We start from the raw sequence: 72089 nt of genomic DNA on the forward strand, positions 1-72089 counted from the left end.
AAGTTTAAAAAAATAAAAAATAAAATTTTTAATTTTTAATTTTCTTTTAGAGAGCAAAAATTCGGAGAGCCTGATGGAGTGTATGTTTTTGGAGAGCGAAACTGCTAACGTGGCTTTTGGAATTGCTGACGTGACTCTTGAAAAAGTTGATGTGGCATTTTTAGAGAGCCAAAATCCGGAGATTTGCATCAGCCTTTCCGGATTTTGGCTCTCTAAAAATGCCACATCAATTTTTTCAAGAGTCACGTCAACAGCTTTCGCTCTCTAGAAACATGCACTCCATCAGGCTCTCCGAATTTTTGCTTTAAAAAAAATTAAATTTTTCATTATTAATTTTTTTTTTTAACTTTTCCTGAACAGCTATATTTCTAACGGCCAAATGCATTGTTTATGGTACACATTTAAAATTTAAAGCAAAAAAAGTAAAAAATTTAAAAAAAAAAATTAAGGGAATTTAACCAAAAAAAAAAAGGATTTTTTTAATTTATTTTTGGCTTAAATAAATTTTTTTTTTGACAAATAGTGCTTAAACAATATATTTTTTATTTAATGAATTTATTATTATTATTATTATTATTATTATTATTTTAAAAAAGAGCTCAAAATAACCTATTTTTATATTTTTCAAAAAAAAAAAAAAATCTGCCAATTCAACCACTGTTCCAAGACTGTTTTAGATTAAAACAAAAAAGGTAACTACAAAACGGCGTCGTTTTGCAATAGAAAAAAGACAAAAAAAATATATATATATAACGATTGTGGGCTGGCTAGTGATGTTTGGCAAACCGGCCCGCAAGGCAAAGTGGGCCTCAAGGATTTAAGTTAGCCCATTGCGCGACCAAAGGGTCACTTGGTCACAGAAATGTGCCTTTAGCTAACCCGTTGTAGCTGCTCTAACAATCAAACAAAGGCCATCGACAATTAAGCAACATTTTTTTAGCTACAATATAATTTAAAAATAAGGACAATACATAGGTAGGCACATGTCATCCAAATTGTTGATGTAGTTTAATAACAAATCAATAATATTTTTTTAACTACAAAATCAGAGAAGATGGATTACCAGGGCTTAGATATAATTCTTTAATTTTTTTTTTATTCTGATTTTATTTTTAAAGAGCACGTGTTCATGTGTTATAGATCCATATCAGCGATTAAAATGAAGTACAACCTCGCCTGTGAAGCTTAAATATTATTATTAAAATAATATAACTAGAAGAAAATAGATATACCATTTTAGACAATTTCAAAAGAGAAATAGAAATTTCTAAATATTATCATGTGATAATTGTTTTTAGATATAGAAAATGGTAAATAATAAATAATTGGTAGATTTTATTATTTGAATAGAACAATCTAGTAAAAAATAAGATGATGAAAATTTGCTATAAATATCCTAAGGGTTATGTATGAAATCAATCAATTAAATCATAATGCTTCGTTTAGTGTGTAGGAATGGAATGGAATGCAAGTGGGAATGGAATGAGAATGTGAATGAAATGAAATGGTTATTCTCATTCTATTGTTTGATTGTAAATATGAAATGTGTAGGAATAAAATAATAATAACCATTCTAGTGTTGGGTTAAACTAATTTAAAATTTAGAATGTAATAAATTTCTAATTAAATTATCTAAAATATCCCTCTTAGTAACAAATAAATTAAATTAAAATAACAAAATGATATTCTCTAATAATTTTTTTAAAATAAATGGTGGTAGTGGCAGTGGTGGATGGTGGAAAGCGATAGTAGTGTAGGTGGTGGTGTTGGATGGCGGCGGTGGTGGCAATGGTGGAAATTGGTGGCATAAGTGGTGGTAGAAGGTGGCAGTGGTGTTGGTGGAAGACGGTGGCAGTAGTGTGGTGGTTGTGGCGGAAGGAGATAGTAGTGTGACTATAGTGGTGGTGGAAGGCAGTGGAAGTGGCGGTGGTGGAAGGTGGTGATAATGGTGGCAGTAGTGGAAGGCGGCGGTAATAGTGGCAGTGGCGGCGGTGGTAGTGGTGGTGGCGGCGGTGGTGGAAGGCGATGGCGGCGGCGGTGACGATGGCGATGGTAAAAGGTAGTGGTGGTAGTGCAGGGCTGTAGCGGTAGTGGAAGGCGGTGGTGGTAGTGAAAGGCGGTAGCTGTGCTTGTGGTGGAGGGTGGTGGCAGTGGTGAAAGGCGATGGCGGCGGTAGTAGTGGAATGTGGTGAAAGACAATGATAGTGGTGGTGGTGGATAATGGTGGGGATAGCATTAGTGAAAAGTGGCGGTGGTGGTTGCGGCAAACGGTGGCGGTAACGGTGGTGAAAGACGGTGGTGGAAAATGGTAAGCGATGGTGAAAGTCGGTGGTGGTGGAAGGCAGTAGTAGTGGTGGAAGGCAGTAGTAGTGGTGGTGGTGGTGAAAGGCGGAGATGATTGTGGTGGAAGGTAATAGTGGTTTTTGGACTTAGAATATGAGGATGTTTTGGGAAATCGATTTTTTAAAATAAATTACTTGAAAATGAAATGGCCATTTCATAGGTTTAGTTGTGGAATTGATTTTTATTCAAATGGAATGACCATTCCTACTTTAAGTTGTATACCAAACAAATGAATGGTTGAAATAGACATTCCATTTCTGCACACCAAACGTAATAGAATATTCACTAGGAGTGATTCAATCCGAACCGAGTGGCCTAACATTAATTATATAATTAAAAATGGCGCTAAACTATGGATGTCAAATGTATATTAATTGTTAAACAAAAATATAACAGAAGTAATAAATAAACAAACATTTTTGGGTTGCGAAATAATATTTTGGTTAGGTAATGACCATCTACAAAATTCAAAATTGAATGTGAGAAAGTAAATTGCAATCGTCTCATTTTGAAAATGAGTATGTTTCGACATATATAATTAAACTATATTGATTCATTGATATTTCATCTGTGTACAATTGATCCTTCACAAAATTCACGTTAAAAAATGTCATCTTACAAATCAATGCGAATGCCACAACAAATAAATTAATAATTACATCTGGCATGTTTTAATTTCAACCAAATTTTTTTATTGATCCATTGTAATCATTCAAACTCGCTAAGGATAATAGACGTACAATGAGAGACTTATTTCCTTCCTTTTTTAATACAAAAATATCAATAAAAGCGAGATGCAAGAATATATATACTGGTAAGTTAATTTAGCAAGAATATATTTTTAAAGTTTTAACAAAAATTATAGATAGCACTTTTAATAAAAATATTTTAATGGGGCAACTGCCCCACGATTTTTTTTCTTTAGGACGGTAAAGGAAGTGTGAAGTGTGAAACTTCGTGAGAGCATTTCCAATGCTAAAATCTATTTTCATATGTCAAATTTAATCTATTTGCACATGTCAAATTTATATTTTGACAGGAGTTACAGTGTCAAAATGTTACATTTTAGCAATTCTGCTCCAATGATACATTTCACGTAAAATGCTATTTTTTAACACAACTACTATTCTTTTTCAATTACCATTCCCACCATTCATATTTGCATCGGTAATATTAATATTAGGCATATTAAACCTAATTAGAAAGAAGTACAAATCTAAAATATTTGGTCAAAAAAGGATAAAAAAAAAAGAAACAAATTTTTTATAATTTTTTTACCACTATTTGTGAATTTAATTTCTTTTTCAGAAATTTATATATATTATATATAATATACATATAGAGATGCGAGTGAGCGGTGACCAGTGAGAAACGGCACCGTTTTGAGAAATGAGAGACTTATCAAAAAAATTTGACAGTTGCCATATATGAGAAGAAATTTGAGAATCTCAAATTTTGAGAGCTCAAATAAAAAGCCATTGGAGAGGCCCTTTTTCACCCAACTCTCATATTTTGAGTTTGAAAGGCCCAAATGAGAGAGCATTGGAGTTGCTCCAACACGGGTGTTGTGTGACGGGCAGCACAACATGATGGGTTTAATCTATTTAAGTTATATATATTAAATATTTTTAAAAATTTAAGTATAAAATATAAATATAACAAAAAAATTGAGATAGTAAATGATTAAATTTATGAAAATGAAAATAATTAAGATTATGATCAATTACAACTTAATTCTGTACAATTTTATTGGCAAGTCGTTTCCAATTTTCTCAACTACTGTTTTAGCAAAGATGTGTTTTTCTGGTTTTAGTTAAATTTAAATATTTCAACGATCTTATTGAAAAGTTTAGAAGAATTTTTTTTTTGTTAATTTTTATTTTTCTCTAAATTATTTTTCTCAAACAAAATTAAACATAATTTACCGATGCAACACCCGGAGTAGAGGGTACAAAACCCTGAAACTAGAAAGAAGTCACTGTTCTTCATCCATACATATAGCTCTACTCAGAATAGCACAGAACTGAGTCGACTCAAATGAATTGATTTTTAGGGTTTTAGAGGTTCTTCCATTCTCAGTTCGATCGAGTCAGAAGAAGTATAGAGTTTTCTGATTTCAAGCGCTAGGATGATCTAACTCAGCATCTACAAAGGTTTCTGCAAATCAATTCGACACACACTCAATACAAAATACCTTCAATTTCATCCTCAAAGTATGCATTCTCTCTCTTGCGTGAATCAAAGCAACGGTGTTATGGTTTAATGGTAAGAGATGTTCTATGCCTTGATATCTGTTTGTTTGGGTGCCATAGTGTTTGTTTGTTTGTTTGTTTGGTGAGAAAATGCGGGAAAATCAAATGAAACTGCAACTTTAATTTCTCATTTTCTGTTATGTTGGTTGTCAGAATACGGAAACTAATTTCAGCTTACTTTATAATTTAGTCTACTTAATTTGTTGAGTTTGATTTCTCTGTTTTTTCATGAAATGGAACGTATCGCCAAATATGGGTTTTGGTTTTCCTTTTATATCTCCTAGCAACCAAACGGTACTCAATCCTATACCTGAAAGTCTGATTCGGTGCACTTTCTGTAGGTTGTTTGGTTGCTGAGAAATATTTGGAGCAGACAAGGAAATGAAACCTTCAGTCCCTAATTTTCAAGCGTTTCGATTCTCAAATTAAAAGCCTTGAGTGAGTTATCGTCATCCTTTTTTTGATGGTTCCGTATTGAAACCCAAACAGCAAAGCTAATATGGGTGTGAATATATGTTGTCAATAGTCTATTTTCATTTCCTTGATTTCCTCAATATCCAAATGTTAACCCTATATTGGGTTTTTAGTTCCACTTATGGGTAATTATTTGCTTTTTGGTTATGCAATTTAAGGACATAGTGTTAGTACGGAGGTTCAACAATGCAAATTCTGCAGCATATCATTTCCAAAATCTCTGCTACTCCAAGCGCCAAGACAGTGAGAAATGTGGTAAAGGGATTGGATCTGAAGATACTTTTGCCGAGGGCCCGAGTCTTTTCAAGCAATTCTGGCAGTGGTGGAAATGACGAAGGTGATTGGGGGGAAACATTTGGTGGAAGTGGAACTACTGGTTCTGATGATTTGGGTTGGGATGTTGCATCATCTTGGTCTACTGGACTGACCAAGGATCATTTTGACGGAGAGATGGTTGGCCAACAGGTTAATTCATCTGGTCCTGGAGATAATACGGCGAGGTCTCAGTTTGGTTCTGCAAGATGGACTTCTGAGGAGATGGATAAATTGAAGGAATTGGAGGAAGAGAACCGCAAAGGCAAGGCGTTTGTAGATGGATGGGACGAGAGGATGCAGGAAATGAGCATATTGTTGAAGCAGGTGCGAGAGCCTGGAGCAAGAGGCACATATTTGAAGGACTCTGAGAAGGCTGAGATGTACAGGCTTCACAAGGAAAACCCAGAAGTAAATACAGTTGAGAAGTTAGCAAAAGATTATAGGATTATGAGGCAGAGGGTGCATGCGATTTTGTGGCTGAAAGAACTTGAAGAAGAAGAAGAGAAAAAGCTTGGACACCCTCTGGATGATTCTGTGGAGCTGTTGCTAGACACTTGCCCCGAGTAAGGAACAGATCTAATCATTACTTGTTCTAAATTTGTTAAAGATTTATTAATTTCTATTGTGATCCAGAAACAACATCAGCTAGTTTAGTGGATGGTGGGTTAATGTTAGAGGAAGAAACTATGACACACACACACACACACATATATATAATTTAGAGAATCCATGCTTCTCTGATTTCTTTGGTGTCTTTGAAAAGAAACACATATAATAATCTTTGATTATGAATTGTCAACCTTGAAGCCTAGCAAGGCTTAGGATGCATTCTATATCTATGTTTAAATGTATGTGCACATTTGTGTAAAGTATGTATCCTTAATTATTTCAGTTTTCATGCCTCATGATTACTAGAGTTATGGATATAGAACTTATTAGTCTTCTTATTATTTTCGTTGCATTTCCATGAAATTCACATCATATTTTATTACCAGTTGGAAAACCTCAATCTTGCGTTTCTGAGAATTTTGCAGGTTAAAAAACTGTGTGTGTGTGTATTTTGCTTATTAGAGGTTAGATTAATTGAATCAGTCCTTGTTCTTCTGACACCTGCTTAAGGTTTTTTTTATTAACTGCATATTGTGGAATTTTCTATTCCATTATAAATCACCTTATATGAATGAACGGTTGAAAAATGTATGTACTCATGTTGGATAGAGTCATAGACAGCTCCTGAAATGTGTATGAGATATGGCACAAGTCTCCTTCTCCTTAAAGTCTAGTCATTGTTGAACACTCAAAGTTACATAAAAAAAATATGGTTTGCATCTAGAAAAAAATATAAAATAATATGAGTATATAGTCATCTCCCCATGTCTTTTGTTTCAGTTATTATTATAAACTTGACGCTAGACACATACTAGCGTTAGATACATGCATGTGTAATAACTGAATAACAATTTATCATAAATAAGGCCTTAAAATAGTTAGGACTCCTTCCCATTTGTTTGATATTCCTTGGCATTTTCTTGTCTCATGCCACATGTGGAAAGAAATTCCCATTGTCCTTACTTTCACAATCTTCAATTTGGAATGGACATCAAGAGGATTCGTCAGCATATAATTATTTTTGGCTTTATTGTTAACAGATTTTTATAAATCAAGTTATTGACTATTTCGAATAAATCCCGAAATTCTCGAATGGTGCCACAATCTGTTCAACTTATAACAATGTGTTGAAGTAGTGTCAGTTCTAGAACAATCTGGAATTATTAAGCCTAAGGTTTAGTGATAATTGTGGAAGAAAGTATACATAAGTACGGATTTGTGGATTGGTGAGAAAGTCTTGACCTTGAGAGTGTGGGTTCAGGTTATTATATTTAATCATTTTTGTATTTTTGCATGTAGAAAAGAAAAGAAATTAGAATTAAGATACTGTATCAGACCCTGATCTGTCAAATTCATTGGTTGTTCTCATGCTATGAGTCGTATTGACAAAACAATTCTTATGTTTATAGCTAATACTTCTTTCTATATCCATAATATTTGGTTTGTGGTTGAACAAGTCCTTTTTATTTTCGTGGCCGAACATTTTTTTTTTTGGGTGGTGAGGGGGAAGAGAGCATCAATAAGTATGGATTTGTGGATTGGTGAGGAAGTCTTGACCTTAAGAATGTGTGTTCAGGTTTTTACTTTAATCATTTTTGTTTATTTCCATATAAAAAAAGGACAAAAGAATTGAAAAGAAATTAGAACTAAGATATTGTATCAGCCTATGATCTGTCAAATTCATTGGTTGGTCTCATGCTATGAGTCGTTGTATTGGCAAACCAATGCTTATGTTTATAATTAATAATTCTTTCTATGTCCACAATATTTGGTTTGTGTTTGAACAAGTCCTTTTTATTTTCGAGGCACAACCTTTGTTTTTATTCCATATTGTTCTCTTGACATTTTGTAGTTTAATTAGCTACTAATTTGTTCAATCAATATCTTTTGGGCAAATATGTTTCATTTAGAAAAATTTTATTTTATTTTTGTTTTTTATTATTATTATTATTCTTATTTTAAGTTCTGAAAATATTTCAATTTTCTCAAAACTGTTCCATTATTTGGATTGAATGAAGCATACCCTCAAAACATAATTTGAACCTTGGATGGTCGTCGTGCCCTTCTTGCTAGCTCATTAAACTATCACATAATACTTGGCATCTGAAGACTTGTATGATCACTGATCATAATTTGCTTCACACTCTCTCTCTCTCATTCTCCCTCCTTCCTTACAAGAAATAGAGATTTTATTGGTTACTTTGGACTTGCATCATATTTTGGGATTGGAGATTTCTGATTTTACTAGTTACTTTTAACTTGTGTCATGTTTCAGGATTGGATGTCATATTCATTAGCTTTTTGTTGCATCATAATTTTGGTTGTGTTCCCTAGAATCCATTTGCATTAAACATAAAATCTAAAAAGAGAATATATTTGCATTTATTTCAAGAAAATAAACAACCCAGGTTCACAATACTTAAGACACCTTGGTAGAATTTAGTGATATAATCCGAGTCTTTGACTCTTTGGTGGGTTTTAAAACTGTTATCTCGTCGTCATTATTAGCATTATTATTTAGAGAAGCCCTATATGCAGTCTATCTAACTTGCTTATATAGGGCTGTAGATGCAGCCATAAAGAATGTAAAAGTAGCCCCTTTCTTTTGATTATGCTCTTTGATCCACCCCTCTTAGTTGGTTTCCCTGTTGTATGTGTTTCATTATAATTGATTCTTTATGTTTGAATAACGTTAAATAGATATTTTCATGCCAATAATTATGCATATCTTGATTCAGAGAATTTTATTATATATGTGTGTATATATTGTTTTACATCAAAATAGGATGTCTTTAAGAATGTAATTAGCGACACACGACATTAGTGAATATTTTGTTAACATTGAGCACTGTGAGTAAAGAGGTAAAATGACGGCAATTGTATCCTAGATTTCGTATATTGCTCGATTGCAATGGTAAGGTGAGATCCAAAGTCGTCAAGCTCTGAATTCTATGTTGGATCGATGAGAGAGATCTATAGGATTGATCAAAGATTTTAATCAAATAAAATGAGAGGTAAGAAGACTAACAGAATATAAACAAAGAATTCTTAAAATAGACAGACAAGAATCCTAAACACATAGAAAAGGATAGAAATATGATTTCAAAGATATGGAACATACGAGCGTGCACAAATTTACCAAGCAATTGAGATATCGTTCAAAAGTTGGAGCTCTCACACTAAAATTGTAACATAAAAGTTCTAAGGTTGTGCAGAAGAAGAAGATACTTTCCATGAAGAGGGAAACAGTACACTCTTCATGAAGAAGATAGAAATAAAAAGAACAAAACACTAGAAGAAACAAAAGAAGACAAATAGAGAAGCAAGATGTTGTTCATGAAGAGACACTGTTTATGAAGAAAAATAGAAGAGATATCGAGAAGAAAGGATAATCTTTTAAATCAATAAAAGATTTGAATCACTTTCCAATGGCACTGTTTCAGTCATCAATAAATCTCCTTTCTCATTTGGTTGCTGCTTGTTGCAAGTTGTCACCACTTTCAGACTTTCAGTTATATGCTAATGAGTCATAATTTACTAATTATAATTATTTGTTTGGTTACCAGTTTTGGGTTTTACAAAAGTTTTGACTGGAGGGTTATATGCTGTGCCTTTGGATTTTGGTCAATTTTGGACTAAAGGTCATCAGAATAATAGACACCCAAAGAAATTCAGGAAAGCGTTGCAACCTGGATTGGTAGGATTGTGGTTCTACAACCTAAGTCCTGAACAAGGCACGAGCCCACCAAGGTCCTAACCTTCTGCAACTCTTTGTAGAACACCAACTATTAGAACGGTACCACTAAGATCCTACCTTTCTGCAAGTTTTTATATAATCCAGATTGATTTGATAACTTTCTAGGATTGTAAGATCCTACAACCCTGATCGTGATGCAATGGTGGGACCTCTTAATTGCCATAGAGTTTTCTCATAGGTAATAAGAATATAATCATTAGATTACTAAATTCTTTTTTTGTTCCGTCTTGGAAATGTTATAGTCTTTTTTTTTTTTTGATAAGTAAAATGTATTATAAGGCGTTCAAAAGGGGAACGCGTCCCAATCTATACAAATAAAAACAGAACCTATGATCTCAAGGAGCCAAAAAGTCCACAATATCCTCAATTGAGGAAAAATCTCTCCCCCAACCCCAACAAAAAAGAGTACAAATAATAGAAAATTTCAACACCCCAATGGAGGACTCCTTCCCATCAAAAGATCTTCTATTCCGCTCTTTCCAAACGCTCCACCAAACACAAAAAGGGGTTACCCTCCAAAAGACTTTCGCTTGAGCCCCCACCCATTGGCCCCTCCAAACATCCAGCAATTCCCGAGATGTCCGAGGTATGACCCAATGAATACCAAACAAATCAAAAATGAGACTCCAACAATCATGAGCCACAGGACAATGCAGCAGCAGGTGATCCACTGACTCCCCATTCAACTTACAAAGACAACAACGATTAACAATAATATGTCTTCGCTTCCTCAAGTTATCCAGAGTTAAAATCTTACTCCAAGCTGCAGTCCACACAAAAAAGGCCTCCCTAAGAGGCGCCTTGGACAACCACACCGTCTTCCACGGGACAACCACACCGTCTTATAGATATTAAATTTCCCTAGAAGTGTAAAATTTTATATGTATATGGATTTGTTTTCAAATTGATATGGAAAGCTTTCACGGCCTAAAGAATGGCAAGTGTAAACCCAGTGAACTTTTGAACTTGTCTTTTTCAGAATACTTAAGTCAGATCCTTATCTAGGTTGGTTCACAAGTCACAAGTAAAGCGATAGAAGAAAGACATGATCTCCTCATCTACTTACCTTTCTTACACATATATAAAGCTTATATTAGATTCTGAAAAGGAAAAATTTAGTTTGAACTTCTGAAGAATCTTTCATTTAGGGCCATTTATGGCTTATTTTGTACTATTTGAAATCTAATTCTATAGGAGTAAAGGAAAAGGTGAGAGAGATGAAGGCTTCCTATTTAATTAAATCCTTATATCGTTATCTCAGTTTTTTTGCTAAGGGATGCTTCAATAAACTTGGACCTGTTCTAAAGCATTTAAACTATAAATAATTTTATTTATTTATTTTTTCGTACATGATTACTCTATAACGAATCTTTCGTGGGAACTAGTTATTATCAACTTACAATGTAGGTATGTGTTTAGTAATTTTGTTTCCCTGCTTCATTCTGATGTTTTGTTGATAAAATGATCTCCATAAACTTTTGTTAATAAAAAGTTACTCAAGTGGAGGCACATGCATTACTCCTTCACTCATTGCGTCTCTTATCTTGTTTATTCATTTATTCCTCATTGTCTTTCCTGGTTTCTTTAGAGAATAAGCTATCAGCATCCCTCTCTCTCTCTAATCTGTCTGAAGTAGAAAAATGTCAAGAGGGGAGGACTACGATAAGGAAGTGGAAGGCCGCCAAAATTGGTCCTCACTGAAATGGATTTCTTACCCTGATTAGGGTTACTGTTTTCTTTTTCATGTTTATTTACAAACTTCTGGAGAAGTTCAAACATCAAGTGATAGGCAGAAAGACTGAACTAACCACAGGGAATACTTGACCCAGAGATCCTTTTATCCTTTCTTGAATAGCCAAGGGTCAAAAGGATGGTTCTGTTGATAATTTTGTCAAAGGTGTAGGTCTGCAGGTCCTTGTTGATTTTTATTCTTATTAATAATGCTGGTAGTCATAAGCTCTAGCTGACAAGCGAGAGGACACGAGTTCAAGTCTCAAAGCAGTTACTTTGTGAAAAATAATGTCAAATATTAGGTTCATCTGCAATCTTTCCCTCCTAGTACTGCATAGGTGTGACAGAACACTGGGTAGTGCAGTAACAGAATTATGCTGGTAGATATTACAACTGAAATTTATCTTTGCACCTGTATGTCTCTAACATGGGTGTAGATCCAGCTTGTGGAACTAATTACCTTAGTAAACTGTAGGTTTTGAATCTATACCTAATGAAAACAGTGGGCGATGCGTTCTTGAATATGTATAATATCTCTTTGCATGTCATTCTCAGTACTGCACTGTGAAGTTTTGTAGCTTGTACATTCTCGTCATTCTCTACAATTGATTGATAGATTGGTGAGATTTGCTGTTGGATAGTGGACTGGTGGATGGGATGATTGCATCACTTTTAACTTTTCATTGTGCTTCTATACTGGGACTGGTTTAGTGTACTGTCATTTTGTTTTATGCCTAATGTGTGTGACGAATTCGTAACTTTTTAAAATTTTTTGGTCAGAAAAATTGTCCCAGGCTGTTAATTTGTACTTGGCTTCATCATTTTATAATGAGTGCATGCCATATTGTGAAAGTCTAGAAATGCTCTCAAAGATGCTTGTTCGTGTCATTAAAAAAAATGATAGAATCTGTTGGTGGTCAAATAACTGATTGAATCTGTTGGTGATCTGTTTTTACTTCTTGGTTGGAAAACTTGCTTAGGATACTGAATTGGACTTGGTCTGGCTACTTCTTATGATGCTTGTTCTGATTTGTTTCTTCTTGCAGATTTTTTATTTCCCACGACAGGGAATTTCATATTGCCTCTCTGCCGTACAAGCCAGACTTCAAGGTCATGCCCGAGGGTTGGGATGGCACCCCACGTGACCGAGACGAGGTGCACTATGAGATCTCTATGAAGGAAGATGAGATGTTATATCAGGAGTTCGTGCAAAAGATGAACTTTAACAAAATGAAGGTATCCTTGACTCTGCCCTAATAGAAATGAAATGAAAATAAAAATAATATAATGAGGTCTGCTTACTTACTTCTGATAACCATTATTACCTATTCAATAAATTTTCTTATATTTTGCTACTAGAAACTTTAGATGATGTGGTTTTGTGTGTACAGATGGCAGGGAAAGTCAAAGTTCACAAATATAGTAGGAGGCGCCCTTCTGATGGATGGAATTTCACGGTCGAGAAATTGGGGCCGCGTGGTAAGCGTGGAAGTGGTGGCGGATGGAAATTTATTAGTATGCCGGATGGGTCTAGTCGGCCCCTTAATGATATGGAGAAGATGTATGTGAGGAGAGAGACTCCTCGGCGTCGGCGCAAAATTCTCCCATGATACTCAGGAGAGAAAGGCATCATGTTTTAATTATCTTAGTTCCTCAAAGGTCTTTTCAATCTGGTAACGTTTATTTCATTGTTCGAGTTATTAGACACTACTCTGATCTACAGTCCCTTGGTTCTTTCTGATTGTGCCAGTAGCTTTATAAGTATCTTGTGTTTTTGGATTCCATTACTTTTGTAGATTCATAAGTTCAGTTAGCTGAAATGCCTAACTGGAGGCGAAACATAATTGTACCTTATTGGCCCCCTAGTGTGACTTCTGGTGTTGGGTCTGACACCGGATGGCTGTGAAATCAATTATGTTGATTTTGGTCGAATTCAGGTTGGCTATTTTTACTCTATCATAGTTGGCATGATTGACTGGTTGGTTTATTCACACGGTTAGCGTGATTGGGAGTGTGTTAGGCATGATTGTACTCGGGTGTTACCCAATCGCCTAGTTGGTAGTGTACCCAGCTCCCCGAGTGAGTTTGCCCGTATTCGAATATCCCCTCAAAAAAAAAAGGCATGATGGTACTGGAATACTGCAAACTAGCAAGGATTGTGCCTACTAATTATGGCGGGATTACCTTGCACAGAGGCTCGATAAGCGTCCGTGTTTTGGAGTTGGAAGAGAACATAGCTCTCAAGTCGGAGAGGTGATACAGTTGGTAGAGAAACAATAGAGAACGACAGAGCCTATACTGTTTTAAAAATTCTTTCATTTTCTTTTCTTTCTTATGGTGTGGCTTTCTGCTATATGGATAGTTCATTAACCATGCTAATTAACAAATTCTTTCATTTTACTCTTCTTTCTTACGATATCGATAGTTCATAAACCGTGCTAATTAACAAATTCTCTCATTTTCTTTTCTTTCAAAAATTTGTGAAGTGTATTGTAAAATCAATTTTACTGTAACTGTCTGGCCTAAAAGTAAAATAGTGATGATTTTGAGAACACTATGCAAGGTGAGGCACGTCCGTCAACCTGCATTATCCACTGCTTATGCTTTGTTAGGCAGGAAACAATAAGAGAGGGAGAGAGAGTGGAATGCATTATCCATTACATATGCTTTGTTTGGCAGGAAATAAAAAAATTGAATGACAGGGAGAGAGAGTGGAATGCATGGGCGTTCTCTAGAAGAGATGATTGTTTAGTTCTCTAGAAGAGATGATTGTTTAGTTGGACGGGAGAGAAAAGAAAAAGTTAATCGATTTATCATGCAAAAGGAAAAAGATTTTTTATTTGTTTTTATCGATATATGTTTTAATTTGTTGTAATGTAATTTATGAATGAGAGTATTATAATTTAAAACTTTTTTAATAGCCTCTCACCTATCTTTCCTCTCTCTAGACTCATCCACGATATTATTGTCTCTTCTTTCTTTCTCTTCTTTTTAACCGGACAAAAAAGTTTGTTCTCTTCTTTCCATATTCCACTCTTCTTATTTCCTACAGAACGAAGCATAGAGATTTAACTGAAAAAACAAGCACGACCAAAAAAAAAAAAAAAAATCCCTATCACTCTCCAATAATTTAGGCACCCTAAATATGTGGCACATATCTATATATCTATATAAAGACATAAATATTATAATCCTATTTGTAAGGAAGGGGATATCCATGTCTTCCTCTCTCATCCTTCCATCAACAAAACTGACGGACTAATCCGATTCTCGGTTCTTTGCCAAATTGCTTGCTTTGTCCAATCAAAGATATATTATCTGTTTGGTTTAATTAATTAAAAACAATTTTAAAAAATAACAAAAATATATTCAAATAAATTGCTTTTAGAAAACCATCCTTGATTTATTTATTTTTATTATTTTTATTTTTAACTAAACCTATTTTCCCCCTTTTTCCTCCCCCTCTTATAACATTTAATATTGTTGAAAATATTTTGAATGAATTAAAACTATGATACTAAGGCTCTGTTTGTTTTTACGTAAAATTTTTTTTTTAAAAATAAATTTTCTTTTTTGGTTATAATATATATATGTATATATATATATATATATATATATATTTTATTTTTACATTTCGATGTTGGGCAAATGTTTAGGTTGAAGTTGATGTCGAGTTCGAGTCCATCAAATAGGGCGTGAAAAATATTTGTCAAAAATTAATGAATAAGTTATTTTAATTAATTATATATATATATATATATATATATATATATAATATTTTACATCCAAATAAATAGAACTTTAACAATTTTTATTTTCAAAAACTCATCAAAGAAATAAATTTTCGTACCAACTTTTACTTTCAAGTTCTCTAATATAAAAAATACCCCAATGTACATACTCCATAGGAGATATAGATCAAGATAATCATAAATACCCCACTTACTATAAGAGGAATGGGCTAGTTCATTGGATTGGTTGGAAGAAATGACGGAAGGTTGGTCGTTGATCATCACAAAAGCGAATCCTAGGTGAGTAACTAGTTCAATTAGGTTTCAAGAATTCCGAAAGAATTGCGGGGTGCCCGTGTCGAATGGGGCAGCTCGGTATGATGTGGGCCTTCGATGGCTTGGCGATCTGACGGAAAAGCCCTTAGTTTTTTCGACTTTTTTTCCTTGTTCAGAAGAACAACGGATCAGGTGCGGATCGGGTCTTTAATAACCGAGAAGTTGCTACTAACCAGATCGGATCCGAATCTCGATTCGAGCACGAAACTCGGCGCATAAAACGCTTTGCCCTGCGTTTTCGGCGTCCGAGTTCTTGAGAGAGAGAGAGAGAGAGAGAGAGTGAAGAGTGCGCTTCACTAGGCGTAGCGAAGTTGACCAGAGACACCCTAAAACTTCAGGTGCGTACTCTTTGTGGAACTTCTTCAATTCTCTTAAGGATTTTTAAACGATTTTCTGTTTGGGTGCTGAGAAAATGGTGACGAAAATTAATTTTTTTGAAATTTGGATTCCTTCGTTGGTCACACTCCCTCATCGGAGCTGAACGTGCAATATATATGTATGAATATTTGTTTGAAGGTGAAGAAGATTGAAGGTTCTGTACGAATACTTTGAAAAAGTTGTGTGGATTGGAACTGTGAATTTTAAGTTTGCATTTTGTCGGACACTAAAAAACAATCTCTTGAACTCAAATTGAACTAATACGATAACTGGTTTACTTAGTTGTTTTGCTTAATTCAAATTGCTTTTTATAGATAAATGGGCTCATTCATTGCTGTTCCAGTGTTTTATCACATGTTATTGCCTTTATTTCTAAATAAAATCTTAAGATTTTCAAGTACCTTGACAATTTACATCTCATTTAGTGACCCAGTTAATACCTAATTGACCCCTCAACTCGCAATTGAAAGCTCAGGGCTAATAGGAGGTGTGTGTGTTTGGGTGTGTATTAATGCACTATGTGTCATGTTAAAACTATATAAGTATTTTCTACTTGCTAGAAAAAGAAAGAAGATGTTTATATTTTGTACCTTTTCTCGAGGCTAATAGGGGAGGGGTGATAAATTTTCTTCAAGTTTGCTGGTAAAATATTGTCTATATAAATGGGGAATTTAAGTAAACATTTAATTTTTTTTTTGGGTATAGGGTAAATATCTCATCGAGACAAATGGAGCCATAGCTCATTATTATACCAAGGGTGTGCAAAAATTTAATATCTGTTTAATTGTATATGTGTTGATTTGGTCTCTTGTCTACTAATCCTATCTGTTACATTTCTGGTTTGAATCCTTTACCATAGCAGACAAAGCTTCAGAAATTAATCTCTGTAAATATATGCATACTGTTTTAAAGTTGTGAGTTTGGTCATGCAAAAGCAAATACCGTTAGAATTCTTGCTGTTGCGCCCACAAACGTACATAAGGTGCAGGAGTCAGTCTTTAGTTCATATATCCTTGTTGATTGAATCCAAATGACATAATTTGTCAACTGATATTTTAGCTATTAGTGTCAGTAAAGCATTTTTTTAAGGATTTTGGTAGTTTTAAGAATGAAATTTGAGGCTCTAAATGTTACTATATTGGATAAAAGGCTTTTTAGATGTTTTTATTTAATTTATGTTTCCTTAAGGGAGCTCAAAGCTTGTCCTAGTACTCTCTTCAATTTGGTACTCATTGAGTGTCAAGTAGCATAGAATACAAAAGGTATATAATTAACTGAGGAGGCAAGAAAATTTATTTATGGAAACACAGCAAGAACATTTTGAAATACATTACATGTTTTACTGTAATGAGTTTCTGTTCAGAACACATATCTATCAATTTCCACTGCCGTCTTATTCTTCCTCTTTTCACTCTTCATGTTCTTTTCAATTCTTGCAGGTGCAAACTATCTGTTGATAGATTACTGGAAATATGGTTGAAACTCTTTTTGAAGATATTTTCAAGGTTGATGCATTAGATCCGGATGGTAAAAAATTTGATAAAGGTATGTCTAGTAACGTTTATTCCTTCTTTTATAACATTGCCCCAATTCTCATTGTTTCTCATTGAGCACCTACATAGTCTTGGAAATACATAATTGATCTCTGTGCTTGTGTGTCTGTTGGTCCTTCCAAATGTCAATGTTATCTCTTGATTTCCAAATGCTTTGTTTTGGATTGGACTGGATACGAGTTTTATTGAGCTGAAAGGGTATTTAATTCTAGAACATGCAAAATTTTACCAAGATGCTAAAATGACGAGGAAAAATGATATAACAGAAAAGATAAAATTTTTGGTTGGTTCACTGGAAAAGGTAACATTGAAATGCTAGGTTATTCCAAGAGAGTCATCTTGATAATAGGACGGGCCTCTGTTCAGAATGATATGCCCTGATCATGATGTTGAGTTGATTGAGTTCTCTGTTAATTCTCTAATACATTCAGGCTTGGTGATATATGTATATTTAAGTGAATTTACATTTCTGTTTACTTTCTTGAATTTTAAGGAGTGTTTTGTATGCGACGGTTCACGGTTGACTACACCAAATTGGTATAATCTAAGTGGATCTAGTTTTAGTTCATAAAATTATTGTGGTAGTTGGTTCAGGGCCTTCTTTGTAAAAGCTAGTGTTCTTTTTTTGTCTTGTGTGTGGGGGTGGGGGAGCTTGATCAGGCTTAGGTACCTGATGTGTTAGGCATTTGTGGGATTTCAATGTTTATTCTGAACGTTGTAAGATTTTTAATGGGGTTGGATGTGAGGCATAAAACCCAAACACGGTGTGGCTTGAATGCCATTTTAGAGCCTCTAGTTCTAATAGATAACTGTTAGAAGTGCTAGACATTGCTTGGTGACTTGTCACCCTTAATTAGGAATCATCTTGTTGATGTACTGGCATGAGTACAAGCCTACAAGGTACATGACTTGAAAATATATCCAAACAACTTTTGGCATGTTCGGAGTATGCTTTTATGGCTAGAATAAAGTGTAGTTATTAATCTATGACACAATGTATTCATAGGAAAACCAGGGCAGATAACATGCAGTTTATGGAGAATCATGGTTGGTCACTTCAAAGATAAATTAAAAGATTGGAAAACAATACACAGCTTTAGGGAGTAGATAACAAATTACATTGAAGTTTATATAGACATTCTTTAGACTTTTTAGAAACTTTTATTGTAAAAAATAAAGAAAATGTTGTTAAAACTACTTGAAAAATTATATATATGAAAAAAATTGTACATAGAGATACCAAATCAAATACTACATCTTTTTAATGTTCTCTTATTAGAATATATATAATGGATCACATGTAGCGCGTGCCTTACTAGTCGGGGCATAAAGACAATCTTATAGACATTTTCCCGAAAAACTGGCATTACTTTGTTGTTTTATTCATATTGTACAGGGTAAATCCATTATCTTTAAAGTTTTTTGTTCCTCATCCAAAATCTTTGTGTCGTCCTCAACCTCAATATTGGAATTTTTCTTCCTTGTCGGTTATTTATTCAAGTGACATACATTATTTTGGTGAAAAAATATTACTTTGAAAATATAGATTTTTATTTGTCTAGAATAATTCTCTTTATATATTTTTTTTGATAAGTAAGATTTCACTAAAAAGCTCTCAAAGGGGAGTGCAACCCAAGAACAAAGACCATGTGGATGGAGTCGGCCACATGTATTACCAGCACCCGCACTCTCAACATCATCATCATCATTGTCGTCGTCATTCTTGCCTTTATCCCATGTGGATGGGGTTGGCCACATGAATTCTCTTTTTCCAGCCTTTCCTATTATATACCATCTGTTCTCTTAGATTTAATTTTTTTTTTTTTTTTTGACAAGTAAAATTGAATAGAAGCGCTCAAAAGGGGAGCGAAATTAATTACTTCCTCCTATGTAAGTTTTCGTCGGCCTCTTTGTCGTTTACCTTCTAGGCAAACAACTCTTCCTCTTCTAATCGGAGCATCATCAGGTCTACAATGAACTTGACCATACCACCTAAGTATACTTTCTCTAATTTTATCATTTATAGGCACTATATATAATGTTCCCTTCACACGTTCATTATGAATCTCATCTTTTCTAGTTACTCCTATCATCCAGCATAGGATTCACACTCTAATAAAGAAAATTATTCTACCGCATAATTTTCTTTATTAGAGTGCGGCGGGTGCAGACAATACAGAGTTTATCGCATTGCAGTTATGAATCGATATAGTTCTAATTTTCTTTACTAGAGTGCGATGCAGGCAATACAGAGGTTATCGCATGGCAGTTATGAATCGATATAGTCAATACATATGACATAAAATAAAATATTGGTGTGATACTTGAGAAGAACTTATGTGAGACTTTGGTTATTGCTGGATTGGTTTCGGACCACAGATCAGATTAAATATTTGTTCTTTATGTTTAGAAGGCCATTTATGAACAGCTAAGTACAAGCATAAACTGTTGAATACTTATAGTTACCTCTTGGATATTATTAGTGTTACTGAGTGTCACGGTTTGCATGTCTTTAAAAGTATTGATCAACTCTATGATGTTTCCACGGTAGCTGCTTTCAGTGTTTTATGGATCGTCTTAGCTTTCAGCTGACTAGGATATTTGCAATAAAAATTTTGCGATAAACTTTTTAGTGATATATTGTCTATGATTTTTCTTAGTTGTTCAGGTGTGGTAGTTTACTCTGGTAGACCACATGACATGTTTTTCTTTCTTAATATATAAACATCTGGTTTTCAACATGATCGAAGAATTCTTATGACTTCTCTAAGATGTAGTCAAATATAATGTTTGGAGTATTAAGCTAACAATTTAAGAAATGTGTTTTATAGTTTCTCGCGTTGATGCACGGAGCGAGCAGTTTGACATGCACTTACTGCTAGATGTAAACACTGAGATATATCCTATTCATGTTGGGGAGAAATTTATGATGGTACTAGCATCCACTCTAAACTTAGACGGAACACCTGACACTGGTTACTATACTCAGGTAATCTTATCGTTGCTGAAATATATTAGTTGTTTTTTTTTTCTTCCTGAGAACGATGAATTTAGTTTAGATCTCACTTCTTCTTCTCTTACTACTATAAGATGGCTACTTCTTGATCAGGGGCAGAACTACAGTGTGTCAAGGGCCCCTAATTTTTTAAAAAATCCCTTATATATAGGTAACCATTAATGGTAAGTTTGATAAAGAGCTTACATTAGACCCCTTCAAAGTGTATAGAGAATTTCAATTTGGAATTTTTTTTTTCTTATTCAGAAATTTCAAATTTAGGGGGGATAAAATCCATTATTATGGTAATCCTTGCTATAATATCAATTCTCCATTATTTATCACACACGCGCACACATGCATACACAATGAAAAGCTACACAACCATAAAAAGAAACGATAGGTCCAGTTTCTCAGTAAAATGGGAAAAGGCCTCAACGGTAGCCCTCTTTACTTGATGTGTTGCATTTGGAGGAGAAGAATTGGTGGTCTTTTAATCTGCTTGAATCTCCATATGACGGGTCCATTGTTATGAAGAATCTTGATAAATCTGATTGCCTTTTTCAATTTTCACCATGCTCTGATGGCTTTTGGCAAAGACAAGTAAGCAAAACATTGTCACTTAAACCAAAAAAAAAAAAAAAAAAATTGAAGCAAGCAAAACATTGTCTTTTTATCTATGAACTGTTGAACACTGTAGAAGTCTAAGATTCAGTTTATTCTTAAAATGTTCCCTTCCCACTGAAGAAATTTGAAGGTACATCTTGACTTGTTAGAAAAGAGCCTAAAGACAATATATTTGAATACAATTTGATGCATAGTTGTTCTACTCTATCATGTGATGTGCTTTAACAGAAACTCTACTGCTATTCCATCATGATTACGCATTTTCTACTCTTGAATATATGTGCATTTTGGTTATTGTTTTTTGGAATTTTAAGTGAAAGCTAGAAGTCAAGTGTATGCGGATATACAATTCTAAGTTCATGATAGACTTTACACAGGGTAATCCAAGACAGGCAGTTGGAATTTAAAAACACATGGATGATAACCTTCAAAACAAAATCTTGATTCATGATATTGAACTTCAACATGAATGTTAATAGGCACAATTTATGTGAGCGAAGACGTGGTAACATCACTTGCCGAGGACAAGCATCTTGTCAATAACTCCCAGCTTGTTCCAAAATATTGTGAGCCACTATAGTGCTTTATATCTTTACCCAGCATAAAACATGGATATCACTGTTTTGCTTCTGGCATATCATATGGAATACACTACTTTCTTTTTCATATTAGTAGCTCCTCCAACAATACCACAAAATCTTCCATTAGATGGATATCCTGTCCGTTCTCTCTAATTATCTTTATGACATGCAGCCTGTTTATATGGTCAGGAAATCACAAGATGACAATGTATGCCCTAAGCAGTCAACCCAACAGTAAATTGCACGTTGATCTATAGGAGTATCGATTAGCTTTTCTTTCTCAAACAACAGCCATGTTATGTACTTCATATAAATAGAATTCACTCCAAACTTGGACTTCACTATATATATATATATATATATATATTATTTTATAAATATGCTCCAGTCTTGAACCAACTGGGTTCTTCAAGTTGTTTGGGATATTGTAGATATGTGCTAATGATTAATTTCCCCAACATTACTATCTGTTGATAATAATTATTGTACGAGGACAAGGCACCTACTGGCCATCTTAAATTATTAAATGCCTAAGGACACTTCTTTGCTGAATAGTAATTTGATTTCAGGGTGGGCGGAAGACACTTGCAGACAAATTCGAATACGTCATGCACGGGAAGTTATATAAAATATCTGAGGATGGTCCAGGACCTAGAGTCAAAGCGTATGTATGCTGACTTTTATGTGATGTTTCTATGTGTGTGCATGTGAATCTGGGAATGTAGTACATGTTTTATATGTACCCTATGTTTTAGTTCAAGTGATGCAGATGTCCGATAACAATGGTCGGCTATAGATGCAAAGTGGTTCCCTAATTTTTTTTCCTTTCCTATTATTTTTTTGTTCTCAAAAGAACTTGTTTTATTCTCTATGCAAAAGATTAATTTCTGAGACTTATTGGTTTTGGCTTCAGGGAATTGTATGTTTCATTTAGTGGACTTCTGATGATGCTGAAGGGGGACCCCTCCATTGCAACTAAGTTTGAGCTTGATCAGAGGTTGTTTCTCCTAATAAGGAAGGTGTGAGACTCTCTATTAGGACTCATGAAGTGACAACAGTTAAACATGAAATTCTTATGTATTTGCACATGGAAGTACCATAAAAACTCTTTTTTTTTTTTTTTTTTCTTCAGCTTCTACTTGATGGGAAAACTTTGCCTGTGGCACATTCTTCCCTTCTTAGGTTGTTTGTTAACTCTATGACTGTATCAAAGTGTATAAACCCTGCATGTACTACAAGATATTTTGTACACTCTCTCTCTCTAACTTGTGGAACCCACTACATGGTGGTAGACCCTACAAAATTACAATGGGTGAGTCGGTGCTTGCAGGGTTACCAGTGCTATAGTTGGTAGAGTGTCCAGTTTTCTGAGCAGGTGTGCCCGTGTTTGAGTCCCCCCTCCTCCAAATTAGACACTTGATCCGAGCTATGAGACCTCCCTCATAGAGAGTGATCGGGACTGAATACATGATTCGCCATTAGGATCAATCCGATCAATCACAATGAAGACATATCATCAGCTCCATCGACCCTACCCTAGTCAAAGCACATAGCAACACTCTCATGACCCCTTTAAAGCTTCAGCTTTAATTGAAACATTTGTAGTTGTTTATTTTCATGCCTTTCATTTCAAGCTTGTATCACTTGGCTCTTTGCTTTACAAGAATATTTGATTGGCTCAAAGGTTTGGCCTCAGCCAATTTAGAATTTAGACAGTCCTGGCACACCCGCATTGATAAGGACCTAACTACCCAGAGTCCGTTTTGTGCCGACCGTTCGGCTATGCCAATCGACTTGACTAGCACCATTAATAAAATACTGGTAAACATTCTTAGGCTATGATTTAATAAATGCAAATTAGGATTTAGAATATAACCTTGAAAACTTACTTATCAAAAAAAAAAAAAAAATGAATGTAACCTTGAAAACTTATTGGGTAGAACTGCCAACCATTTAACCCAATCCAAAATCCAGAAGATTAATATATATATATATATATATATATATATATATCTATGTCTGTGTATTACCTTTATTATCATTTATAAATTCAATTTTTTTAATAATCATTATAATTTAATTTCAAAATGTTAAAGCAACTTTATTATAATTATAAATCAAATGTTTTAATGTACCAGTGATGTTACACCCATTTCCAATTCTGTCGATCAAGTTTATTTGTGTCTCAAATATTTGGGCACAACTCAAGGTAGGCCTGCCCAAGTCCGACCTCTGAGGCTAAGAAGGCTCAAAAGCCTAACAAAAATTAAAAAGAAACCTGTACAGGAGAAAATAATATGTGTGTGTGTGTGTTTCAACCAAGGTCGAGGGGAACGTTGAGTCACGGTGGAGAGGGTTGTATTTCTTCATCATGAATTTGTTGAGGCAAGGGAGTTTCGAAGATCAGGTGTAGCAATTGAATGCGAGTTATAGCTTGTTAAAACAATGTGTTACAGACTGTTTGTGTTAGCACAATAAGGTAGGGTAGATCAGACTTTTGTGTTGGTTTTGTGGCGCTTAATTTTCTCATCATTTTTTTTTTATGCCTTTTCTAGTTTCTATTTCTTCTGCTTTTTGCCTTTTATTGAATTCTTTGTTTTTTTCAAGTACTAGTCCCCTCTTTTCTAGACCGCTGAATGGAGGGCTAATCTCACTTTCACACACACACACACACACACACAGAAAAGCTGCACTTTGTTCTATTTTATGCTTCTCCGGTTATAGGCTCCAGGCTTGCTTTTGAATTTTTTCGCATATTTATCACTCATTTTATCTACTAAACAAAAAAATAAAACATTTAAATCTTCTAAAAAAATCTTGTAACTCGGGAGTTCTTAGCATTTCATTGTAGCATCTATTGGGTTTTAGTTTGATTTATTTTATTTTATTTCTGGTTTACAGAAAGCTTGAGAGGTGCCGCTTGTGAGAGTAAAGCATGTAGGAGACATTTTGTATGGTTTGATCTTAAGTTTTCGGACAACAAAATGTCTTCTGTTACTTGGATGACAACCCTTTCATGTTCAAGCGAGTTGCATTAAGGGTAATATGAGAAATTTAATTTATTCAGTACATGACCTCAGCAAATTCCGTTATTGACTGTTAAAAAGGGAGGTTTGTGTAGCAACATTTCATTTTTAATGGGATGATAATAAATTCACAAACTCAGCAACCAAGAAACTTTCAATCAGATATTATTTATCTTCTAGTCTAACAATAACTGTTTATTTAAGGCTAACACGGTTCTTGACAAAATATAAAAAAGATTCACAATCATATACCATACATTCTGACAGATTTTAGTAAATAAATAAGTCTAATCTACAATTTAATACGAATTGTAGATAACAAGCCCAGTAATTGAATTGAAAAGAATGGAAGAAAGGAAAATGCTTTCAGTGGATAACGCGAAAGTGACGATTCCCCCCACCTCCTGGTAAACAAGGAAGCCCTAGAAGCCACGAACTTGATTGATCGAAAACTATTTGATTTCCTTCCTCTTTTATGCAGATACCTGAGAATTTCCTGCTTGCTTCTTCAATGCAGGTTGATTCTTGAAACCTAACATCTTGTTCAACGCATTTATGTAGGCTCGGACACTGGACACGACAATATCCATTCCTGCTCCAGTTCCACTGGCACCAAAGCATGAAAATCACATGATTTTAACTTTGTAATTTTGAATAACATAAAAAAAATAGGCTGAAGTATAAGATATGATTAAGCATGTGGCATTCTGACTCAAGATACAGAGGAGCACTTTAGGAAAAAAAAAATGTGGAAACAAGCGTAGGTCAAACCTAAATGTACGATGGAAAGTCTCTCCAGTCGAAGCATTAGTCGAAGTGTGATTATTTTCCCCACGAATTAAAACTCGAGTTGTGGCTATTGCATCAATGCCTTCCGTGACTGCATTCAGTGAGTACTCAAGAAGGGTCACAGGTGCCTGCATATATAGAGAGAGAATAGTTCGTCACACTGAATCTGTCATACTAAAGCAAAAGATGGATGTTTGTAATAGGGAAAAATGTCCATTGGCAAAAGAAGGGATCATAGCACAAAAAACATGGGTTTCATTCTGTAGATGGCTTCATAAATAAATATATAATACACTCGGACTTTAAAACTTTTTTACAAGAAGAAATAAGAGTTTATAGGGAAATCAAAGATTTTTCACAAGTTGGATCAAGATTTATGGCAATGGACTCTAAATTGCTAAAAGTGTTTTAACAGCATTCGTCCAACAAATGCTATGGGAACACATAGGATCAAGGTAGGCAATTACCATGTTGGCAGCATAATACAACATGTCATCTTGGTTTCCATATGCCTGATTTGCTTCAAGCATCAATAAATTATTTGATGATCTAGTATTTAAACACACAAGATACCAATTCTTTCAAATGTAAAAGCAATCCATTAAGTGTGACAAGGGGCACAACCAAGTTCACATGTAGTATACACGTGAACCAAACCACTAATGATAAAAAGCAAAAGCTAAAGAATAGGAGGTGAGTTTTGACAAGGAAAACTACTACTTAACCAGCCTAATGTACCCAACAAAATATCAAGATTATACGTGAAACTAACAACTCCTATGTTAATTATAACTACTCAGCACCTTAAGATACTCGATCATTAACCAACCACCTTCAAAAATGCCCTGCCTCCTCACTTCTCAAAGTTAACTATACAGCTTCTTGAGCTCCCTCTTGTATCTCTAGATTGACCAGTATCTACTCTTTGGTTGGTTCATGCATTCCTTTTTCTTGCATCATTTATTATTATTATTTAATCCCAGTAGAATACTGTGGAGAAAAATTATTGCAAATTTTCAGTTTCAAACCTTCACAATGAGATCAACAGCCTTATAAGCTGAATCAACTGGCCCTGTTCCAGTCGAACATTCAACATGCTCTTGCCCATCAGCATCAATGAGTCTAACAGTTGCAGTGGAAAGACCAAGAGTTCCGCATGTAACCTGTGTTTTAGTTCCCCTTCAATTGGTTGAATTGTTATTTAAAAAACAAAGGATTAAACTGAATAATGAACAACCATGTTGAAACATGAAAGGGGGTCTATATTAACCTGCACATCTCCAAGCTTCCAAACAACTTGTGGCTGGAAAACTACATCTGACACTAGTGCTATTATATCATCATCAGTAATACTCTAGCAAAACAACAAAGAAAATAGTTAGTGGAACTTGAACACAAAATCTAAATGCATGCAAAAATGCAGCTTACTTTCACCATTAAATCATATTTCCACAAACAACTAGTAGTTGGAGCTTAGGAGGCATAAAAAAATTTGGCAATGTCTATATGAAACAAATTCCAGACATTCATGTTACTAGATAATGAATGCTGTTTTAAGCTTGACATACTATACAGGACAGAGAAGAAACCCAAGCAACTTGAGGAAAGTTCATAAGAATACCCTTTTCGTTAATCTTTAACACAATTTATAAGGTGTTATCAAAGAGGACATTGCCCAAAGAAAAATGACGAAATGTCAAGATGGCAACAAGATCATGATTACAGGGACATTGGGACTTGGACATAGCAACTCACCACAACCTGATATTCTGAGAACATGGACAGCTAAGTGTGTTGTGTGACAATGTAGGATGAAACACACACTACAGATGCCTAAAATAAAGTATTATTAGGCTAGGGTTTTGATTTCTGAGGTTCTTGATTGAGAAGATAAGATTAAGGTTTAGGGACAGAATAAGGGTCAAACTCGTTGAAATTTAATGTTTTTCTTGGTCTGAAAACAAAGAACAATGCTAATTGGACTTTTTGGACAGCAAAAGAAATTAAGGCTCTAGAAAGAATGTTGTAAAATTAGGAGAAGGGTCATTGAGTCAAAGGTTCAAGACCATTTATAGTTCTTAAATATGCATCTTGACGGTGAAACTAAAGATGGAGAAGGAAGGGGAGAAAAAAGAGAAGATGAACCTTAGAATCTCTTTCACACTTTCTGGTTATATCACCATGAAACTATGAACTCCTGTCATTATCAGTTTAAAAGATCTGCAGATAGATCTCATTAAACAATTATGTCAAACTATCTCTACAGGATTCGTCTATAAAAGAAGCACATCAACCCCAAATATAACCTTAGTAATTAAAAGATTTCGTGAATAAAACAGATTAACTAGTTCCAAAGGCAGAAAGAACTTATATTACAAATATAAAGTTACTAAACTCCATAACCAATTAAAATAATAGAACAATCCTGTTGCAGAAAATTTTCTATCTGCATACCAAACCAAGGTCAAACCTCAAACCTTGTTGGTTCACTAAAAAGGAAAAGAAATGCTCACTGGTAGGGACCGTATAAGGTTTTTCCCTTCCTTTTTTCCCCAAACATATGCATTAAGGGGTCAATATCCATCAGTTTGTCATGTGCACGAAAAAAAAACTATATCATATATATCTTTATGTATGTTTGAGCGTGCTTTCATGAACAGGAACCATACACAGTGTGACAGTGAAACAATAGTGATACTAAAAACTAAAGATAAAGTTTGTTTGCAAAAATGCAAAACAATCTTGTAGTTCTGCTAATCTCTAAATAAAATTCGACATTCTCTTATATGTCCACAGAAGGGGTTAAAATATTGTGACAAAGAAGTCATATATCCAAATATCTGCCATACAATTCTTTTTTTGATAATACGACATACAATTCTCAATAGGGATAAATGGTGTGTGCTCACTTGAAGCAGTTTATTGTTAAAAAAATTGGATCTGAGCTGAACTAATAAGAAGGATCCTGAAGAAGAAGATGCAAACAATATATAAGGATTAAAATAAAATGCAGCCAATGGTCTGTTTCCCCATAGTTCTACATGATTCACTCAATCTGGCCCCACTTCAGGGTCATTCTCATTAGTTCAGCTATTTCCAGCCTATCCAATTTCCATTATCAATTCAATGTTTATGACCTTTAGTTTTGAACTTTTGACATTGATATTTTTTTTCTGGTGATCAAATAAGCTTAAACATGAGTTTTGGATAAATAAAGTTTAAAAATATTTAAATTCAAGTACAACAAAACTTAATTTACTGGGTAAAGGTACGCCCACTGGAGTGAACATCAAATGCCAACTACACCAACAATTAACACTTCTGTTCATACTACAAGTTCTGACTAATTCAAATAGCACACAGCGCTTTAAGAAAAGACAATTTTCAGCCAACTGCATCTTAAAACAAATCAAACTACAGTACTTGGATACTCAATATTACAAATTTACAATCACATAGACTAGTTGACGAGCTGAATTACAACTTTGTCTATCTCTTTTCTTCTCCACTATCTCCTGTGCAAAGATGGTGCACATGATTTATGAAAGATAAAAATATATGGTCAACGTTCTGACTTCCTTGTTCCCCCTATTAATAAATTTGTCTTATGTACTCAATGACAAATAAAACTAATGTTCAAATGGATCAAATTATGCACTTACCTCTGCAATTAATAATAACCACAACTGAATTCAGACATGTGAAAGTAACACAGAAAAATCTCTTTTTACCTTTTTCTTCTCAGCTACAGCTTTGAAACGCCAAAAGAGATCATCAAGTTCCTTACCATCAATGTCATAACCAAGCTGAAAAGGTAGTCAAAGAGTATAAATGCATGAAGCCAAATATATATATATATATATATCAAGCTAATCAATTCTCTACAGACAACATGAAAGGTACACTCTACCTCCAAAAGTCGAGCTTTCAGAGCATGACGTCCACTGTATTAAAATTTTCATGAAAAAAAAAAAGGTTATAATGTTCTCCATGGAAGAGCTCTCTGAGTGTGTGTGTGTGTAGACAGAGTTGATGCACCAAAGCAAACATCGTAAGACCATAGAAAATATCCAGATAATAATCACATCATTGCATTTCAGTACATTGAGGAGCACAGAAAATTTTCAATAACCAACACTCTGTGGACACTCCTAGACACATGTCCTATACCTCATGTATATTTTCATTCTTCAAAAATAAATTTTAGATTTCAGGCACTTGGTCTACACAATAGAGTGTCAAATTTCCATATTTCAGGCACTTGGCTTACACCCTACAGAAACATTAACATCACCTATTTTATAAAGCACAAACAAATCTTAAAAGGAGCCGCATCCAACAGTTACGAAAACAAGATGAACACACTCCAAAAATGTCAAACCCCTCTTTCTATAAGAAAATTAAACATATATATAATGACAAAAATTATTTTAGGAGACGTGATAGTATTTTCAACTAAAAATCTTTATGATATTTGCCATGTTTCTTCTCCTAGGTTATGTAGTTCTGAGTTTATAGATTTGAAATTAATCAAATTTCAATAGTTATGTTATACATATATTTTTTTGATAAGTAAAAATGTACTAAAAAACGTTCAAAAGGGGGATGCATCCCGAAAGCTACACAAAGGCCAAAGGCCAAGAGGGATCCTAGGGACCAAAAGAACCCAAAAAATCAACTATTTCCTCTATAGACTTACAATTTCTCCCCATAACCCAGGAAAAAAGAGAGCTAACAATAAGAGATTTTATTGCCCCAATAGAAGATTCCTCTCCATCAAAGGATCTTCTATTCCACTCCTTCCATAAACACCACCAAATGCATAAGGGCGCCACCCTCCAATAATTGTGATTGTGGGATCCCACAAGGCACCCTCTCCAAGCATCAATCAAGCCTCTCGAAGACTGAGGCATGACCCACTGAACGCCAAACAAGCCAAAAAGGTGACCCCAATACATGCATATTAGTATTAAATATTTATATTGTCGTATCTACGCCGTTTCAAGATCCTACCTTTTCAGGATTCAATGAGTTAGCATATCCGAATCATATTGTATCAGTGAATCCTGTCCGTGTCAGATTTACTTAGAGTTCAATAACAAAAATATGTCAAGCAAGTGGTTTGGCATAGGATAATGCTTATTCAAGATTCAACCGTGCAGCATTACACATGAACCCTGCAAAATGAGTGGCCAAAATCCAAGAGCCTACCTTAAGCAAATCATGTGTGTTTAAATGTGCGAGAAAGATAGGGAAGAAAGACAGAATCCAATAGACAAAAACGTCGGAAATTGTACAGAAGTTCCCATATGAATAAGTTAATATGTGATAATTACTCAAATCCAATTTGACGACAACCACTTCTATTACTGCCCTCTAAAAATGGGGATGACAATGAACACCACTTCAGACATATACATGGAATATTTGTTAACAACCAGCTATGTACCGGGACTCTCCTATTCCCCCTAACGTACCTGTATCAACATGACACGACATGGGTATAATGGGTATGAAATATGTGTCCGGCACACAAACCGAAACCGGACAGCTGGCTCTAATCTGATGATGGAAGAACAAGAAAACCTCAAATATGATAGCAAGGAAGGGTTCTCTCTCTCACTCTCTTTTAATTTTCGTGATTGAGTACATTATGAAATAATAATAGCCTCGTGGGTTATACTTTTATGTAACATAATATATTTTTTGTGTACTACACATCCACAATCCACATATCCATATCCAAGTTTTGGGCGCATTTCAATCTGAGTCCACGTATCCGAAGATTTAGGATTTAAGGGAGGTCTGAGTCATCTAACATTTAGAAGATGGGAGAGGAGGATTTGTTGATCAAACATTCCTTTGGTATTTGGAAGATCACGGAATCAAACAACAATTCTCTTGCCCACATACACCGTAAAAGAGGAATATTTCTGAGCTTGCACATACTCCTACCCAATACAAGTACCTAAGTCCAAAAACATAGAAAACCAGCAGTAGATACTCAGTTCACTAAAAACTAAAATTATCAACTTCATATTCCCTTCTCACATTTAGTCATCATTTTCTTCACACTAAATGGTTTGACCGAAACAGAGCATTTGGTATATTATTTTCCCTTTTTCTTTTATTTTATTAAATTGAGAATTGGCTTGAATCCTGCCAAAAAAATTCTTTAATTTCAGCACATATGAGAAACTTAGCCCACAATGTCAGGTATAATTTGAGTTCACAAAATTAATGCCAAAGTGATAAAATAGTAAAATACATATAGGATACGCACACAAATAAATACTTCTTCGTTCTCTGCAAAAATGCATTGATTTTTACCACAAACGACATTTAACAAAGAAAGAGGGTAGACAGTAAGATGAACAATTGACTTTTGAGCACAAACAAGTGCCAAAGGGAAAGGGTGAAAAATTAGACAGGAAAGAACTAAATCCAATAAAATAAAACAAACTATCTACAAAATAAAAAAAGGAGAAAACATAAAGAAGACATAAATTCTTTAAGAAAGTCATCCAGAAGAGTCTGGGCCTACATTTGATTCTCTTGACAGACTCAGCAAAATAATTCCATAGTTCTTAAAATCTATCAGCCTCTTTAAGATCTATATGTTCAAATAGCCCTGCAATATTGCCTCTCTGAATTCCTTTCTTTAAAAATCCCATTACAAGCGACTGCTTCCTAGTTGATGAATTTTCCAAAGGATCAATTAAACTTCTCTAAATTAATTAGGAAGGGTTGCTCAACACAAAGAGCGGCAAAATTATCAGGGTGTAAATTCTTTAAGAAAGTCATCCAGAAGAGTCTGGGCCTACATTTGATTCTCTTGACAGCCACAGGATAATAATTCCACAGTTCTTAAATTCTATTAGCCTCTTTAAGATCTATGAGTTCAAAAGGCACTGCAATATTGCCTTTCTGAATTCATTTCTTTAAAAATCCCATTATAAGCGACTGCTTCCTAGTTGATGAATTTTCCAAAGGAGCAATTAAACTTCTCTAAATTAATTAGGAAGGGTTGCTCAACACAGAGCTGCAAAATTAACAGGGTGTTAGACCAGGAATTGGTTTACAAAACTTGGACATTAATATACAATGGATGAATACAACTTATATGCAAACAACATATATGGACTAAGAGTCAATTCTTGATGCCTGAGTGACATGGCCAAATGAACCGAGCAACGGCTATGGGGTGCAAATTATAGGTAAAACAGCGTATATGGGCTAAGGGCCAATTCTTGATGCCTGAGTGACATGGTCCAATGAAACATTATTTGTTGTTTCTCTAACAACCCATTATCATGTGCTAGAGGATATGTGGAGCTCGGGAGTATTGCTGCATGTGAAGGGCGTAACAACCTGATGAGCAAGGAGGGGTCTACAAATAGAAGAATGGATAAGGAAGAAAAGTAGTGAGACTTAGGCGGTATGGAAGCATAGTTCTGAGCTCTCTGACTCTTGTCTGGTACTGATAATGGATGTGATCCTCACTCTTCACTTCATCTCCTTTCATTGCTCTAAATTTCTGAGTCAATTCACGGCGAAAGCTTCCCTTTCCCTTTCTCTATCATTTTCCTTTTCTTTACCCACACGGGAAGAAGTAGAAATTCCAGAACTTGAATTTAGAATTCAGATGAATCCCACTAGAAAGGAAATTATCAAGGGCCTCAAGGCCCAGCAAGAAACTGGCTTAAGCACTCTCAATCAATAGTTCTGCCAATCAGAAGGTATTAGAAAAAATTACATTTAATTGGAGCAACAAACAAAATTGACTTGGACTAGATGAGTCCAAGGAAGTCATCGAGCAGTGTTGTAACATTATATGGGGAAGTTCCACTAACATTTAAACACATGAGAACAAGAGCTACAAGAATCTCAATGTATAAAGAGGAGTCGAATGGGCCTGAAATGAACTGACAAATACTTTTCTATTCTAAAGTCTACTGGTCCAAAGGAAAATGCACTCCCTATCATAAGTCTAGTGATCAAAAGGCACCCCAAATGTTACACTTAATTTGTCATCCCTTCAGAAATATATACAAGTTGTCAAGAAGCACATCTGAAGCCAAATCCATTTTGTCCCAAAAAATAAAGGTATAAGAACTTCAGCAGCTAGAGAAAATGATCCAATCAAGGAAAGGATGACATCAAATGGGAAGAGTGGATGGTTAGGGTTTCACAACTTGTATCATTATTCTTCTTTTAGGAGGTTCAAACCCATATCCAACAGCCCTAAGATACTGAAGCATAGAGCAAGAATAGAAGTTAGAGCAGGAGAAACATGCGATTTTGACAATCTCTTACAAATTTGAATAGTCAACTGTGGCAATGTATTATATAGGCATGTACCTATACATATATATAGTTACATGACAAATTATATATAATATACAATATACTACAAAACTGAAGCAAAAAAAACTATAGTAGCTTAGTGGTTCACTGAGGTAGTGAAAACACCTATCTGTGTGTTTTTAGTTCTGGGCTAAATTTTACCAATATTTGTATGATCCATTAGCTACAATTTTTGAGAGAAAAAGAGGCCAAAAAAGGGTCAAAATGTGTTTTTTTATTGTCTCCTGAAACTCTAACAACGAAAACCAACAAGGGGAAAAAAAGAAGGAAAAAACCACCAAACAGGCACTTAGATTTCACGAGAGGTCTTAGTATACTAGTGTAGTGCTGCAAGTGCATATCTCCGGCAAAACCTCAGCAGTTAAATAAACTCTCAAATCCCACATTCAAAATCAAATCACACTTCATTTTATGCAAAATTACAAGTTGAAGGCTGATAAATGGTGTTTCAGAATACATGCAAATTCTTGTGCCAATTTCTCAATAAATAAATAAATAAATAGATATTCAAAACAATCTAAATACAAATCGACAAGCAAACAATCTATAAAGGAGACAAGTTGGAAGAACAATACCAATCAGTAATTAAGCTAACATACCTAAGTTTTCCAAGGACAATACCAGATTCATTAGATCGATAAAGCCCAATATCTTCAGGAGAGATGATCTCATATGTTTGTTTATGTTTAAGCATTCCATCCTACAAAATAGAGAGCATACTAAATCAGTTATATGAAGATCAACTACACCTTTTTTTTTTTTTTGATAAGTAGAAGATCAACTACACCTGCGTCATGTTTAGTGCCTTATCTCAACGCAACTCCAATTCATGAGAAAGGAGGAGGGTTGCATTGGGTAGCTTGACAGCCACTGCAAGACTTTGTCAGGACCAATATGACGATGAAGTAGTCGGGAAAATATTTTATTTTTTGTTGATGTTAGAAGTTTAATTCGATTAAATGAGAACTTGAATACATAGCTTTTGAAAAGGGACCAAGACAAAACCACATGCTCACTCTAACTGGTAAGATAACTTGAATGTGTATATATACAAATGAACACATTAAAATCAAGAAATCATTGACAGACAAAGTTGAAATTAGGAAGAATCTGAGCAAAACACAGAAGAGAAGATATGCATCTTAACAATTATGGAGAGAAAAATGTCAAGCAGCCTTTTCATTAGTGGTCTTCTAGGAGGGTTTCCAAATATATCTCAGTTATCCAACTTAAAGGTTCTGGAGGGGATAACGAATCGTAATACATAATTAACAAAAAATTGTACACATTGGAAACAGATCGACAAAAGGCAAAACTGGAAGCACAAAGCTCACAGTGAAGAAAGATATAGAATAATGATTGAAGGATACTCTGAGCCGCAATATAATTGAGTAAGAAGATACATTAATGACAACAGCCATTAACTAGTGAGGTGTTAATGCAAACAACTCTGCATGAATTTTTCCTTTTTTTTAGCAAACTTCTCCAACCTTATATTAACAGTAAAAAGGCATGACAAACTCAAGCTCAAGTTAGTAATGTGTTCACTCAGGATCATTTGAAAAAAAAAGAGAGCAGCAAATAAAACAAAAACAGAGAAGCAGAGAAAAAGAAGAAGAAAGAAGCTGCCAAAGGGAGGGAATAAAAATGGGGAGCAGAACTGAGAAAATAGAAACTGCCAATGGGGGAAGAAGAAGACAAGGAGGAGGAGGAAGAGAGAGGAACAAAAAACAGAGGAGAGCTAGGAAAAAGAAGCTGCTGAAGAAGTAGAGTAGTAGTAGAAGAAGAAGAAGAAGAAGAAGAAGAAGAAGAGAGAGAGAGAGAGAGAGAGAGAGAGAGAGAAGGGGGGGAGGGAAAAAAAGCCATAAATCACAGACTGACTGAGAAGGAGGAGGATAGATAGAGGGAGAGAGAGAGAGCTTACTGGAGAGAAGCAGCTGCCACAGATAAGAGAAGTCCCAATCATTTCCATTGCACGCCAAAGATGAGAGAAGTTCCAATGATCCAATCTCTGCAATCACACCCTAAATCTTTTTTTCCCCCCCGGAAATTATAACACCCTAAATCTTTAGTAAAGTAATTGGTTAAGTTACTAAAGACCTCTATAATATTTGGTAGAGTCCACTGTAAATTATGTGCACCAACCACACTTGTGCTTCGTTCGGTAGGAAGGAAGGAAGAGGGGTGGAGGGAAGATAGGAAGGAATGAACAAACTTCCTTCATTCGGTAGAGAGGAGACAAGGAGAGAAAGGATAATAGGATGATGAGTCATCCTTCCTCCTTTGCAAATTTCATCCCTCCAAATATGGGTGGAAGAGAGGGGGGAAGACAAGTGGGGCTATTATCAAAGTTTTAAAATACAATACTATATAGATAGTGATGGGAATAATGGTAAAAACAATTTAAAACTCTCTCTTCCCATCTCTCGTAACGAACAGAGTAAGTTGTCAGCTTCTTTTTTATCCACCATTTAACCAAACAAAAAGAGAGGAGGACACAATCTCTTCTCTAGGGATGTCTCATCTATCCTTTCTTCTCTCTCTTCCATCCAAATTTTTCCTTCCTACCAAACGAAGCACTAAACAAGTAAAGAAAAAAAATAGATGGGTTCAATCAGGCATGTCTCAAAGGCGCCTCGCGCCTAGCCAATAGGTGCACGATTGAACTCACCTCGCCTGGACTTGCACTAGACTAGGCGCCACAGCTGCACCTTGATGCACCTATGGCACGACCAGGACATATTAATCATGACAACCATTGATTAATTAGGTTTTATTAATCTAATTTTTTCTAATGAGGTGTTATTAATGAAAATAACTTTGCATGGTTTTGTTTTCTCGACAAACTTATACAGCCTTATGGAGCCCTTGAAGAGGAAATGAACAGCTCGAGCTCATTCAGGCTCCTTATATAATATATCTGTCTTGACCTAATGATTTAAGAGTGTACCTGGCCTTCTTTTTAATTTACCTTCCTCTTCCGTCATAAAGGCACCCCATACCTTTGTACCTTTTTTTTTTTTTTTTCTTTTTCTTTCTTTAAATATAGGTTCTTTTTCAGAAAAGATTTAAGGAAATTTTAGTGGCTCTCTTTGTACAATTCTATAATATTTTTCCAATCATCACCATCAATCATGATGGTTGGTAGATAATTGTAAACATGTCCAATAGAAAAGGTTCTTCTCTTTGCCCATTTTTATTGATACGAAACAAGATATAAATTATATAACACAAGGGAACATCACACCTGATACCTCCTTAGGTAAACAGAAGTACAAACAGTGCAAGAATAATCAACTATATTTTAACAGGCATTGTAGGTCAGTGGTTTAATGCTTGCATGACATTTTAAGGGGAGGGTGTCGTAAAAGGTTTGATTCTTATTGTTGAAAAAAATTAGATAAAACAATACTTCCAAAGCACTAAATGAATTTGTATGGCAAGAATGTGCCAAAGCAATCCTCCTTACAAGACCATAAGACAACAACAATCAAAATTCATAAGTTGAAATGTGAAGCATCGTTGGCAACAAAGTCACAAGAAGTTACAGCCAGCAAAACTGAACTTATAGGTTCAAACATAATACTTGTAGCTATGCTAATACCAACCTGATGGATTCCGCTTTCATGAGCAAAAGCATTTTCTCCAACAATAGCCTTGTGTGGCTGAACATGCAACCCAGTGTACTCTTCTACCTAGATAGACAAAATGTTAATTAAGAAAACGCAAGTATATCAAATTGAAACAAGATGAAAACAACTTCAATATGTTGCAAATAGATCTCAGAAAGAATACCATCTTGCTTGCCATAACAATGTGTTTTATATTGATCCCGGTATGAAGACCTTTTAGTACTTCCTGTCCGCGACATTTCAGTGTCATTACAACCTAAATAAGAAAGAAAAGGAAGCACCATATAAATCAACAGAAACTTAAATGTCTAAAAGATTTTTAAACAAGATCCAAGGCACAAAGGGAACAAGAACCTCAAAGGGACTCAACTCAAGAACCTTAAATTAAAACTTAGAAGATAGCATTCGTGATTTATGTTGAATTTTTTTTTCCCTAGTTGATTTATGTAGCAAAATTCATCAGTAATACTGTCCAAAAACCGTTACTAAAAATCACATAATATGAACTCTTTTGTTATTTTTAAAAAAATATTTATGTTTCAGATTAGGCTTCTTAATAAACATGAGGTGGCACAGGAGAGACAATTAAGTATAGGAAGGTGCGTAAACCACTTTATAGTGTACAACAAAGATCCACCACCTAAAAAATTTCAAATATTAGAGACACACTGCAAAGTTGTCACGTGCATATTAAGAAATTTCAAGAAATTTCTAAGTGGTTTCAATCTTACATTGGACCCACCCTTGTTCAAAGATCAACAGCTAGCTATGTGACTGTTCTCTTTTGCCAAAGGTATAAAACAAATATCAAAATACTTATGTCTCTGTTCCAAAAGGTTTGGGCATTACATGGATTGGTTAACTAGATACAAAACACGCCTGGTACATGCATGTGAGCACATGTAACATACATACAAGACCAGACATATTGAGCACAAAAAACACAAGACTACATATTAAATCTCTAGAACCAAATCTACAGCCAGGAATGAATGATGGATAATGAGGAGGAATATTCTTATCTACTACAACAATTGCAGGAATCCAAAGGGAATATTTTCGGTCCTAATGGGGACACCCTCCATTACAAAAAAAGAAGAATTGCGCATACGTATACCATCAATGGTTGGGAATGAATCTTGAGTAAACCTGGTAGGAAATGAAAAGCAACTAGGAAAACAAAAAATCTTGCATAATCATCAACCAAAGGCTCAAAAGCCTATTATTGAAACTAAAAATGCAATTTCATGACAAGATTGCAATTGAACAAATATGCATAGGGCTTAGCTAAAATAAAACCCCTCTTAAAGTAGCACCTTAGAGCAATAGAAGTCCAAACCACATGGTTGACATCAAAATGGATTTCATGATATATAGAAAATTTGACATTGGAATATGACCACACTCAAGCAATAGAAGTGAGCATATTATGTTTTTTACTCAAATTTTGCATCAAACATATACACAATCCATTTGCTATTTATAAGACCAACATGCACCTCTTCCAAGGAAGCGTTGCCAGCTCTTTCACCAATTCCATTGACTGTTACTTCTAATTGTCTTGCGCCTGCGCATGCCCCCTGAATTCAGATGAGCTAAGATATGAGTGCAACTCGGTTTTGGCAACCTGCCACCAAATGTAAATACAAGGATGTGATTATGCAACTGCATACCGCTAATGTGTTCGCAGTAGAGAGACCAAGATCATTCTGGCAATGCGTTGAGATGATCACATTTTCAATTCCAGGGGTGTTGGATATTATATCCGCAATTAATTGTCCAAATTCATGAGGCACAGTAATGCCAACAGTATCAGGGATGTTGAGAGTTGTTGCCCCAGCTTTTATTACTTCCCCTAGAATTTGATAAAGAAACTCCCTCTCAGATCTATCGACACCAAAGTAAAGAAAATTTCATGTTAACAAGAAGCAAATGAAAGAAAAAAAAAAAAAAAAAAAAAAAAAACAGACACTGGAATTGTTGCAGGCAGTTTCTAAATTAATTAGGAACGAAGAAGTTCATAAAATAATCACATATATTTTACCTCCAAGTGTTACAACTAAAAAAGATTTACCTTAGAAACAAAAGAAATGAACAAAATCAGCTACCAAAAAGTAATTTTCTAGAAAACTTAAGTGACTATATTTAGGTTTCACGTTATCAAGCCCTTTTCCTGTTCCGTTGTTTTGGTAAATTTACATTTACAACATATGTCACACAATCCTTCTCAACCGGTGTCACTCTCACGCTCCAAGCGCGCTTTGGCTCCAATTCTCACTATTTATGACTAAATTCTGTCGCTCTCACGCTCCCGCTCCCGCTCCTGCTCCCACTTTATGTGACCTAGTTTACAACCATTTGAAAGATTTAGAAAATTTTCCACCTCACGAGTAATTTACAAATTATTCTGAAAGTTTTAACGTCCTTGAAATTTTTTTTTTTTTTTTTTTTTAAAAAGAACATGTACTAATGATTAGTTTATGCTTTAAATCATAAATCAATATTTTAGGGAAATTACCAACAGATCCTAATTCCCCCCTCCCCTACCCTCCCCTCCCCTAAAGACAGATAAGTGCTAACAAATTTCCAGTAAGGCAACATGATAAATGTTTACAACAATGTCCACATGAGTTTATGCCTCACATCAGCCACATATATAGACCACTATAATACAAATTCACAAGTCCCACCAAGTCATGCAGACCCAAAAAAGTTATTATAACTTTTATCTTCTTTTTGGTGAGAGAAATTAACAATGTTATCACCAAGAGGACATGAAAATGAAGGTCCAACAATAACTAAGTGTTCAAGTTTTTTTTTTTTTTTGATAAGTAAAATGTATTAGAAGGTGTTCAAAAGGGGAACGCGTCCTAAGCTGAACAAAAAGAAGAACAAAGTCTATGACTCAAAGAACTCAAGAGGTCCACAATATCCTCAAGAGAAGAAAAATCTCTCCCCCAACCCCAACAAAAAAGAGTACAAATAATAGAAGACCTGACTGGCCTAGCTGACCACCCCCCTCTCTCCTCCCCAAAGCCACAAGAGGCAACCCTTCTCCATAATCTATGTCTTTCACTGCCAAATCTCCAAAGCCACTTACCAAGAAGAGCACTGTTGAAGGGGGCCAATCTCCTAATCCCAAAGCCTTCCCAACTGAAAAGGCCGGCAAACCTGCTCCCATTTGACAAGATGATACTTAAATTCCTCTCCGTGACCCCCTCAAAGGAAGTTACGTTGAAGCATCTCAAGTCTTCCAACAATAGAGGCTGGAGCCCGAAAAAGCGAAAGAAAGTACATTGGGAGGCTTGACAAAGTACTTTTCACTAACGTACTTTACTTCCCTTAGAGAGATATTGCTTTTTCCAACCAGCTAATCTTCTCTCAACCCGCTCAATCACCGGGTCCCAACTTCCCACCCTCCTAGCCGAGTCCCCCAGCAGCAAACCCATATACGAGATAGGGAAGCGTTGCGTCCCACACCCTAAAACAGCAGCCAGAGTGTCCACCTCCTGGACCTCCCCCATAAGGACAAGCACACTCTTACCCACGTTGACTTTCAACCAAGAGATAGCCTAAAAACAAACCAAAACACATCTCAAGTACCTCAACTGGGACACCTCTGCCTCGCAAAAAACAATAGTGTCATCCGCAAAAAGCAAGTGAGAGATCTCCATCTGCTGAATCGAGTCCGGGCTAATCTTGAAACCCAAGTCAACCGCCCTTCTCATCAACCTACTAAGAGCCTCCATAACAATAATAAACAGGAAAGGGGAGAGAGGGTCCCCCTGCCTCAGGCCGCGAGAACTGTCGGAAAACCCCGTAGGAGACCCATTCACCAACACCGAAAATCTGACAGTGGAAACACATGAAACAATCCATTTCCTCCATCTCTCACCAAAGCCCATCCTCTCCGACAGATAGAACAGGAAATTCCAGCAGACATGATCTTAGGCTTTCTCGATATCTAGCTTGCAAAGAACACCAGGAGCCCCACTACAAAGTCTAGAATCCACACATTCACTGGCAATAAGGGCGGAATCCAAGATCTATCTACCCCTAATGAAAGCATTCTGAGACTCGGAAATAACACCATCCAGCACCCCCCTCAATCTAAACGCAAGGACTTTTGCGATGAGCTTATCGATGCACCCAATCAAACTAATTGGTCTGAAGTCCTTGATATTAGAAGCACCACCCTTCTTGGGAATAAGGGCAATAAAGGATGCGTTCAGCGATTTCTCAAACCGCCCCGTGGAATGAAACTCATGAAAGATGCCCATAACCTCGTATCGAACCACCTCCCAGCTCTCCAACAAAAATCTCATAGTGAAACCATCTAGTCCTGGAGACTTATCACCATTACAACTCTTAAGCGCCTTCAGCACCTCCTCCTCCGAAAAAGGACTCTCCAACCCATCCCTTTCCAAGGCAAAAATAGAATCAAAGTGAAGACCATCAAGACGTGGCCTCCATAAAAAAGGCTCAGAATAAAGCCTTTGGTAGAAAGAAACAATAACGCTACGCACCTCCTCCTCTGTGGTCAAGATCGTACCATCCACACACATCCGCCCAATGTGATTAATCCTTCTATGAGCATTAGCAGTTCTATGGAAGAACTTGGTATTCCGGTCTCCCTCTTTGAGCCACAAGGCCCGAGATTTCTGGCGCCACGAAATTTCCTCCAAAACTGCAATCTCCGCACATTCTGTCTGACAAGCTGCTCTCCTACTACGTTGAGATTCAGAAAGAACACCCTCCCCTTCAAATCTATCAATCTCAGCAATATCAGCTAATGCCCTATTCTTCCTCCACTCCAAACTCCCAAACACCTCCTTATTCCACCTTTTGAGATTATTTTTCAGAATTCAAAGTTTTCCTGCAAGAATAAAACTCAACGTACCCACCACTAGGTTCTCCTCCCACCAAGAGTGCACAAATCCCTGAAAATTATACGCTCTAAGCCACATGTTCTCAAATCTGAAAGGAGTGCTACGAGAACTCAAACCTCCACAGTCCAAAACCAAGGGGATGTGGCCCGACGTCACCCTAGCCAACACAGCCTGAACAACATCCGGGAACTTCTCCTCCCAATCACCGGAAATAAAAATCTATCAAGGTGAGAAAAAGTTGGAACTTCCCTTCCACTGGACCAAGTGAAAGAAGCTCCCTCCAGAGGAAGATCAATAAGTTGATGACCATCAATAAAATCAGAAAAATGCATCATAGCCTGAGTCCACGGACCACCTATAGATCTCTCCGCCGAGGACCTAACCATATTAAAATCACCTGCCACACACCAAGGAAGAGACCACCTACCCTTCACCCCACTCAACTCCTCCCACAACCCATCCCTCACATCATCATCGACTGGCCCATACACCCCAGAAAAACCCCAAGTGAAACCATCCTCCTCCATCACAAAGGCACAAGACAGAGAAAAACTCCCCCAACAAACATCTACCTTAGTCATCCATCTCCTATCCCACATAAGAAGAACACCGCCAAATGTCCCAACAGAGTCCAGCGCCTCCCACTCAACAAACCGATTACCCCACAAACTCTTCACCACACGATCAAACATAGAAGCAATCTTTGTTTCTTGAAGACACACCAAATGCAACCCCCATTTCCTCACCGCCATCTTCACCACCTTTCGCTTGCCCGGATCATTAAGACCACAGAAATTCCAAGATAAAAGTCGTAACTTCATGAGGAAACAAATACCCCCATCACCCCCTTGCCCCTCCCTCCACCCTTGCCACTACCCCTCTCTTTCTCCCCCCCAATCAACCTATCATAGTTCACATAAGTGCACAGGTTCCTTAGTTCCCTTTCCCTTCTCCACGGAGAAAGGTTCTTCTTCTTTCTGCTCCTTCTGGAAAATTGAATCATCTCTCCCGCTCTCCCCTCTGCCGTGGCCTGAAGGATTGCTAAGGCCTAATCACGATTGCCCTTGCAAGAAACACCCAACAGATCACTAGTGACCCCAATATTAGCCTTGACCCATTCCTTTCCAGTATCCTCCCTTTCCTGCCTACACACCTTGCTGCCCAATTCCTCTGGATGAATAACAGCCAAGGGATCCACCACCCCCAGATTAGCATGACCCTCCTCCTCCCACAAAATCATATCAAGAGAGCTGCACTGTACCATCACACTCCCATCTTCCTCACCTCCTTTCACCTCCACTACCTCCTCAACATGTGACCTCTAGTCCTCACCATAATCCAACACACCTTCCTGGATGAAAGGGTCCGGGTTACAGTCAGCAATTTGATCAGCAGGCGAAAATCTGTGCTTCTGCAGTTCCTTCACCAAAAGAGAAGCTGATTCGTCGCTAAGGGAAATACGGGTATCTTTGCCCACACAGACAGTCATCATATCCGGCACAGTGCCCTTCAAATAAGTCACTGAGCCACCTTTCAAAGATGAACACAACCCTTCCGTTCCCCCCAAAAGAGGCTTGGCCGGCCTACCCATCTCCTCCCCTGATGAATCATTAAACCGAGAAGAGGAAGAAAAGTCTGAACAAGTCTCAGCAATCCCAACACATAACCGGTCAAAATCCCTATCAACAGACAAACAAACCGTCCCATCCCTTTCTGACGGCCCAACAATGCCACAATCAGAGCCAACCGTAGAGCTTAGCCCATCCACCGAGTCAACCTCAAGAATAGGTGACAACATCTGCTGCCTCCCATCGAGAACCTCCCCTCCTTTACTTCTCAACAACTCACAAGAAGGAGTAGAAGTAGAAAAAGAAACTGATGAGGAGTTCCGAACATGAGAGGGAAAAGACATACCTGGAGACCAATGAGGAACCTGACGGGCAACCCACTTCTGTTTGTCATTTCTGGTCCATTTCGTGTTGGATTGCTTTGAAGAACTCCAAGAGGGGCCATCCTCTTTCATGGACTCATAATCACCATACTCATCATCACCCAAAAACCCGGACTGAAGGAGATCAAATCTGTTACCCGAGAGTCGGTTCTGGCAACACGATCCATGCCGGAAAGTCTTCGGACAAGCGCCATCCCCCTTCGTCATACTTAAACTCACCTTCCCCCGGTTCACCTTTTCTTTCCTCGAACAAGAACGTGAGGCCGATCTTCTTTGTGACGTGTCCAGAGGAGGTTCTTTAAAGGCAAGACTGTGAGCCACTTCTGAAGTTGGATTGGGCTTCCCACCTTAAACAGGAATTGACAAACTATTATTTGGGCCCCATTTAACTGCCCTGTCCTTAGCCATTCTTGGCTTAATCTAAACTGGCCCAGAAGAAACAAGAGGCCCAGAAAACTTTAAACGTCCATCCCGCTTAACACGGCTTTGTGAGCCGCCCCTACCCAGAAGATGGCCCAACTCCACCCCTCTCAAGTGAAGCCCTTCCAGTCACTTTCGAGCCCACGTCATGCGTCCCACTCTGGATTGGCCCACCTACGTCTGGCCCAACTGAAGCTGAATTCAAAAAACCCCGAGGATCACGTGACTCAGCACGTGGTGGAACAGCTGTCTTCCACTCACAACGGGTGTCATTTCTCCTCCAACCACGTGTCACCGAAGCATCCTTCCCACTGCCACTCGCCTTAAGCGCGTGACGACTCAACCGTCCCTGACCTTGACGCCAACTGTTTAGCACCTCCACCTTTTGGAACTCCGGCTTAGATCCAACTCCACCCCCAGACCTACGAGACAGACGGGGAACACTAGCTGATGCCGCCGGTGGTCCTAAATCACCTTTATCGGTACTTGCCCCAGTCAACAGGACCATGGTCAAAGCAATTTCTTCAGATAACGAGATTCTGAAAGCCCACCGACCATCCTCCACTACACTCGTCGGAATCTCACCGCCGTCAGCCACGGTGAGCACAATCCTTTCCGTGTCGCTCATCTCGAAAGCCTCCACATCCCGAAAACCTCCACACACATCTCCAATGGCGACAAAGATCTTCTGGCACCAAAGATGCAACAGCAGGCCATACAGAATAACTCGCCCGCAATTAAACCTCAACCTCAACCCAGAGCACCCGACCCTGTAGTACTAGAGATCGATGAAAAGTTGAGTCTCACCCCAAGATTTCTTACCCTAGTCCAGAACCTTATGAGCCTCCAACACCGACGGGAACCGGAACAGCAAAAGCCCGTCCGGCAGAGAATTAACCCTGACCCCGCCCGAAATCAACCAGGTCTTCATGGCCCAATCTTTCAATATCCTCCAAAGACCCCACCTCTCTGTCAAATCTCCAACAAGGCAGGCCCTAAGAACACGTTCTCAAGAGGAAGTGCTGAGATTATCCACCCTAAACACATGATCCCTAGGAGAAGGGATTCGTTCCACCTCCCCTTTCAGATCCAGACGAGGGAGACGAGCAACCTCCAAATAAGACAACTTCTGACAATCAAGCGTTTTCATGAACAGATCCACAAACCAGCAGACCGACAAAACCAACAGAGGAAAAGAACAAAAGAAAGAGAAGTAGCAGAGGATTTCACCGGAGTTAATGACTCCGGTGACTAGTTGGAGCAGTAGACTCCGGCCGCATCTCTACCACGACAAGCTTCCTCCGGTGGCCTCACTAGTTGGATTGATTGCACTTCGCTCATGTATTCGAAGGTCTTGATTCTAATAACTAAGTGTTCAAGTTGCAAGACAGTCAATTCAGTTTTCAAAATTCTCATAACTTAAAATTTCAGTCACTCCTAGAAGAATAATATATATGTGTGTGTGTGTGTGTGTGTGTGTGTGTGTATAAAGTAGTAGGAAGACCAAAACAATTCATCTAATCAAAGTAGGGTTTTTTGTCTAACCTTCCAGCATCTTCAGGGCTGAACTCCACATCATTGCAACCCAAACTCCGCGCGTACTTCACCATACTCCTTGCCGTCTCGATCACCTCCTCCTTCGTCTTCTTCAGCTTATATTTCATATGAATCTCACTGGTCGCAATAAACGTATGTATCCTCGGCAGCTTCGCATTCTTCACGGCCTCCCACGATGCATCAATGTCGTTCTTGTTACACCTCGCAAGACCGCATATGACCGGCACATAACCGGTGTCGTCAACAGCATTACCGACCTCTTGGGCGATCATTTTCACGGCCTCGAGGTCGTCTTTCGAGGCCGCGGGGAACCCGGCCTCGATGATGTCGACGCGGAGCTTGGCCAGCTGGCGGGCGACGTCGAGCTTCTCCTTGCTGGTCATGGTGGCGCCCGGCGACTGCTCGCCGTCGCGGAGGGTGGTGTCGAAGATGCGGACATAGGAGGGGTCGGAGATTCGGTTGGGGATGTATTCGGGGCGACCACCGCGAGAGGATGAGCAGATTACGGCCCCAAATGAGGCGAATTTTTGGCAGTGAATTGAGGGTTTGAAGTGGAAGAGTGAGCGAATTGGGTTGTTGGAATTGAATTGGGAAATGGTAGTTGTGGGGGTTGGGGAGAAATTAGGGCTTGTGAATATAGACGCCATGGAAGAGATAAAACAGTAGCAGCGAGATGAGAGAGATACTTAAACCCTAGAGAGAGAAAAATGAGGTTTATAAATGAGAGGGAAGGGTAAAATTCAGAGGCCACGTGGGAGACAAGATTTTGCAGACAGGTAAGCGCCATGAAGTCAAGCTCTTGGCGGCTGTTTTCATTTCATTTCATTTCATTTATTTATTTTTATTCTGGAGATCATAATTTATATTTATTTTCTTTATCTTACTTCAAATTTTTTATAATTGAAATGCTTTCAAAAACTTATCAATGCTTTCAAAAACACTATTACATGGCTTTTGTCCACTAATTAATTCACTCATTTTGTATGTATCCCACAATCTAAATTCACTGAGGCTTAGTTTGGTAGAGTGGATATGGGAGGAAAGGAAAGGGAAGGTGATGGAGGATGATTAAAAAACTGTGAGGAAAGGAAAGGGAAGGTGATGGAGGGTGACTAAAAAACTGTGTTTGGGTAAAATGGATGGAAAGGGAGGGGTTTGGAGGGTTATGTATAGCCTTCTACAGTGATTTGTTTAACCTCCCAAAAATGGGAGGAAATGAAAGGAAAAGGCAAGGCAATGGTTGATGATGCCAATTTTACCCTAAAATCAATACACATACAAGATAGCAGTTGCAGAAAGAATGGAGAGACGGCGGGCAACGGCGAACCTGAATTGGAACAGCGGCAATGGCGAACCCGAATTGGAGCAGCGGCGATGGAAACTTGAAAGATATACCGATATACTGATACGGGTTTTGATTTTCTGAACAGTCTGATATACCGATACGGGTTTTGAATTTTTCGATTCTTGCAGACAGAAAGATAAACTGAAATATATGGGTTTGGGTTTTGAACGATAATAGAGATGGAGGCCGAGATTGGGGAGGCTGAAATGATTTGCCCTGGATCGGAACCTTCAAGAACGAAGGTCGCTACAGCTGGATCTGGATCGCCTTTGTTCAAGAAAGAAATTTTTCTTTCCTTTTCTTGTTTCTTTCCTTTTATTATTATTATATATATAATGGAGATGGAGGCGAGATTGGGGAGTTGAAATGATTTGCCTTTTTTTTTTTTTTTTTGTGCGTGCGTGCATGCGCGCAGGTATACTATATATATATATATATATATATATAATAAGGGTATAATAGTAAATTTATTATTATCCTTCCCTTTCCTTTCTTTTCCCAAACATAATTATTATCTTTTCCTTCATTAACCAACCAAACACAATGGAGGGTTAAAATTATCATTCCCTTCCCTTCACTTTCCCTCATAACTAATCTTATCCTCTCCCTTCAAACCCACCGTACCAAACATATCCTAAATACTTTTCATAAATTTTATTTTCTTTATCATAAAAAATGAATGGTGAAAAGTAAAATTTGAAATAAAGATAATACTTAAGAATACAAAAGGACAAATATTGAAATTTTATGTTAGACTTAAAATGGGTTTGATTTGATTCAAATCTAATAAAGTTATTTAATGATAGATATGATAGCATAATGAATTATTTATGAATGGATTTATATCTAGTTTGTTACAGATGGATTTTCGATTGATAACTAGATTTGATAACGCTATAATTTTTTTTAAAATAATTGTAATGCCAAAAGATATATAGCAAAACAATGACACATACACTCATTTTTGTCCTTATAGAAATTTGAACACTAAGCTTTTTACCGTTGTAATGTTGCTCATTCTAAAAGGACCTTGAAATCAGTTTTCATGAACTCTATCTCCGGTCTCCCTAAGGTAGATGGATTTTTTTTATTATTTTCATTATTGTTATTTATTGATAAATTTTCGAAATATGTAGGGCTTATTGCAAAATATTAATACAAAAACAAAAATATTATGTTTTGAAGCATCGAATTGTTTTGGATTTAGAATTGAATCAAGTTTAGTTGAAAATTTGTATTAAATTTTCTACATTCCTAAATCGAAGGTGACTGGCAAAACATAGCATATCATTTATTTCATATTATATTTATAAAAAAAAAATAATATTATTGACGACTTTAATACTTCGACTTAAAACCGACAGAGATAAAAATATGAGGTATTATTATAAAATTTCAAATTAAATAAGCATTATTACTACTCCCATTTTGTTTTCATAAAATACGTCAATTTCCCTTTCTTTATCTTCTCAGTTTCACAACAACATTCATGATACTCAAATATATATATTTGATTGGTACAAAATCTAGAACAAAAACTACAATATTTTTTGATACTTCGTATTTTTTCTTTAAATTCCTATCTTTGTTTTTGTTTATGGAGTTACATAGATCATTAGTTTGATCATTACAGCAACCTATCTAATTATATATAGGAGCTGCAATTAATCTTAAGTATTTATGCCTTATAGAGATGCAATGTAATGTGTATATAAAATACATATACAATTTGATATACACGGTGATTGAAATTTTAATTGCTAACAAAAATATTATATTAAGATGAAACCTAAAAAATAGATTACAACTTTTTAAATAGTTAATTACCTTATATTTTAAAATGAGTTACATTATTTTTGACTCATAAGTAACTAAATAGACTCGACGAAATGATAGGTTTTTATTTATTGAGTAAATACCAGTACTCATCAAAAAAATATTCTACTTATTGCTATACGTAACAACTCTGCATAGATACTTTGGGCGATCATGAATTTTAGCTTAGCTCAAATACTTTGGGCGGAGTAAATAGATCCCACAACAACTAAACCGAATCAACAGTATATAGAAAAAAAAAAAAAAAATCTTGCCAAATTCTTTATTGGTATGTAAAAAAAAAAAAAAAAAAAAAAAAAAAAAAAAAGAAAAAAAAAAAACCCTAAAGAAAAGGAATGGCAAATTCATTAAATCAGAATAAGGCAATTATTCATTGATCGAATTATTTATGTGCAAAATGTGAGCTGAAACTGAGTTCAAGAATTTGAATATTAATATTTACAAAAGAAAAGAAAAGAATTTGAATATTAATATGGGGATAATTATTCCAAATATATTAGTTAATTTGATCATAGTTTACAACATAGGGTTCATTGTCATTGATGCCTGCTTGTTTGGTGCTAATTTCACTTCAATTAAGTTCTTTTAAAAAGATTATTATTATTTTTATTGACACTAATAAGAATAAAATTAATTGAGCTCAAAACTAAGAGTTCGTTTACTAACATTTTCGGTTTCTGTTTTTGCAGTCTCAAGAAAAACATGATTTTACTTTTACGAGTGAAAGTAAAAAAAATAAAAGATGTTTATTAACACTTACTATTTTAAAAGATGTTTATTAACACTTACCAAAATTCATATTTGTTATAAGATGTACACAATATTTTTTAAACTTAAATTACTTTTGTATATATCCTTAGAATCAACCCACTAAAAGTAAAAATAATAAAAAATCAGAACACATGGAATTATTCAATAATGGAATTCCTCAAATTTTATAGGTCATTTTGACGGGGTGTTATCTGAAAATTCAAGAATTTGGATGTTATTTAGTATAATTATGAAAAAATATTAATTTATAGATAATTTGCACAGTAAATAAAATTTATTAGGTAAAGAAAGAAAACAATTGCAGATGCCTCGATAGCCTGCTGTGGTGGGGCATCTTTTTTCTTTCACAATAAGACCTGGACGATTATCCCTACCCTCGGTAGCTTACAAGTTTACGTCCATCCCTGGTCGGAGTTTCCTTTCAATGTCTCCCTTGTACCCGTTACCTGAATTCGCGCAAGCCCTTCTTTCCTCCCGGCTATTCATGCATGAAGATTGCCATATGTATGCTCGACTTCAGTTGCCAGTGCTATAGGTAGGAATTATGGCAGGATCAGTCACCCGGACAAACCAACCCTCCTCCAAGAATAATTGTGATATGCCCTCCTTGCAAGACTAGGATTATCTTTGGTCTTGAGCCTGTAGCCAAGCTATAAAAGCATACCTTGTGGTATATGGTTTGGAAACCAAATGGAATTGTTCCACATGATAGATAGTGAAGGAGGAAGGAGACATTAAAGTCCTCCATGAGTACCCAAGGAGAATGTGAGTAGACAATAGCAAGACCATTAATATCACTCCATAACTTCTTTCTAAGATCTGCAGTGTTAGAGGCATAGATAGCAGAGAATAAAAAGTACACTATCACTAAGTTTTTGAAATTGTAGGACCTTAATTAGGATTGAAAATAATCCAAATCTTCCCTAAAATAGAATGCTGGCAGTTGTTTAATAACTACCAAGATGGGGCAATATTCATTAAAACAACATTGATATTGACTTCTTGGATTTTGGTTTCCAAGATGGCAATAAGCTGTAGGTTAAAATCAAGGATAAGCTTCCTCATTTGGAATAAATAAAAATCCAAGGGAGTATTTATAGAAATAGAAGCGCTTTTTTGAATTAGGTGTGTTTCTTCATTATTTGACACAATCATTTATATGTGTCTCTTCATCACTGGACACCCTTACACTTTTAAGAATTTTTAGGAAGGTTTTCGACCTTTCTATAATTTATATGGTGTCACATTAGTTTTTTTTTTTTTTTTTAGGTATTTTATTGAGAACATAATTTGCAATAAAATAAAGCTTCTCCCCACAAATTCTGGGTTAAAGCAAAACTTATCAATATAACATTCATCATTTCTTTTAAAATATGATTTTTGTATTCAAAGGTGAATAAGGAGCGATAGTTTGGTGAATAATACCATATTCTGAACAAATGTCAGCAAATGGTGCTTCGTATTCACCACCTCTATCACTTCTTAATACCTTAACCTTTTTGCCAAGTTGATTCTCAACCTCAATTTTGTAATGTTTAAATATTTCTAAAGTTTCATCTTTGCTTCGTAGGAAATATACACAACAGTATCTCGTGCAATCATTGATAAAAGTAACGAAATACCCCTTGTCACCTCTAGTTGGCACAAATTTAAGATAATATAATATACTACATCATATCATATTATAAAATTAAAATAATTCAATCAATATTGAATTATATAAATAATTCAATAATCTACTTGTATAACATGCTTCAATTTTACATAATATTGAATACATCAATATTTAGCATATTATCATATAATAATATATATAACAATATTTTATTATATCTCAATTATTAGTATAATCTCTACTTGTTTATATCTTAAATAGAAGTATATAATAAAATCTATGCAAGGCGTGAATCTGTCATAAGATTGTTGAAAAAAATATATGCTTTATGCGACATTTAATATATAACTAGCCTTATACTAATATGTCATGAGGTAATTAATAATATGCTAAAAAATAAATATTTAAATATTCAACTAGATATTTAATTAAAATGCAAATTAAAGTAATAAAATAATAATTACTAAATAAGGAACCTGGACCGAGGCTAGTATTGGATACTATGTCATTAAGACGAATTCGCCCCGCTATGGTGCTAACGGACTCAGTGACGTCTATCTCCCGGGATACAACGGTCTATATCCACCAGTAACATTACAAACTCGTGGATACGGCGAACCTCCTCCGTGTAATACTCTTCCTGACTCAAAAATGAATCTATACTATATAAATGCTGAATTGGGTGCAATTCGAACCAAATGGTTCAGACCAATATTAATATGGCTCGATGAAATCGGATTAAGGTCTAAGTGGCTCGGACCACTTAACTTATGGTTTGAACTCACTTGGGTTGGGTTCAAGTTTAGAAAGGGAGATAGAAGAAAATGAAATGAACGAATTGCAAAAGGCAGCCCAAGGGGGTATTTATAGAAATAAAAGTGCTTTTTCGAATTAGGCATCTCTTCATCATTAGACACAACTATTGATATGTGTCTCTTCATCACTGAATACAACCATTTATATGTGTCTCTTCATCATTGGACACAACCATTTATATGACGTGTCTCTTCATCACCAGACACAACCACTCCAATTGGTTACAATGGTTCACATGGTGTCTCTTCACCATTAGACACATCCACTCTAATAAGTTGCAATGGTTCACATGGTGTTTGTTCACCACTAGATACATCCACTCCAATATGTTATGTTTGTTCATTTTAAGTTGCATCTTTTCATCCCACAACTAATCAGTAATCACATCTGTTCAGTAAAAAACATCTATTGATGACTAATCAAACAATTTTCATTCACAATTTCTAACATAAATGTGAGCTGAAACTAAAAGTTCAAGAATTTGAGTATTAATATTTACAAAAGAAAAGAAAAGAATTTGAATATTAATATGGGGATAATTATTCCAAATATATTAGTTAATTTGATCATAGTTTATAACATAGGGTTCATTGTCATTGATGCCTGCTTGTTTGGTGATAATTACCACTTCAATTAAGTTCTTTTAAGAAGATTATTATTATTTTTATTGACACTAATAAGAATAAAATTAATTGAGCTTAAAACTAGAGTTCGTTTACTAACATTTTCGGTTTCTGTTTTTACAGTCTCAAGAAAAATATGATTTTACTTTTATGAGTGAAAGTAAAAAAGATAAATGATGTTTATTAACATTTACTATTTTAAAAGGAAAAAAAAAACAATAATAGTGCTCAGTAATTCATATTTGTTCTAAGATGGAGACAACATTTTTTAAACTTAAATTACTTTTGTGTATATCCTTGGACTCAACCCACTAAAAGTAAAAATAATAAAAAATCAGAACACATGGAATTATTCAATAATGGAATTTCTCAAATTTTATAGGTTATTTTGACTGGGTATTATCTGAAAATTCAAGAATTTGGATGTTATTTAGTATAATTATGAAAAAAATATTAATTTATGAATAATTTGCATGGTAAATAAAATTTATTAGGTAAAGAAAGAAAACAATTGTAGATGGCTCAATAGACTGTTGTGGTTGGGCGACTTTTTTCTTTCACAATAAGACTTGGACAATTATCCCTACTCTCGGTAGCTTACGAGTTTACGTTCATCCTTGGTCGGAGTTTCTTTTCGATGTCTCCCTTGTAGCCGTTACCTCGAATTCGCGCAAGCCCTTTCTTTCCTCCCGGCTATTCACGCATGAAGATTGTCGTATGTATGCTCGATTTCGGTTGCCAGTGCTATAGGTAGGAATTATGGCAGGATCAGTCACCCAGGCAAACCAACCCTCCTCCAAGAAGAATTGTGCTATGCCCTCTTTCCGATAGCTCAGTGGGTTAATGACTCTGTGGGCTTTGGAGTGCTAGATTTCGACTCTTTGCATCTACTAACCTTATTTCTAACACTTTTTACCTTAAAAAAAAATAAAAATAAAAATTCAAAGAGCCAGATAAGCCCGAAAACCAGCCCAAACAAGGAGGTAGAAAAGAGAGACAATAGAGTCAAAGCGGCACAAAGCCTTGACAGCTAAGTAAACAAAGACCAGGATAACATGAACCCCAACAACCAAAAGGTAACCACCATTCTGATAATTTGCAATGTTTTTTTTCCCGATAAATCCGTTATTCATTAAAAAAAAAAAAAAAAAATCCCTTTATAGAGACTATCTTAGTTGCAAGACTAGGATTGTCTTTGGTCTTGAGCCTGTAGCCAAGCTATGAAAGCATACCTTGTGGTATATGGTTTGGAAACCAAATGGAATTGTGCCACATAATAGATGGTGAAGGAGGAAGGAGACATTGAAGTCCCCCGTGAATACCCAAGGAGAATATGAGTAGACAGTAGTGAGACCATTCATATCACTCCACAGATTCCTTCTAAGATCTGCAGTTTTAGAGGCACAGATAACAGAGAATAGAAAGTACACTATCACTAAGTTTTTGAAATTGAAAGACCTTAATTAGGATTGAAAATAATCCAACTCTTCCCTAAAATAGAATGCTGGTAGTTGTTTAATAACTGGCAAGATGGGGCAATATCCATTAAAACAACATTGGTATTGACTTCTTGGATTTTGGTTTCCAAGATGGCAATAAGCTGTAGGTTAGAATCAAGGATAAGCTTCCATATTTCTTTTAGTAAATTCTGAGGTTGAGAGGTGGTTTTCTGGTGTCTCTGGACAATAGTCCATTGGTATGCAATATGGGTTGGATTTAGGGGTGGCAAAATTGGTCAGAAATTATCAATCCGTTCATATTCACCCATATTTTTTAGTAGTTATGAGTGAACCATATTTAATTTGAGGGTCAAGATGGGTTGGGTAATTTTTAATCACTTAATTTGAGGGTTAAGATGGATTGAATATATTCAACCCATATTTTACCCATTACATACACACATCTATTCTATATTGCCCTCAATTCATTTATCTGTCTAAAATTCTCACTCACAATCCTCTCTCTCTAAATTTGTCTCTCATCAATCCTCTGTCTAAGTTTCTCTCTATAGAAAATTTTTCTAAAAGAAATAAATAACTAAAAAATTAAAAAATAATTAAATTTTTTTAAAAAAATTAAATTAAAAATTAAAAAAATAATAAAAAAATTTAAAACGTTCCAAAAAAAATAATTAAAATTTTTTAAAAAAATTTACAAAATAATAAAATAAATTATTATTATTTTTTTAAATTTAAGAAATTTAAAAAATAATTAAATAAAAAATTAAAAAATTTTAAAAATAAAAATAATTTAAAATAATAATTAATGGGTTCACGGGTCATAACGGGTTGATCTTGTCCATTTTCAATCCGTTCTGAACGAATTGAATATAGGTCTTTACCCATATTGACCCGCCCATTTTTAACCTAACCCAAACCCGGCCCACATACACAGTGTAGAAGAGTGAATAAATAATTTTTTCAAAAAAAAAAATTCCACGCGTATCTGTCAATGTGTGCATCCTTTTTTTTAGTTTTAGATATAGATATATAAATATAAGTGTAGAAGAGTGAATAAATGGGATAATAATAAATTCAGCAACCAAGAAACTTTCAATCAGATAATATTTATCTTCTAGTCTAACAATAACTGTTTATTCAAGGCTAACACAGTTCTTGACAAAATAAAAAAAAGATTCACAATCATATACCATACATTCTGACAGATTTTAGTAAATAAATAAGTCTAATCTACAATTTAATACGAATTGTAGATAACAAGCCCAGTAATTGAATCGAAAAGAATGGAAGAAAGGAAAATGCTTTCAGTGGATAACGCGAAAGTGACGATTCCCCCCACCTCCTGGTAAACAAGGAAGCCCTTGAAGCCGTGAACTTGATTTATCGAAAACTATTTGATTTCCTTCCTCTTTTATGCAGATACCTGAGAATTTCCTGCATGCTTCTTCAATGCAGGTTGATTCTTGAAACCTAACATCTTGTTCAACGCATTTATGTAGGCTCGGACACTGGCCACGACAATATCCATTCCTGCTGCAGTTCCACTGGCACCAAAGCAAGAAAATCACATGATTTTAACTTTGTAATTTTGAATAACATAAAAAAATAGGCTTTAAGTATAAGATATGATTAAGCATGTGGCATTCTGACTCAAGATACAGAGAAGCACTTTAGAAAAAAAATGAGGAAACAAGTGTAGGTCAAACCTAAATGTACGATGAAAAGTCTCTCCAGTCGAAGCATTAGTCGATGTGTGATTATTTTCCCCGCGAATTAAAACTCGAGTTGTGGCTATTGCGTCAATGCCTTCCGTGACTGCATTCAGTGAGTAGTCAAGAAGTGTCACAGGTGCCTGCATATATAGAAGAGAGAGAATAGTTCGTCACACTGAATCTGTCATACTAAAGCAAAAGATGGATGTTTGTAATAGGGAAAAATGTCCTTTGGCAAAAGAAGGATCACCGCACAAAAAACATGGGTTTCATTCTGTAGATGGCTTCATAAATAAATATATAATACACTCGGACTTTAAAACTTTTTTACAAGAAGAAATAAGAGTTTATAGGGAAATCAAAGGTTTTTCACAAGTTGGATCGAGATTTATGGCAATGGACTCTAAATTGCTAGAAGTGTTTTAACAGCATTCGTCCAACAAATGCTATGGGAACGCATAGGATCAAGGTAGGCAATTGACCATGTTGGCAGCATTATACAACATGTCATCTTGGTTTCCATATGCCAGATTTGCTTCAAGCATCAATAAATTATTTGATGATCTGGTATTTAAACACACAAGATACCAATTCTTTCAAATGTAAAAGCAACCCATTAAGCATGACAAGGGGCACAACCATGTTCACATGTAGTATACACGTGAACCAAAAGCAAAAGCTAAAGAATAGGAGGTGAGTTTTGACCAGGAAAACTACTACTTAACCAGCCTAATGTACCCAACAAAATATCAAGATTATACATGAAACCAACAACTCCTATGTTAATTATAACTACTCAGCACCTTAAGATACTCGATCATTAACCAACCACCTTCAAAAATGCCCTGCCTCCTCACTTCTCAAAGTTAACTATACAGCTTCTTGAGCTCCCTCTTGTATCTCTAGATTGACCAGTGTCTTCTCTTTGGTTGGTTCATGCATTCCTTGTTCTTGCATCATTTATTATTATTATTATTTAATCCTAGTAGAATACTGTGCAGAAAAATTATTGCAAATTTTCAGTTTCAAACCTTCACAATGAGATTAACAGCCCTATAAGCTGAATCAACTGGCCCTGTTCCAGTCGAACATTCAACATGCTCTTGCCCATCAGCATCAATGAGTCTAACAGTTGCAGTGGAAAGACCAAGAGTTCCGCATGTAACCTGTGTTTTAGTTCCCCTTCAATTGGTTGAATTGTTATTCAAAAAACAAAGGATTAAACTGAATAATGAACAACCATGTTGAAACATGAAAGGGGTTATATTTTAACCTGCACATCTCCAAGCTTCCAAACAACTTGTGGCTGGAAAACTACATCTGACACTAGTGCTATTATATCATCATCGGTAATACTCTAGCAAAACAACAAAGAAAATAGTTAGTGGAACTTGAACACAAAATCTAAATGCATGCAAAAATGCAGCTTACTTTCACCATTAAATCACATTTCCACAAACAACTAGTAGTTGGAGCTTAGGAGGCATAAAAGAATTTGGCAATGTCTATATGAAACAAATTCCAGACATTCATGTCACTAGATAATGAATGCTGTTTTAAGCTTGACATACTATACAGGACAGAGAAGAAACCCAAGCAACTTGAGGAAAGTTCATAAGAATACCCTTTTCGTTAGTCTGTAACACAATTTATAAGGTGTTATCAAAGAGGACATTGCCCAAAAAAACACAGATGAAATGTCAAGATGGCAACAAGATCATGATTACAGCCTTACAGGGTCATGGGGACTTGGACATAGCAACTCACCACAACCTGATATTCTGGGAACATGGACAGCTAAGTGTGTGTTGTGTGACAATGTAGGATGAAACACACACAAAAACACATATAGATGGGTCATTGAGTCAAAGGTTCAAGTCCGTTTATAGTTCTTAAATATGCATCACGACGGTGAAACTAAAGATGAGAAGGAAGGGGAGAAAAAAGGGAAGATGAATCTTAGAATCTCTTTCACACTTTCAGGTTATCTCACCATGAAACTATGAACTCTTGTCATTATCAGTTTAAAAGATCTGCAGATAGTTCTCATTAATCAATTATGTCAAACTATCTCTACAGGATTTGTCTATAAAAAAAAGCACATCAACCCCAAATATAACCCTAGTAATTAAAAGATTTCGTGATTAAAACAGAATAACTAGTTCCAAATGCAGAAAGAACTTATATTACAAATATAAAGTTACTAAACTCCACAGCCAATTAAAATAATAGAACAATCCTGTTGCAGAAAATTTTCTATCTGCATACCAAACCAAGGTCAAACCTTGTTGGTTCACTAAAAAGGAAAACAAATGCTCACTGGTAGGGACCATATAAGGTTTTTCCCTACCTTTTTTCCCCAAACATATGCATTAAGGGGTCAATACCCATCAGTTTGTCATGTGTACGAAAAAAAACTATATCCTATAGTGATACTAAAAACTAAAGATAAAGTTTGTTTGCAAAAATGCAAAACAAACTTGTAGTTCTGCTAATCTCTAAATGAGATAACGACATTCTCTTATATGTCCACAGAAGTGTTTAAAATATTGTGACAAAGAAGTCATATCTGCAAATATCTGACATACAATTCTCAATAGGGATAAATGGTGTGTGCGTCACTTGAAACAGTTTATTGTTAAAAAAATTGTATCTTAGCTGAACTAATGAGAAGGATCCTGAAGAAGAAGATGCGAACAATATATAAGAATTAAAATAAAATGCGGACAATGGTCTGTTTCCCCAAAGTTCTACATGATTCACTCAATCTGGCCCCACTTCAGGGTCATTCTCATTAGTTCAGCCATTTCCAGCCTATCTAATTTCCATTATCAATTCAATGTTTATGACCTTTAGTTTTGAACTTTTGACATTGATACATATATTTTTTTCTGGTGATCAAATAAGCTTAAACATAAGTTTTGGATACATAAAATTTAAAAATATTTAAATTCAAGTACAACAAAACTTAATTTACCGGGTAACGGTATGCCCACTGGAGTGAACATCAAATGCCAACTACACCAACAATTAACACTTCTGTTCATAGTACAAGATCTGACTAATTCAAATAGCACACAGCGCCTTAAGAAAAGACAATTTTAAACTACAGTACCTGGATACTCAATATTACAAATTTACAATCACAGAGACTAGTTGACAAGCTGAAGTACAACTTTGTCCATCTCTTTTCTTCTCCACTATCTCTTGTGCGAAGACGGTGCACATGATTTATGAAAGATAAAAATATATGGTCAACGTTCTTACTTCCTTGTTCCCCCTATTAATAAATTTGTCTTATGTACTCGATGACAAATAAAACTAACGTTCAGATGGATCAAATGATGCACTTACCTCTGCAATTAATAATAACCACAACTGAATTCAGACATGTGAAAGTAACACAAAAAATTCTCTTTTTACCTTTTTCTTCTCAGCTACAGCTTTGAAACGCCAAAAGAGATCATCAACTTCCTTACCATCAATGTCAAAACCAAGCTGAAAAGGTAGTAAAAGAGTATAAATGCATGAAGCCAAATACATACATATATACATATATATATATATATATATATATATCAACTAATCAATTCTCTACAAACAACATGAATGGTGCACTCTACCTCCAAAAGTCGAGCTTTCAGAGCATGACGTCCACTGTATTAAAATTTTCACAAAAAAAAAGAGGTTATAATGTTCTCAATGGGAGAGCTCTGTGTGTGTGTGTGTGTGTGTAGAGAGAGTTGATGCACCAAAGCAAACATCGTAAGACCATAGAAAATATCCAGATAATAATCACATCATTGCATTTCAGTACATTGAGGAGCACAGAGAATTTTCAATAACCAGCACTCTGTGGACAATCCTAGACACATGTCCTATACGTCATGGACTTTTTCATTCTTAAAAAATAAATTTTAGATTCCAGGCACTTGGCCTACACACTAGAGTGTCAAATTTCCATATTTCAGGCACTTGGCTTACACCCTACAGAAACATTAACATCTCCAATTTATAAAGCACAAACAAATCTTAAAAGGAGCCACATCCAACAGTTACGAAAACAAGATGAACACACTCCAAAAATGTCAAACCCTTCTTTCTATAAAAAAATTAAACATATATATAAGGACAAAAATTATTTTAGGAGACGCGTGATAGTATTTTCAACTAAAAATCTTCATGATACTTGCCATGTTTCATCTCCTAGGTTATGTAGTTCTCAGTTTATAGATTTGAAATTAATCAAATTTCGTTAGTTATGTTATACATACATTTTTTTAATAAGTAAAAATGTACTAGAAAACGTTCAAAAGGGGGATGCATCCTGAAAGCTACACAAAGGTCAACGGCCAAGAGTGATCCTAGGGACCAAAAGAACCCCAAAAATCAACTATATCCTCTATGGACTTACAATTTCTCCCCATAACCCAGGAAAAAAGAGAGTTAACAATAGCAGATTTTATTGCCCCAACAAAAGATTCCTCTCCATCAAAGGATCTTCTATTCCACTCCTTCCAAAAACACCACCAAATGCATAAGGGCGCCACCCTCCAATAATTGTGAGTGTGGGATCCCACAAGGCACCCTCTCCAAGCGTCAATCAAGCCTCTCAAAGACTGAGGCATGACCCACTGAACGCCAAACAAGCCAAAAAGGAGACCCCAATACATGCAGATTAGTATTAAATATTTATATTGTCGTATCTACACCGTTTCAAGATCCTACTTTTTCAGGATTCAATGAGTTAGCATATCCGAATCATATTGTATCAGTGAATCCTGTCCCTGTCAGATCTACTTAAAGTTCAATAACAAAAATATGTCAAGCAAGTGGTTTGGAATAGGATCGTGCTTATTCAAGATTTAACTGCACAGCATTACACATGAACCCTGCAAAATGAGTGGCCGAAATCCAAGAGCCTACTTTAACCAAATCATGTGTGTTTAAATGTGTGAGAAGGATAGGGGAGAAAGACAGAATCCAATAGACAAAACCTCGGAAATTGTACAGAAGTTCCCATATGAATAAGTTAACATGTGATAATTACTCAAATCCAATTCGGCAACAACCACTTCTATTACTGCCATCTAAAAATGGGGATGACGATGAAAACCACTTCAGACAATTACATGGAATATTTGTTAACAACCGGCTATGTTACAGGGACTCTCCTATTCCCCTTAACGTACCAGTATCAACATGACACGACATGGGTATAATGGGTATGGAATATGTGTTCGGCACACAAACTGAAACCAGACAGCTGGCTCTAATCTGATGATGGAAGAAGAAGAAAAACTCAAATATGATAGCAAGGAAGGGTTCTCTCTCTCTCTCTCTCTCTTTCATTCAATTTTCGTGATTGAGTACATTATGAAATAATAATAGCCTCGTGGGTTATACTTTTATGTAACATAATATATTTTTTGTGTACTACATGTCCACAATCCACATATCCATATCCAAGTTTTGGGCGCATTTCAATCTGAGTCCATGTATCCGAAGATTTGGGATTTAAGGGTGGTCTGACATTTAGAGGATGGAGGAGGAGGATTGTTGATCAAACATTCCTTTGGTATTTGGAAGATCACGGAATCAACCATCAATTCTCTTGCCCACATACACTGGAATTCAGGAATATTTCTGAGCTTACTCATACTCCTACCCAATACAAGTACCCAAGTCCAAAAACATAGAAAACCAGCAGTAGATACTCAGTTCACTAAAAACTAAATAATCAACTTCATATTCCCTTCTCACATTTAGTCATCATTTTCTTCACACTAAATGGTTTGACCGAAACAGAGCATTTGGTATATTATTTTCCCTTTTTCTCACATTTTATTAAATTGACAAGTGGCTTGAATCCTGCAAAAAAAATTTCTTCAAATTTCAGCACATATGAGTAACTTAGCCCACAATGTCAGGTATGATTTGATAGTTCACAAAATTAATGCCAAAGTGATAAAATAGTAAAATACATATAGGATACGCTCACACATAAATACGTCTTCGTTCTTTGCAAAAATGCATTGATTTTTACCACAAACAACATTTAACAAAGAAAGAGGGCAGACAGTAAGATGAGCAATTGACCTTTGAGCACAAACAAGTGCCAAAGGGAAAGGGTGAATAAATTAGACAGGAAAGAACTAAATCCAATAAAACAAAACAAACTATCTACAAAATAAATAAGGAGAAAACATAAAGAAGGCTTAAATTCTTTAAGAAAGTCATCCAGAAGAGTCTGGGCCTACATTTGATTCTCTTGACAGCCTCAGGAACATAATTCCGTAGTTCTTAAAATCTATTAGCCTCTTTAAGATCTATAAGTTCAAATGGCCCTGCAATATTGCCTCTCTGTATTCCTTTCTTTAATAATCCCATTATAAGCGACTGCTTCCTAGTTGATGAATTTTCCAAAGGATCAATTAAACTTCTCTAAATTAATTAGGAAGGGGTTGCTCAACACAGAGCGGCAAAATAATCAGGGTGTAAATTCTTCAAGAAAACAAAAAGAACGCATAAATTCTTTAAGAAAGTCATCCAGAAGAGTCTGGGCCTACATTTGATTCTCTTGACAGCCTCAGGAAAATAATTCCGTAGTTCTTAAATTCTATTAGCCTCTTTAAGAGCTATGAGTTCAAAAGGCACTGCAATATTGCCTTTCTGAATTCATTTCTTAAAAAATCCCATTACAAGCGACTGCTTCCTAGTTGATGAAATTTCCAAAGGAGCAATTAAACTTCTCTAAATTAATTAGGAAGGGTTGCTACACACAAAGAGCTGCAAAATTAACAGGGTGTAAGACCAGGAATTGGTTTACGAAACTTGGACATTAATATACAATGGATGAATACAAATTATATGTAAACAACATATATGGGCCAAGAGTCAATTCTTGATGCCTGAGTTACATGGCCCAATGAACCGAGCAACGGCTATGGGGTACATATTATAGGTAAAACAGCGTATATGGGCCAAGGGCCAATTCTTGATGCCTGAGTGACATGGCCCAATGAACATTATTTGTTGTTTCTCTAACAACCCATTATCATGTGCTAGAGGACATGTGGAGCTCGGGAGTATTGCTGCATGTGAAGGGCGTAACAACCTGATGAGCAAGGAGGGGTCTACAAATAGAAGAATAGATAAGGAAGAAAAGCAGTGAGACTTGGGCGGTATGGAAGCATAGTTCTGAGCTCTCTGCCTCTCGTCTGGTACTGATAATGGATGTGATCCTCGCGCTTCACTTCATCTCCTTTCATTGCTCTGAATTTCTGAGTCATTCACTGTGAAAGCTACCCTTTCCCTATCATTTTCCATTTCTTTACCCACATGGGAAGAAGTAGAAATTCCAGACTTGAATTTAGAATTCAGATGAATCCCACTAGAAAGGAAATTATCAAGGGCCTCAAGGCCCAACAAGAAACTGGCTTAAGCACTCTCAATCAGTAGTTCTGCCAATCAGAAGGTATTCGAAAAAATTACATTTAATTGGAGCAACAAACAAAATTGACTTGGAATTGATGAGTCCAAGGAAGTCGTCGAGCAGTGTTGTAACTTTATATGGGGAAGTTCCACTAACATTTAAACACATGAGAACAAGAGCTACAAGAATCTCAAGATATAGAGAGGAGTCGAATGGGACTGAAACGAACTGACAAATACTTTTCTATTCTAAAGTCTACTGGTCCAAAGGAAAATGCACTCCCTATTATAAGTCTACTGATCAAAAGGCACCCCAAATGTTACACTTAATTTGTCATCCCTTTAGAAATATATATAAGTTGTCAAGAAGCACATCCAAAGCCAAATCCATTTTAACCCAAAAAATAAAGGTATAAGAACTTCAGCAAGTAGAGAAAATGATCCAATCAAGGAAAGGATGACATCAAATGGGAAGAGTGGATGGTTAGGGTTTCACAACTTGTATCATTATTCTTCTTTTAGGAGGTTCAAACCCATACCCAACAGCCCTAAGATACTGAAGCATAGAGCAAGAATAGAAGTTAGAGCAGGAGAAACATGCAATTTTGACAATCTCTTACAAAATTGTATAGTCAACTGTGGCAAAGTATTATATAGGCATGTACCTATACATATATATAGTGACATGACAAATTATATATAATATACAATATACTACAAAATTGAAGCAAAATTATATATAATATACTATATAGTAGCTTAGTTGTTTGCCGAGGTAGTGAAAACACCTATCTGTGTTTTAGTTCTGGGCTAAATTTTACCAATATTTCGATAAGGGAATTAGATCCATTAGCTACAATTTTTGAGAGAAAAAGAGGCCAAAAAAGGGGTCAAAACGTGTTTTTTTATTGTCTCCTGAAACTCTAACAACGAAAACCAAGAAGAGAAAAAAAAAAAAAAAAAAAAAGGAAAAAACAACCAAACAGGCACTTAGGTTTCACGAGAGGTCTCAGTATACTAGTGCAGTGCTGCAAGTGCGTACCTCCAGCAAAACCTCAGCGCACTTAAATAAACTCTCAAATCCCACTTTCAAAATCAAATCACACTTCATTTTATGCAAGATTACAAGTTGAAGGCTGATAAATGGTGTTTCAGAATACATGCAAATTCTTGTGCCAATTTCTCAATAAATAAATAAATAGATATTCTAAACAATCTAAATACAAATCGACAAGCAAATACTCTCTAAAGGAGACAAGTTGGAAGAACAAAACCAATCAGTCATTAAGCTAACATACCTAAGTTTTCCAAGGACAATACCAAATTCATTAGATCGATAAAGCCCAATATCTTCAGGAGAGATGATCTCATATGTTTGTTTATGTTTAAGCATTCCATCCTACAAAATAGACAGCATAATAAATCAGTTATATGAAGATCAACTACACCTTTTTTTTTTTTTTTGATAAGTAGAAGATCAACTACACCTGCGTCATGTTTAGTGCCTTATCTTAACACAACTCCAATTCATGAGAAAGGAGGAGGGTTGCATTGGGTAGCTTGACAGCCACTGCAAGACTTTGTCAGGACCAATATGACGATGAAGTAGTCAGGAAAATATTTTATTTTTTGTTGATGTTAGAAGTTTAATTCGATTAAATGAGAACTTGAATACACAGCTTTTAAAAAGGAACCAAGACAAAACCACATGCTCACTCTAACTGGTAAGATAACTTGAATGTGTATATATACAAATGAACACACTAAAATCAAGAAATCATCGACAGACAGAGTTGAAATTAGGAAGAATCTAAGCAAAACACGGAAGAGAAGATATGCATCTTAACAATTATGGAGAGAAAAATGTCAAGCAGCCTTTTCATTAGTGGTCTTCTAGGAGGGTTTCCAAATATATCTCAGTTATCCTACTTAATGGTTCTGGAGGGGATAACCAATCGTAATATATAATTAACAAAAAATTGTACACATTGGAAACAGATCGACAAAAGGCAAAACTGGAAGCACAAATCTCACAGTGAAGAAAGATATAGAATAATGATTGAAAAATACTCAGCCGCAATATAATTGAGTAAGAAGATACATTAATGACAACAGCCACTAACTAGTGAGGTGTTAATGCAAACAACTCTGCATGAATTTTCCCTTTTTTTAACAAACTTCTCCAACCTTATATAACCGTATGGGTGTGTTTGGATAGTATTAGTTATGAGAGAAAAGAAAAGAAAAGAAAAGAAAAGAAAGGATAGTATTAGTGAGAAAAAAAAAGAAAAGAAAAGAAAGGATAGTAATAATTTCTATTTGTGTTTGGATAGATAGGGGAGAAAAGAAAAGAAATGATAGTTATTCTTGTTTGGATAAGATAGAGGAGAGAAAAGAAAAGAAAGGATAATAGACAAATTACTTTTTTACCCTTTCATAACCATGGGACTTGAATGGAATAATAAATCTGTGTATTGATTTGTGGAGGCTAATTTTGGTATTATCAAAATACCACTAAAATCACTATCCTTTCTCTCACTATCTCTCCCTATCTTCTCAAAATTGAGGAGAAAGCAAATAAGAGATAAGGAGGTCCCTCCCTATCCCTCCACTTAACTTACCCAAACACAAACTTACACTATCCTCTCTTTTCTTTTCTCTCCCCATCCCTCCAAATCAACCCTACCAAAAACACAAAAAAGGCATGACAAACTCAAGCTCAAGTTAGTAATGTGCTCACTCAGGATCATTTGAAAAAAAAGAGAGCAGCAAATAAAACAAAAATAGAGAAACAGAGAAAAAGAAGAAGAGAGAAGCTGCCAAAGGGAGGAGAAAAAAGAGGGGAGCAGAACTGAGAAAATAGAAACTGCCAAAGGGGGAAGAAGAAGAAGACAAGGAGGAGGAGGAAGAGAGAGGAAGAAAAAACAGAGAACTGGGAAAAAGAAGCTGCTGAAGAAGTAGAGTAATAGTAGTAGAAGAAGAAGAGAGAGAGAGAGAAGGGGGAAAGGGGGAAAAAAGCCATAAATCATCGACTGACTGAGAAGGAGGATAGATAGAGAGACAGAGAGTTTACTGGAGAGAAGAAGCTGCCGCAGATAAGAGAAGTCCCAATCGTTTCAATTGCACGCCAAAGGTGAGAGAAGTTCCAATCTCTGCAATCGCACCCTAAATCTATTTTTTCCCCCAGAAATTATCACCCCCTAAATCTTTAGTAAAGTAATTGGTTACTTTACTAAAGACCTCTATAATATTTGGTAGAGTCCCCTGTAAATTATGTGCACCAACCACACTTATGCTTTGTTTGGTAGGAAAGAAGGAAGGAAGAGGGGTGGAGGGAAGATAGAAAAGAATGAACAAACTTTGTCCATTCGGTAGAGAGGAGACAAGGAGAGAATGGATAATAGAATGATGAGTCATCGTTCCTCCTTTGCAAATTTTCTATCCTTCATAAATTACAATACTATATAGATAGTGATAGGAATAATGGTAAAAACAATTTAAAACTTTCTCTTCCCATCTCTCCTAACGAACATAGTAAGTTGTCAGCTTCTTTTTTATCTACTATTTAACCGAATAAAAAGAGAAAGGACACAATCTCTTCTTTAGGGATGTCTCATCTATCCTTTCTTCTCTATCTTTCATTCAATTTTTTTCCTTCCTACGAACAAAGCATTAAACAGGATAAAGAAAAACAAAGATGGGTTCAATTAGGCATGTCTCAAAGGTGCCTCGCGCCTAGCCAATAGGCGCACAATTGAACTCATCTCGCCTGGGCTTGCACTAGGCGCCACAGCTGCACCTTGATGCACCTATGGCACAGCCAGGACATATTAATCATGACAACCATTGATTAATTAGGTTTTATTAATCCAAATTTTTTCTAATGAGGTGTTATTAATGAAGAAAACTTTGCATGATTTTGTTTTCTTGACAAACTTATACAGCCTTATGGAGCCCACGAATAGGAAATGAACAGCTCAAGCTCATTCAGGCTCCTTATATAATATACCTGTCTTGACCTAATGATTGAAGAGTGTACCTGGCCTTCTTTTTAATTAATCTTCCTCTTCCGTCATAAAGACAACCCATACCTTTGTACCTTTTATTTTTTATTTTTTATTTTTTTCTTTCTTTCTTTAAATATAGGTTCTTTTTCAGAAAAGATTAAGGAAATTTTAGTGGCTCTCTTTTACAATTCTATAATATTTTTCCAATCATCATCATCAATCATGATGGTTGGCAGATAATTGTAAACATGTCCAATAGAAAAGGTTCTTCTCTTTGCCCATTTTTATTGATACGAAACAAGATATAAATTATATAACACAAGGGAACATCACACCTGATACCTCCTTAGGTAAACAGAGGTACAAACAATGCAAGAATAATCAACTATATTTTAACAGGTATTGTAGGTCTATGGTTTAATGTTGGCATGACATTTTAAGGGGAGGGTGTCATAAAAGGTTTGATTCTTATTGTTGAAAAAAATTATATAAAACACTACTTCCAAAGCACTAAATGAATTTGTATGGCAAGAATGTGCCATAGCAATCCTCCTTAAAAGACCGTAAGACAACAGCAATCAAAATTCATAGGATGAAATGTGAAGCAGCGTTGGCAACAAAGTCACAAGAAGTTAAAGCCAGCGAAACTGAACTTATAGGTTCAAACATAATACTTGTAGCTATGCTAATAACAACCTGATGGATTCCACTTTCATGAGCAAAAGCATTTTCTCCAACAATGGCCTTGTGTGGCTGAACATGCAACCCAGTGTACTCTTCTACCTAGATAGACAAAATGTTAATTAAGAAAATGCAAGTGAATCAAATTGAAACAATATGAAAACAACTTCATATGTTGCAAAGAGATCTCAGAAAGAATACCATCTTGCTTGCCATAACAATGTGTTTTATATTGATCCCGGTATGAAGACCTTTTAGTACTTCCTGTCCGCGACATTTCAGTGTCATTACAACCTAAATAAGAAAGAAAAGGAAGCAGCATATAAATCAATAGAAACTTAAATGTCTAAAAGATTTTTAAACAAGACCCAAGGCACAAAGGGAACAAGAACCTCAAAGGGACTCAACTCAAGAACCTTAAATTAAAACTTAGAAGATAGCATTCATGATTTATGTTGCAATTTTTTTTCCCTAGTTGATTTATGTTGCAAAATTCATCATTAATACTGTCCAAAAACCGTTATAAAAAATCACACATAATATGAACTCTTTTGTTTTGTTTTTTTGTTTTTTTTTTTTTTTAAATATTTATGTTTCAGATTAGGCTTCTTAATAAACATGAGGTGGAACAGGAGTAACAATTAAGTATAGGAAGGTGCGTAAACCACTTTATAGTGTACAACAAAGATCCACCGCCTAAAAAAAATTAAAAAATTAGTTTCTGCTGACTAACTGTTTCAAAAGCTGCAACTGAGGTCTTTTGTCCAAAAACCGTAATTAAAAATCACACATAATATGAACTCTTATGTTTTTTTTTTTGTTTTTTTTTTTTTAAATATTTATGTTTCAGATTAGGCTTCTTAATAAACATGAGGTGGCACAGGGAGAGACAATTAAGTATAGGAAGGTGCGTAAACCACTTTATAGTGTACAACAAAGATCCACCACCTAAAAAAAATTCAAAAATTAGTTTTTGCTGACTAACTGTTTCAAAAGCTGCAACTGAGGTCCTTTGTACATAGACTGTTTGGTCTTTTGTCCATTGACATAGTGAAGAAAATTTCTTACCCCATTTAGGCAGATTCAATTTAAAAAAATTATAATAATGTGTTTTATGCAGCGAAGAAACCAGCACATTCTCTCTTTCATTGGTAAACTGAAGTTCTTTTTACAAATAAAATACTAAATAGACGTCCAGAAATCAAGACAGAATTTAGCAAAATGTAGTAACAGTGGCATAGAAATACACGATAGAAGGTATATCTTTAAATATCTACAAGAGGGTGGGGAGGGGAATACATATCTAAAAACTGATTTCTCATTGAAAAAATAGTAAAAATTGATTTCTCATAAAATTCAGGGGTTACCCATTCCAAAATCAAACGACACAAAAAAATTCATGTCAATCTAAAAGACATCCGCTAAAAATATAATCACGGTATTTTATCACTATAAGAAAGACAACAACAACAAAATGAGTCACCATCATTTGTAGATGGACAAATCAGAATAGTTGAAGTACCAGCCAAACAACAAATAAATAAGAGAACCAAAATAAATAAATAAATGAAAAAGAGACACACTAAAAAGTTGTCATGTGCATATTAAGAAATTTCAAGAAACTTCTAAGTGGTTTCAATCTTACATTGGACCCACCCTTGTTCAAAGATCAGACAGCTAGCTATGTGAATGTTCTCTTTTGCCAAAGGTAGAAAACAAATATCAAAATACTTGTGTCTCTGTTCCAAAAGGTGTGGGCATTACATGGATTGGTGAACTAGATACAAAACACACCTAGTACATGCATGTGAGCACATGTAACATACATACAATACCAGAGATATTGAGCACAAAAAACAGAAGACTACATTTTAAATCTCTAGAACCAAATCTACAGCTAGGAACAAATGATGGATAATGAGGAGGAATATTCTTAACTACTCATACATCAATTGCACGAATCCAAAGGGAATATTTTTGGCCCCAATGGGGACACCCTCCATTGCCAAAGAAGAAGAATTGCGCATACGTATACCATCAATGGTTGGGAATGAATCAACCTGGTAGGAAATGAAAAGCAACTAGGAAAACAAAAAAACTTGCATGATCATCAACCAAAGGCTCAGAGCCTATTATTGAAACTAAAAACGCAATTTCATGACAAGATTGCAATTGAACAAATATGCATAGGGCTTGGCTAAAATAAAACCCCTCTTAAAGTAGCACCTTAGAGCAACAGAAGTCCAAACCACATGGTTGACATCAAATTAGCTTTCATGATATATAGAAAAATTGACATTGGAATCAAATTAGCTTTCATGATATATAGAAAATTTGACATTGGAATATGACCACACTCAAGCAATAGGAACTGAGCATATTATGTTTTTTACTCAAATTTTGCATCAAACATATACACACAATCCAGTTGCTATTTATAAGACCAACACGCACCTCTTCCAAGGAAGCGTTGCCAGCTCTTTCACCAATTCCATTGACTGTTACTTCTAATTGTCTTGCGCCTGCGCATGCCCCCTGAATTCAGAAGAGCTAAGATATGAGTGCAACTCGGTTTTGGCAACCTGCCACCAAATGTAAAAACAAAGATGTGATTATGCAACTGCATACCGCTAATGTGTTGGCAGTAGAGAGACCAAGATCATTCTGGCAATGCGTCGAGATGATCACATTTTCAATTCCAGGGGTGTTGGATATTATATCCGCAATTAATTGTCCAAATTCATGAGGCACGGTAATGCCAACAGTATCAGGGATATTGAGAGTTGTTGCCCCAGCTTTTATTACTTCCCCTAGAATTTGATAAAGAAACTCCCTCTCAGATCTATTGACACCAAAGTAAAGAAAATTTCATGTTAACAAGAAGCAAATGCAAAAAAAAAAAAAACACTGGAATTGTTGCAGGCAGTTTCTAAATTAATTAGGAACAAAGAAGTTCATAAAATAATCCATATATTTTACCTCCAAGTTTTACAACTAAAAAAGATTTACCTTAGAAACAAAAGAAATGAACAAAATCAGCAACCAAAAAGTAAGGGTCTGCTTGGTTTGTAACTATGGAAACGGTTTTTTGTTCTCAGAAAACTGTACAAAAAACTCTGTTTGGTTTTCAGAGAACAATATTTTATTATTCTCTGAAAACTCTTCTCTGTTTTCTGAGTTTCTGAAAACTGTTTTTAAAGTTACAAACCAAGCACGCCCTAATTTTCTAGAAAACTTAAGTGATTATATTTAGTTTTCACGTTATCAAGTCCTTTTCCCGTTTTTCATTGTTTTGGTAAATTTACATTTACAATCATTTGAAAGATTTAGAAAATTTTCCACCTCACCAGTAATTTACAAATTATTCTAAAAGTTTTAACATCGTTGAAATTTTTTTTTTTTTATTTAAAAAAAGAACATGTATTAATTATTACTTTATGCTTTAAATTTAAAGCATCATAAATCAATAATTTAGG

The 72089-nt window shown here is 35.6% G+C and overlaps 4 protein-coding genes across 6 annotated transcripts in view; 2 read left to right on the top strand and 2 right to left on the bottom strand.

The window, feature by feature from the left end:
• Positions 1 to 4283: 4283 nt before the first annotated feature.
• Positions 4284 to 13413, top strand: LOC132301891 (protein GAMETE CELL DEFECTIVE 1, mitochondrial-like). Of its 3 annotated transcripts, none has more exons than XM_059799034.1 (5): positions 4284 to 4608; positions 4937 to 5033; positions 5235 to 5947; positions 12528 to 12717; positions 12873 to 13413. In XM_059799034.1, exons 3-5 carry the CDS (start codon positions 5256 to 5258, stop codon positions 13089 to 13091), a joined length of 1101 nt encoding a protein of 366 aa, XP_059655017.1. In that variant the 5' UTR covers positions 4284 to 4608; positions 4937 to 5033; positions 5235 to 5255; the 3' UTR covers positions 13092 to 13413. The 3 variants fall into 3 exon arrangements, with proteins under 3 accessions (XP_059655017.1, XP_059655018.1, XP_059655016.1); XM_059799033.1 differs by having other exon boundaries at positions 4285 to 4608; positions 5228 to 5947; XM_059799035.1 differs by lacking the exon at positions 4937 to 5033 and having other exon boundaries at positions 5228 to 5947.
• A 2339-nt stretch (positions 13414 to 15752) lies between these two features.
• On the top strand, positions 15753 to 22933 carry LOC132301928 (DNA-directed RNA polymerases II and V subunit 8A-like). Its single transcript, XM_059799036.1, has 5 exons — positions 15753 to 15886; positions 17366 to 17471; positions 20311 to 20468; positions 22252 to 22346; positions 22596 to 22933. The coding sequence occupies exons 2-5, from the start codon at positions 17399 to 17401 to the stop codon at positions 22705 to 22707; spliced, it is 438 nt and encodes a 145-aa protein (XP_059655019.1). The 5' UTR covers positions 15753 to 15886; positions 17366 to 17398; the 3' UTR covers positions 22708 to 22933.
• A 1911-nt stretch (positions 22934 to 24844) lies between these two features.
• On the bottom strand, positions 24845 to 47059 carry LOC132301944 (2-isopropylmalate synthase A-like). Its single transcript, XM_059799037.1, has 12 exons — positions 46302 to 47059; positions 39170 to 39383; positions 38996 to 39076; positions 37660 to 37752; positions 37473 to 37559; positions 34464 to 34564; positions 29408 to 29441; positions 29229 to 29303; positions 26768 to 26851; positions 26526 to 26660; positions 25480 to 25625; positions 24845 to 25314 (listed from the first exon to the last, which is right to left on the bottom strand). The coding sequence occupies exons 1-12, from the start codon at positions 46958 to 46960 to the stop codon at positions 25182 to 25184; spliced, it is 1842 nt and encodes a 613-aa protein (XP_059655020.1). The 5' UTR covers positions 46961 to 47059; the 3' UTR covers positions 24845 to 25181.
• Positions 47060 to 55829: 8770 nt separating this feature from the next.
• LOC132301960 (2-isopropylmalate synthase A-like) overlaps positions 55830 to 72089 on the bottom strand; it is a 19067-nt gene continuing 2807 nt past the window's right edge. The window contains exons 2-12 of the mRNA XM_059799038.1: positions 71242 to 71455; positions 71068 to 71148; positions 68815 to 68907; positions 68629 to 68715; positions 65224 to 65324; positions 60115 to 60148; positions 59915 to 59989; positions 57765 to 57848; positions 57523 to 57657; positions 56486 to 56631; positions 55830 to 56323 (exon numbers count right to left, since the gene is read on the bottom strand). Of these exons, the coding sequence (XP_059655021.1) occupies positions 56191 to 56323; positions 56486 to 56631; positions 57523 to 57657; positions 57765 to 57848; positions 59915 to 59989; positions 60115 to 60148; positions 65224 to 65324; positions 68629 to 68715; positions 68815 to 68907; positions 71068 to 71148; positions 71242 to 71455 (1183 nt within the window). The 3' untranslated portion in view covers positions 55830 to 56190. The remainder of the gene's footprint in view (positions 56324 to 56485; positions 56632 to 57522; positions 57658 to 57764; positions 57849 to 59914; positions 59990 to 60114; positions 60149 to 65223; positions 65325 to 68628; positions 68716 to 68814; positions 68908 to 71067; positions 71149 to 71241; positions 71456 to 72089) is intronic.

This window comes from Cornus florida, unplaced genomic scaffold (assembly GCF_030987335.1).
Source record: "Cornus florida cultivar Cherokee Brave unplaced genomic scaffold, ASM3098733v1 CherokeeBrave_3.0.0_Hap2_Chr01, whole genome shotgun sequence".
Lineage (NCBI taxonomy): Eukaryota > Viridiplantae > Streptophyta > Magnoliopsida > Cornales > Cornaceae > Cornus > Cornus florida.

What these genes read in the sequence shown, in the direction of transcription:
- LOC132301891 (XM_059799034.1), top strand. Translation starts at nt 5,256, where the DNA reads ATGCAAATTCTGCAGCATATCATTTCCAAAATCTCTGCTACTCCAAGC. An exon ending in TTGCTAGACACTTGCCCCGA is followed by an intron (nt 5,948 to 12,527) that starts GTAAGGAACAGA and finishes TTCTTCTTGCAG; the next exon opens with ATTTTTTATTTCCCACGACA. An exon ending in TGAACTTTAACAAAATGAAG is followed by an intron (nt 12,718 to 12,872) that starts GTATCCTTGACT and finishes TTGTGTGTACAG; the next exon opens with ATGGCAGGGAAAGTCAAAGT.
- LOC132301928 (XM_059799036.1), top strand. Translation starts at nt 17,399, where the DNA reads ATGGTTGAAACTCTTTTTGAAGATATTTTCAAGGTTGATGCATTAGAT. An exon ending in ACACTGGTTACTATACTCAG is followed by an intron (nt 20,469 to 22,251) that starts GTAATCTTATCG and finishes ATTTGATTTCAG; the next exon opens with GGTGGGCGGAAGACACTTGC. An exon ending in CCAGGACCTAGAGTCAAAGC is followed by an intron (nt 22,347 to 22,595) that starts GTATGTATGCTG and finishes TTTTGGCTTCAG; the next exon opens with GGAATTGTATGTTTCATTTA.
- LOC132301944 (XM_059799037.1), bottom strand. Translation starts at nt 46,960, where the DNA reads ATGGCGTCTATATTCACAAGCCCTAATTTCTCCCCAACCCCCACAACT. An exon ending in GCAACGCTTCCTTGGAAGAG is followed by an intron (nt 37,753 to 38,995) that starts GTGCATGTTGGT and finishes TTTCTTATTTAG; the next exon opens with GTTGTAATGACACTGAAATG. An exon ending in CTGTTGATCTCATTGTGAAG is followed by an intron (nt 25,626 to 26,525) that starts GTTTGAAACTGA and finishes CTATATATGCAG; the next exon opens with GCACCTGTGACCCTTCTTGA.